We start from the raw sequence: 72,089 nt of genomic DNA, 5'->3' as shown, positions 1-72,089 counted from the left end.
GTGGTAGTAGAGAGCGGTAGTACCTCGCAAGCGGTACTACCTATCCTCCCGAGCAGTAAAAACCATTCAAGCGGTACTAACTCTCCCCCAAGCGGTACTATATACCTCTCTAGCAGCACTATTGCTCGTATATTTCTGTCTCGCTCGGCTGTTTTGACCGGCTAAGCGGTAGTACCGTTCCCTCGAGCGGTAGTACCGCCTGAGCATGACTTGTGGGTATAATGGTTGGATTCGGAGGGTGATACGTCCAATTTGCATCATGTTTGGTACTGTTATTCATAGCTTTTTAATGCATTATACCACTTTATGGAATAGTTCTAATGCCTTTTCTCTCATAATATGCAAGATCTACACCAACACGGGGAATGTCCGCATATGAAATTCTAGACCTGAAAAAGCTACATCACAGATACCTATTCTGCACATCTCCAAATGGGCTGAAACTCCACGGAATTTTTTTATGGAATAAATAAAAATACTGAAAGAAAGAAGTACCAGAGGGGGCCTGCCACGTGGCCATTAGGCACCAGGGAGCGCCAGCCCCCCTAGCGCTCCCTGGTGGGTAGTGGGCCATCCAACCCACTTCCGGCAACCATATTGTGCTATATATTCACGTTTGACCTCGAACGGAGCATCGTCGTCTCAAGGCCGAACTTGGGAAGGAGCATTTTTGCCCTCTGTCGGAGCGATTCTGCTGGGGTAACTTCTCTCCCAGAGGCGGAAATCGAGGCCATCGTCATCACCAACAACCCTCTCATCTTTGGGAGGCCAATCTTCATCAACATTTTCAACAGCACTATCTCCTCTCAAAACCCTAGTTCATCTCTTGTGCTCAATCTTGTACCAGAACATCAGATTGATACCTGGGGTTGACTAGTAGTGTTGATTACATCTTGTAGTTGATGCTTTATGGTTTATTTGGTGGAAGATCATATGTTCACATCGAATATGCTAATTATGTTCGGTAACGTAGCATGGGAAACAAAAAATTTCCTACGCACACGAAGACCTATCATGGTGATGTCCATCTACGAGTGGAGATTAGATCTACATACCCTTGTAGATCGCTCAGCGGGAAACGTTAAGAAACACAGTTGATGTAGTGGAACGTCTTCACGTCCCTCGAACCATCTCACGATCCGTCCCACGAACCGTCTCACGATCCGTCCCACGATCCGTTCCGATCTAGCGCCGGACGGACGGCACCTCCGCGTTCAACACACGTACAGCTCGACGATGATCTCGACCTTCTTGATCCAGCAAGCAAGACGGAGAAGTAGATGAGTTCTCTCGCAGCGTGACGGCGCTCCGGTGGTGGTGATGATCTACTCGTGCAGGGCTCCGCCCGAGCTCCGCAGAAATCCGATCTAGAGGTAAAACTGTGTGGAATAGGCTAGAGTTGCACGTGGCAAAGTTGTGTCTCAAAAAGCCCTAAACCACCACTATATATAGGAGGAGGGGAGGGGCAAGCCTTGAGGCACAAGGGCCTCAAGGTGCGCCAGCCGCCAGGAGGAGGAGGACTCCTCCTCCAATTTGGTTTGGGAAGGAGGAGTCCTCCTCTTCCTTCCCACCTCCCTCTTTCCTTTTTTTCTTTTTTTTTGGTATTTCCTTATGTGGCGCCATAGCCCTCTTCAGCTGACTCCACCAGCCCAATAAGGACTTGGTGTGACACCCTAGGGCCTTGGGCTCACTCCCAGGTGGGTGGGCCCCTCCCGATAAACACCCGGAACCCATTCGTCACTCCCAATACACTGTCGGAATTGCCCGAAACATTCCGGTGACCAAATGAAACCATCCTATATATCAATCTTCATTTTCGGACCATTCTGGAAACCCTCGTGACGTCCGTGATCTCATCCGGAACTCCGAACAACATTCGGTAACAACACATATAACTCAACTATACTAAAACATCATCGAACCTTAAGTGTGCAGACCCTGCGGGTTCGAGAACTATGTAGACATGACCCGAGGCACTCCTCGTCAATATCCAATAGCGGGACCTAGATGCCCATATTGGATCCTACATATTCTTCGAAGATCTTATCGGTTGAAACTCAGTGTCAAGGATTCATATAATCTGGTATGTCATTCCCTTTGTCCTTCGGTATGTTACTTGCCCGAGATTCGATCGTCGGTATGCGCAAACCTATTTCAATCTCGTTACCGGCAAGTCTCTTTACTCGTTCCGTAATACAAGATCCCGTGACGTACACTTAGTCACATTGCTTGCAAGGCTTGTGTGTGATGTTGTATTACGGAGTGGGCCCGAGATACCTCTCCGTCACACGGAGTGACAAATCCCAGTCTTGATCCGTACTAACTCAACGACACCTTAGGAGATACCTGTAGAGCACCTTTATAGTCACCCAGTTACGTTGCGACGTTTGATGCATGATACGTCTCAAACGTATCTATAATTTTTGATGGTTTCATGCTGTTATCTTGTCAACTTTGGATGTTTTATATACCTTTTATATCTTTTTTGGGACTCACTTATTAATTCAGTGCCAAGTGCCAGTTCCTGTTTTTTCTGTGTTTTTGACTCTTTTCAGATCTGATTTTCGAATGGAGTCCAAATGGAATAAAATCCCCGAAATGAATTTTTCCAGAATAGAAGAAGATCGGGGGACTTGAGGGCCAAGGCAGGAGGCCCACAGGGGGCCCACAAGCCCTGTAGCCACAGCCAGGAGGCGCGCGGCTACCAAGCTTGTGGCCCCCCTGGAGCTCCCCAGCCCTAGCTCTTTGGCCTATTTATTCCCTAAAATCTCAAAAAAAATAAGGGCGTCCACGAAACCACTTCTCCGCCACCGCAAGCTTCCGTTTCCGCGAGATCTCATCTGGAGACCCTTCCCGGTGCCCTGCCGGAGGGGACTTTGGAGCTGGAGGGCTTCTACATCAACATCATTGCCTCTCCAATGACTCGTGAGTAGTCTACTTTAGACCTACGAGTCCGTAGTTAGTAGCTAGATGGCTTCTTCTCTCTCTTGGATCTTCAATACAAAGTCCTCCATGATCTTCATGGAGATCTATCCGATGTAATCCTGTTTGGCGGTGTGTTTGTCGAGATCCGATGAATTGTGGATTTGTGATCAGATTATCTATGAATTATATTTGAGTCTTTGCTGATTTCTTATATGCATGATTTGATATCCTTGTAAGTCTCTCCGAGTCTTGGGTTTTGTTTGGCCAACTAGATCTATGATTCTTGCAATGGGAGAAGTGCTTGGTTTTGGGTTCATATCGTGCGGTGACCTTTCCGAGTGACAGAAGGGGCAGCAAGGCACACATCGTGGTGTTGCCATCAAGGGTAACAAGATGGGCTTTCATCATAGATTTGAGATTGTCCATCTACATCATGTCATCTTGCTTAAGGCGTTACTCTGTTCTTATGAACTCAATACACTAGATGCATGCTGGATAGCGGTCGACGTGTGGAGTAATAGTAGTAGATGCAGAAAGTATCGGTCTACTTGTTTTGGACGTGATGCCTATATGTATGATCATTGACATAGACAACGTCATGACTTTGCGCGGTTCTATAAATTGCTCGACAGTAATTCGTTCACCCACCGTCTACTTGCTTTCATGAGAGAAGCCACTAGTGAACACTACGGGCCCTGGTCTATTCACAATTATCATCTCAGCTTTTACTTTTACTTTGCTTTGTTTACCTTTTGCTTTCAGTTCTCACTTTGCAAACAATCTATAAGGGATTGACAACCCCTTCATAGCGTTGGGTGCAAGCTCTTTGTGTTTGTGCAGGTACTTGTGACTTGACGCGATCCTCCTACTGGATTGATACCTTGGTTCTCAAACTGAGGGAAATACTTACCGCCGTTGTGCTACATCACCCTTTCCTCTTCAAGGGAACACCAACGCAAGGCTCCAAGTCCGCGGGGGGATCCTTTGCATATTTGCCAAGGAAATCCCTATAGGTGTAGCCAACAGCAGTGCACACAAGGCATTCCTCTGGTGCCAGTGAGTTATATGATCTCATGGTCATAGGAATAAATACTTGACACGTAGAAAACAATAGCAATAAAACGACACGATCAATATGCTACGTTCCTAGTTTGGGTCTAGTCCATCACATGATTCTCCTAATGATGTCATCCAGTTATCAAGCGACAACACTTGCACATAGTCAGAAAACCTTGACTATCCTTGATCAACTGGCTAGGTGATACGTCTCCAACGTATCTATAATTTTTGATGGTTTCATGCTATTATCTTGTCAAACTTTGTATGTTTTGTATGCCTTTTATATATTTTTTGGGACTAACTTATTAACTCAGTGCCAAGTGCCAGTTCCTGTTTTTTCCGTGTTTTTGACCCTTTTCAGAGCAGGCTTTTAAACGGAGTCCAAACGGAATAAAACTTCCGTAAAGATTTTTTCCGGAACAGAAGATACGCAAAAAGCTTGGGAACCAAGGCAGGGAGTCCCGCGGGAGGCCACGAGCCCCCATGGTGCGGCCAGGGAGGCCCGCGCCTCCTAGGCTCGTGGGCTCCTTGGGCCTCCCCTGTCCTAGCTCCTTCGCCTATAAATACCCTAAAATCCCTAAAAAATCATGGGAGCCACGAAAACACTTTTCCGCCGCCGCAAGCTTCTATCTCCGCAAGATCCCATCTGGGGCACGTTCTGGTGCCCTGCCGGAGGGGGCTTCGGATACGGAGGGCTTCTTCATCAACACCATGACCTCTCCGATGATGCGTGAGTAGTTCACCATAGACCTATGGGTCCATAGCTAGTAGCTAGATGGCTTCTTCTCTCTCTTGGATCTTCAATACAAAGTTCTCCATGATCTTCATGGAGATCTATCCGATGTAATCTTCTTTTGCGGTGTGTTTGTCGAGATCTGATGAATTGTGGATTTATGATCAGATTATCTATGAATCTTATTTGAGTTTCTTCTAATCTCTCTGATGCATGATTTCATATCCTTGTAATTCTCTTCGAGTTGTGGGTTTTGTTTGGCCAACTTGATCTATGATTCTTGCAATGGGAGAAGTGCTTGGTTTTGGGTTCATACCGTGCGGTGACCTCACCCAGTGACAGAAGGGGTAGCGAGGCACGCATCATGTTGTTGCCATCAAGGGTAAAAAGATGGGGTTTTCATCATTTGTTTGAGTTTATCCCTCTACATCATGTCATCTTGCTTAAGGTGTTACTCTGTTCGTCATGAACTCAATACACTAGATGCATGCTGGATAGTGATGACCCACAAGTATAGGGGATCTATCATAGTCCTTTCGATAAGTAAGAGTGACGAACCAACGAGGAGCAGAACGATGTGACAAGTGGTTTTCAGCAAGGTAATATCTGCAAGCACTAAAATTATCGGTAACAAGTGGTTGTGTGGTGAGATGATTCGTAGCAAGCAACAAGTAACAAAAGTAGCAACGCTGCAGCAAAGTGGCCCAATCCCTTTTGTAGCAAGGGACAAGCCTGGACAAAGTCTTATAGGAGGAAAAACGCTCCCAAGGACACACGGGAATTTTTTTCATGCTAGTTTTCATCATGTTCATATGATTCGCGTTCGTTACTTTGATAGTTTGATATGTGAGTAGACGGGCACTTGGGTACTGCCCTTACTTGGACAAGCATCCCACTTATGATTAACCCCTCTCGCAAGCATCCGCAACTACGAAAGAAGAATTAAGACAAAGTCTAACCATAACATTAAACTAGTGGATCCAAATCAGCCCCTTACGAAGCAACGCATAAACTAGGGTTTAAGCTTTTGTCACTCTAGCAACCCATCATCTACTTACTACTTCCCAATGCCTTCCTCTAGGACCATATAATGGTGAAGTGTTATGTAGTCGACGTTCACATAACACCACTAGAGGAAAAACAACATACAACACATCAAAATATCGAACGAATACCAAATTCACATGACTCCTATTAGCATGACTTATCCCATGTCCTCGGGAACAAAAGTAACTACTCACAAAGCATAATCATATTCATGACCAGAGAGGTAATGAGTAGCATCAAGGATCTGAACATAAACTCTTCCACCAAATAATCCAACTAGCATCAACTACAAAGAGTAATTAACACTACTAGCGACCTTACAAGTACCAATCGGAGTCGCGATACGGATATTGGTTACAAGTGATGAACTAGGGTTTGAAGATGAGATGGTGCTGATGAAGATGTTGATGGTGATGAGTCCCCTCCGATGAGAGGAGTGTTGGTGATGACGATGGTGACGATTTCCCCCTCCGGGAGGGAAGCTTCCCCGGCACGATCGTCGTGCCGGAGCTCTAGATTGGTTCTGCTCAAGTTCCGCCTCGTGGCGGCAGTGAATCCTCGAAAAAGCCTCCTCCTGATTTTTTTTTCCGGATGAAACCCTTCTTATAGCAAAAGGGGGGAGCCAGTGGGCCAGCTGGGTGCCCACAAGCCCCCTAGGCGCGGCCAGGGGGTGGCCACGCCTAGCAGGCTTCTGGCCACCTGTTGGCGCCCCTCTGGCACTTCTTCGTCCCAGTATTTTTTATAAATCCCGAAAAATATCCTCGTTGATTTTTACGCCATTTGGAGTTGCACAGAATAGGTATCTCAAACTTGCTCCAATTTCAGGCCAGAATTCCAGCTGTCGGCATTCTCCCTCTTCATGTAAACCTTGCAAAATAAGAGAGAAAAGGCATAAGTATTGTACCGTGAAGTGAAATAGCAGCCCAAAAAGCAATAAATATCAACATGAAAGCATGATGCAAAATGGACGTATCAACTCCCCCAAGCTTAGACCTCGCTTGTCCTCAACTGAAAGCCGAGCTCAATAAATATGTCCACATGTTTAGGGAGAGAGGTGTCGACAAAACAAGATATGAACATGCGGGCATCATGATCATGATAAGAACAGCAATACCAACATATAATCTCTCATGCTAAAGTGACAATTCCTTCACAAAGTAAAGTATGGATCAAGAACCTTACTGAGAATTAGCAACCGATAGCCTTTAGTCATTTAAGCAATTGCAATTTATCACAACATCGGTAAGAGTCAAATAAGAACTTGTAAAGCAAATCCACATACTCAATCATCTTTTCATTCTCTACAATTGCTACAACTCACGTGGTACTCATGAGATCAAAGTTTCAGTTGGACACAGAGAAAGATAGGGGCTTATAGTTTTGTCTCCCAACTGCTTACCCCAAGGGTAATGTCAACAATAATAATTCATGAATACCTACCTCCAAGTTGACATATGAATATAGATCTTTCCCTAGCATATGACGTTAGCCAAGATAAAGGCGAAACAAGGAATTGGTTAAGATCACCATGACTCTTTCAAGGGCAAAAATTAAAGGTACAAGATAGGCCCTTCACAGAGGGAAGCAGAGGTTGTCATGCGCTTTTGAGGTTGGGATGTGTGTCCTCTTAGTGCAGAGGAACGTCACTTTATATTGCCTCCTGTGATAAAGAACTTTATTATGCAGTCTGTCGCTTTTATGTCTTCCTCATGAGAGGTTTGTACAAATCTTATTTTCCACACACTAATAGATCATACATAATAGGGAGCAATTTTTATTGCTTGCATCGATGACAACTTACTTGAGGGATCTTATTCAATCCATAGGTAGGTATGGTGGACTCTCATGGCAAAACTGGGTTGAAGGTTTGTGGATGCACAAGTAGTATCTCTACTTGGTGCGGGAGTTTTGGCTAATATGAGGTGGAAGAAATCGTCACATGCTAAGGGATCTCTAATCATATAACATTGTTCGGAACCAAGCAAACACAATTCATTATGTTGCCTTCCTTGTCCAACGTCTACTTCTAAGCATGCAATAGTTTGGTGAGTGTTCACAATCATAGATGGTGTCAAAGATGATATATTTATATGTGAACCTATCCTTCTTTATCACTTCCTATTAATTGCAACAATGACCAAGGTCTACGTTTCTCTACCTCAACAAGTTTCAATCAACATTCTTTTTATATGTGAAGCCATCACTTCCCATAAGATCATTACATGATCTTTCATGCTTTTGTTATTTTCTCAATCTATTGATCATGGCAAGAGGCAAAGCCCTCAACTAAGACACTCTTTATTATATGGATCACAAGCTCGAATACATCGGGGGTGACACAAAGCAAAACTCAAGACTAAAACACTAAGACCTTTAATCTACTAGAGAAAAAGAAAATTGAAAAGGAACAAACTAAAACAAAGGTAAAGGCAAAAGATGTGATCATGATACGATACCGGGGCAACTCCCCCAAGCTTGGCACAAGCCAAGGGGATTGCCCATGCCCATGTTTAGTTGTCTTCCTTTGGAGGTGATGGTGGTGGAGTCGTCGCAACCTTTGATTCCAAGAGGGCCATCAATCTTTGATTTATACCTTGGATATATGTGATATGTTTCTCCAGCAAAACAACTTCATGAGTGAGATAAGTATTGCAAGCACGAGTTGTTTCACAAAACCTCAAGAGTTCAATCAAGGATGGAGACAGTAGGTGGAGGTAGGGTTGGAGGAAATCCACTTCTTCAACTTCTTCCTTGTTGAGCACAGATTGCACTTCATCCCATGGCTGATTCTTCTCCTTAGCTTTGCCCTTGGTTTCTTTAGGTAGCCTTTCCTTAGCCTCCATGACCTCCATCCTTTTCAGATCAGCACTTACTTCTCCATAAACTTGAGGGAGATTGTTCTCCCCCACATATTCCTAGGACGACATCTTGTTCTAAATCTGCGGCAGAAAACAGGCTCGAAACAAAAATAGAGGAAATTCGCGTGATACGAGGGTCACACCTTACGGGAGACTATATAATGATTTTTTCCACACCAAAAGGAGTACTCCGCATGAAAACGGAGTCCGGGAGGCACACGAGGTGGCCATAAGCCCCCCAGGCGCGGTCAGGGGGTGGGCCCACGCCTGGCAGGCTTGTCGCCTCCTCGTGCGCTTTCCGGACTACTTAAAATTTTTATATTTCTTCAAATATTCCAAAACGGAGAAAAATTCCTACTAGAAAAGTTTTGGAGTCTGTTTTCTTACCGAATCACATACCTCTTCGTTTTCGGAGTCTGAAACAGGCTGATAAATATCCCTTAGGTATTCTTCCGGAGTTATGGTATTGATAGTATTGCTTTCAACATTTATGGGAGTATCTGAGATATAATGCTTGATTCTCTGCCCATTTACAACTCTCGGACAATTACCTTCCGTTTTGTTGATCTTGATAGCACCAGAACGATATACTTCCTCGACAATATAGGACCTTCCCATTTAGAGAGAAGCTTGCCTGGAAAAAATCTTAAACGAGAATTATATAGCAAGACATAATCACCTACATTGAACTCACGCTTTTGTATCCTCTTATCATGCCACCTCTTAACCTTTTCTTTGAACAACTTGGCATTCTCATATGCCTGAGTTCTCCATTCATCAAGCGAGCTAATATCAAATAACCTCTTCTCACCAGCAAGTTTGAAATCAAAGTTGAGCTCTTTGATTGCCCAATAAGCTTTATGCTCCAGCTCAAGAGGTAAATGACATGCTTTACCGTACACCATTTTGTACGGAGACATGCCCATGGGATTCTTATAGGCAGTTCTATAAGCCCACAGTGCACCATCGAGCTTCTTAGGCCAATTTTTTCTAGACCTGTTGACAGTCCTTTGCAGAATTAGTTTAATCTCTCTATTTCTTAGCTCTACTTGACCACTGGACTGAGGGTGATAGGGAGACGCAATTCTATGGTTCACATCGTACTTGCCAAGCGTTTTACGGAAAGCACCATGAATGAAATGTGAACCACCGTCGGTCATCAGATATCTAGGGACTCCAAACCTAGGGAAAATAACTTCTTTAAACATCCTGATAGAAGTGTTGTGATCAACACTACTAGTGGGGATAGCTTCTACCCACTTAGTGACGTAATCAACAGCAGCTAGGATATGAGTATACCCGTTGGATTTTGGAAAAGGTCCCATATAATCAAAGCCCCAAACATCAAATGGTTCAATTACAAGTGAATAGTTCATAGGCATTTCCTGACGTTTATTGATATTACCTACTCTTTGACATTCGTCACAAGACAAGACAAACTTACGGGCATCCTTGAAGAGAGTGGGCCAATAGAAACCTGATTGCAATACCTTGTGTGCAGTTCTATCTCTCGCATGGTGTCCTCCGTAGGCCTCGGAGTGACACTTCTGTAGGATCTGTCCCTGTTCATGTTCAGGTATACAACGTCTAATAACACCATCTACTCCTTCCTTATAAAGGTGAGGATCATCCCAGAAGTAATGTTTAAATCAAAGAAGAATTTCTTCTTTTGCTGGTATGTGAAACTAGGTGGTATATATTTGTCAACGATATAGTTTGCATAATCAGCATACCACGGTGCACTACGTGAAGTATTGATGACATTCAATTGCTCATCGGGAAAGCTATCATCAATAGGTTGTGGGTCATCAAGAACGTTCTCTAACCTAGACAAGTTATCTGCTACGGGGTTATCAGCACCCTTCATGTCGACAACGTGCAAATCAAATTCTTGTAGCAAGAGAACACATCTGATAAGTCTAGGTTTAGCGTCCTTCTTCTCCATGAGGTACTTAATAGCAGCGTGATCAGTGTGAATAGTGACTTTGGAATCAACTATGTAAGACCTGAACTTTTCACATGCAAACACGACTGCTAAAAACTCCTTTTCCATAGTAGCATAGTTTCTTTGGGCATTGTCTAGAGTTTTACTAGCATAGTGAATAACATTCAACTTCTTATCAACTCTTTGCCCTAGAACAGCACCAACAGCATAATCACTAGCATCACACATGATTTCAAAAGGTAAGTTCCAAACAGGTGGTTGAACAATAAGTGTTGTTATCAAAGCCTTCTTAAGTATTTCAAAGGCTTCCTCACAATCATCGTCAAAAACAAAAGGAATATCCTTTTGCAAGAGATTGGTGAGAGGCCTAGAAATCTTGAAGTCTTTAATGAACCTTCTATAGAAACCAGCATGACCAAGGAAACTTCTTATACCTTTGATATCTATGGGGTATGGCATTTTCTCGATTGCATCAACCTTAGCCCTATCGACTTCAATACCTCTTTCAGAAATTTTATGACCTGAGACGATGCCTTCATTAACCATAAAGTGGCACTTCTCCCAATTCAAGACAAGATTGGTATCTTTACATCTCTGCAAGACCCGATCAAGGTTGCTGAGGCAATCATCAAAGGAAGACCCGTAAACGGAGAAGTCATCCATGAAAACCTCAACAATCTTTTCACAAAAGTCACAGAATATAGCCATCATACATCTTTGAAAGGTGGCAGGTGCATTACATAATCCAAAAGGCATACATCTATAAGCAAAGGTACGGAAAGCGCAGGTGGAATTGGTTTTCCGTGGTCAAATTGTGCAACTGGTATTTGGGAGAAACCAGAATAACCGTCTAGAAAGCAGAAGTGTTTGTGTTTAGACAGTCTTTCTAGCATTTGGTCGATAAAAGGCAAAGGGTAATGATCTTTCCTAGTGGCTTTATTCAATTTCCTAAAATCGATCACCATCCGATAGCCAGTAATAATCCTCTGTGGGATCAATTCATCCTTATCATTAGGGACAACGATAATGTCTACCTTCTTAGGGACGCAATGCACCGGACTCACCCAATCACTATGAACAACAGGATAGATGATACCCGCTTCCAGGAGCATTAGTATTTCTTTTCTCACTAATTCTTTCATCTTAGGATTTAATCTCCTTTGATGATCAGCAACTGGTTTGAAATCAGGATTAGATTTAATCTTGTGTTGGCATAGAGTGGGACTAATGCCCTTAAGATCATCAAGAGTATATCCAATAGCAGCACGTTGCTTCCTCGGAGTTTTTAGTAACTTCTTTTCTTCATGCTCTGAGAGGCTAGCACTAATAATAACAGGATATATCTCTTTTTCATCAAGATAAGCATACTTAAGAGTATCAGGCAACTATTTAAGCTCGAACACAGGATCGCCTTTTGGTGGGGGTGGATCCCCAAGCAGTTCAACGGGCAAATTATTCTTAAGAATAGGATATTGTTCTAAGACAGCCCTATCTATCTCATCCCTTTCATCCATATGCATATCATTTTCATGATCAAGCAAGTATTTCTCTAAGGGATCAGTAGGAGGCACGGCAATAGAAGCCAAGGCAATAGTTTCATCCTTACTGGGAAACTCTTTTTCATGAGGTTGTCTACCAAACTTGGAGAAATTGAACTCATGTGACACACCTTCAAATCCAAAGTGACAGTTTGCTTCTCAGAGTCAACATGAGCATTGACGGTATTGAGAAAAGGTCTACCAAATATGATGGGACAAAAGCTATCTTGTGCGATAGCAAGAACGAGGAAATCAGCAGGATACTTCGTTTTACCACACAAGACTTCAACATCCCTAACAATTCCCACAGGGTAGATAGTATCTCTATTGGCAAGCTGAGTAGTGACATCAATAGGTTCTATCTCAACAGGTGCAATCTCGTCTTTGATTTCATCATATAAGGATTGAGGTATTTCACTAACACTAGCACCCACGTCACATAAACCATGATAGCAATGATCTCCTATCTTAACAGAAACAACAGGCATGCCAACAACAGGCCTATGTTTATCTCTAGCGTGAGGTTTAGCAATTCTAGCAGCATCTTCATAGAAGTGAATATTATGTCCCTCAACATCACCGGACAGGAGATCTTTGATAATAGCAATGCCAGGTTCAATTCTAATTTGCTCAGGGGGTGTAGGTGTTCTAATGTAGCCTCTACGTATCACGGTTGAAGCTTTAGAATGATCCTTTATCCTAACAGGGAAAGGTGGTTTCTCAATGTAAGAACTAGGAACAATAGGATCATTATAGGCAATGACTTTCTCTTCAACCGGACTGGGTTTAACTACATTGACTTCTAAAGGAGGATGATATTTAAACCACTTCTCTTTGGGGAGATCAATATGAGCAACAAATGATTCACACAATGAAGCTACTATCTCAGAGTCAAGTCCATACTTAGCGCTAAAATCACTAAAGGTATTTGTTTCAACAAAGGATTTAACGCAATCAAACTTGAAATTCATACCTGACTCCTTACCTTCATCAAGCTCCCAATCTTCAGAGTTGCATTTAATTCTCTCCAATAAAATCCATTTGAAGTCAATATCTCTCTTCATAAAAGAACCGGTACAAGAAGTGTCAAGCATGGTGCGATCATCATGAGAAAGTCGAGCATAGAAGTTCTGAATGATAATTTCTCTCGAGATCTCATGGTTGGGGCATGAATATAACATTGATTTAAGCCTCCCCCAAGCTTGAGCGATGCTTTCTTTGTCAGAGGCCAAAAATTATAAATATAATTCCGATCACGATGTACTAAATGCATAGGATAAAACTTTTGATGAAATTACAATTTCAACCGATTGTAGTTCCATGATCCAGTATCATCACATAGCCTATACCATGTCAACGCCTTATCCTTCAAAGATAAAGGAAAGACCTTCTTCTTGACCTCATCCTCGGGCAAACCTGCAAGCTTAAATAAACCACAAACTTCATCTACATAGATTAGATGCAAGTCTGTATGTGATGTTCCATCTCTTGTAAAAGGATTAGCCAACAGTTTATCAAGCATACCCGAAGGAAATTCAAAGCAAATATTTTCAGTAGGTGCAGCAGGTTGAGGAGCAACTCTTTGTGCTTCCGTTCGAGGTGAAGATACCCCAAACAAGCCCCTCAAAGAATTAGTTTCCATAGTGACAAGTGACAATAAATTTCAGCACACTATATGAATGTTTCCTTACCAAGTTCCACTTACCAAAGGTGCTTCACTCACCGGCAACGGCGCCAGAAAAGAGTCTTGATGACCCACAAGTATAGGGGATCTATCGTAGTCCTTTCATAAGTAAGAGTATCGAACCCAACAAGGAGCAAAAGGATCTGACAAGTGGTTTTCAGCAAGCTAATATCTGGAAGCACTGAAATAATCGGTAACAAGTGGTTGTGTGGTGAGATTATTCGTAGCAAGCAACAAGTAACAAAAGTAGCAACGCTGCAGCAAAGTGGCCCAATCCCTTTTGTAGAAAGGGACAAGCCTGGACAAAGTCTTATAGGAGGAAAAACGCTCCCGATGACACACGGGAATTTCTGTCATGCTAGTTTTCATCATGTTCATATGATTCGCGTTTGTTACTTTGATAGTTTGATATGTGGGTGGACCGGCACTTGGGTACTGCCCTTACTTGGACAAGCATCCCACTTATGATTAACCCCTCTCGCAAGCATCCGCAACTACGAAAGAAGAATTAAGACAAAGTCTAACCATAGCATTAAACTAGTGGATCCAAATCAGCCCCTTACGAAGCAACGCATAAACTAGGGTTTAAGCTTATGTCACTCTAGCAACCCATCATCTACTTACTACTTCCCAATGCCTTCCTCTAGGCCCAAATAATGGTGAATTTTTATGTAGTCGACGTTCACATAACACCACTAGAGGAAAAACAACATACAACACATCAAAATATCGAACGAATACCAAATTCACATGACTCCTATTAGCATGACTTATCCCATGTCCTCAGGAACAAAAGTAACTACTCACAAAGCATAATCATATTCATGACCAGAGAGGTAATGAGTAGCATCAAGGATCTGAACAGAAACTCTTCCACCAAATAATCCAACTAGCATCAACTACAAAGAGTAATTAACACTACTAGCAACCTTACAAGTACCAATCGGAGTCGCGAGACGGAGATTGGTTACAAGTGATGAACTAGGGTTTGGAGATGAGATGGTGCTGATGAAGATGTTGACGGTGATGATTCCCCTCTGATGAGAGGAGTGTTTGTGATGACGATGGCGATGATTTCCCCCTCCGGGAGGGAAGTTTACCCGGCAGGATCGACCTGCCGGAGCTCTAGATTGGTTCTGCTCAAGTCTGCCTCGTGGCGGCGGGGAATCCTCGAAAAAGCCTCCTCCTGATTTTTTTCTGGATGAAATCCTTCTTATAGCAAAAGGGGGGAGCCAGTGGGCCAGCTGGGTGCCCACAAGCCCCCTAGGCGCGGCCAGGGGGTGGTCGTGCCTAGCAGGCTTGTGGCCACCTGCTGGCGCCCCCTCTCGCACTTCTTCGGCCCAGTATTTTTTATAAATCCCGAAAAACATCCTCGTTGATTTTTACGGCGTTTGGAGTTGCGCAGAATAGGTATCTCAAACTTCCTCCAATTTCAGGCCAGAATTCCAGCTGCCGGCATTCTCCCTCTTCATGTAAACCTTGCAAAATAAGAGAGAAAAGGCATAAGTATTGTACCGTGAAGTGAAATAACAGCCCGAAAAGCAATAAATATCAACATGAAAGCATGATACAAAATGGACGTATCAGATAGCGGTTGATGTGTGGAGTAATAGTAGTAGATGCAGAAAGTATCGGTCTACTTGTCTCGGACGTGATGCCTATATGTATGATCATTGCCTTAGATATCGTCATGACTTTGCGTGGTTCTATCAATTGCTCGACAGTAATTTGTTCACCCGCCGTAATATTTGCTATTTTGAGAGAAGCCTCTAGGGAACACTATGGCCCCCGGGTCTACTTCACACCATATTTTCAGCCTTACTCTTTTACTTCGTTGCACTTTCCGCCTTTAGATCTCACTTTGCAATCAATCTTGAAGGGATTGACAACCCCTTTATAGTGTTGGGTGCAAGCTCTTTTGTGTTTGCGCAGGTACTCTGGACTTGACGAGATTCTCCTACTGGATTGATACCTTGGTTCTCAAACTGAGGGAAATACTTACTGCTCCTGTGTTGCATCACCCTTTCCTCTTCAAGGGAAAAACCAACGCAAGCCAAGTCTTCGTCAACGTGCCAATTTCTGGCGCTGTTGTTTGAGAAGTAGCACTAGCCAACTAGAGGCTTGCTAGGCACATTGTTTTGTGTATGTATCCACACATGTATCTATGTTTTCATTCAATACAATTATAGCATGGATAATAAACAATTATCTTTGTAACAGGAAATATGATAATAACTATTTATCATTGCCTATTTCCAACAGTCTCCCACTTGCACTAGAGTCAATAATCTAGTCCTCACATCGCCATGCGATTTACATTGTAATCAATCTAACACCCATACAGTTCTGGTGTTGATCATGTTTTGCCCGTGGAAGAGGTTTAGTCAACGGGTCTGCTACATTCAGATCCATGTGCACTTTGCAAATATTTACGTCCTCTCCTTCGACGTTGTCGCGGATGAGGTTGAAGCATCGTTTGATGTGTCTGGTCTTCTTGTGACACCTTGGTTCCTTTTCTAGAGCAATGGCACCAGTGTTGTCATAGAACAGAGTTATTGGATTTAGTGCGCTCGGCACAAATCCAAGATCCTTCATGAACTGCTTCATCCAGGCACCCTCGTTTGCTGCCTCCAAGGCAGCCATGTACTCCACTTCACATGTAGAATCTGCTATGACGCTTTGCTTGGAACTGCACCAGCTTACCGCACCCCCATTAAGAATAAATATGTATCCGGTTTGCGACTTAGAGTCATCCAGATCGGTGTCCAAGCTTGCGTTGACGTAACCCTTTACGACTAGCTCTTCGTCACCTCCATAAACGAGAAACATTTCCTTAGTCCTTTTCACGTACTTCATAATATTCTTGACCGCCGTCCAATGATCCACTCCTGGATTACTCTGAAACATTCCTGCCATACTTATGGCCAAGCTGACGTCTGGTCTAGTGCACATCATTGCATACATGATAGAACCTATGGCTGAAGCATAGGGGACGGAACTCATTTGTTCTCTATCTTCCGCAGTTGCTGGGCACTGAGTCTTACTCAATTTTATACCTTGTAACACTGGCAAAAACCCTTTCTTGGACTGTTCCATTTTGAACTTCTTCAAAACTTTATCAAGGTATGTGCTTTGTGAAAGTCCTATCACGCGTCTCGATCTATCCCTATAGATCTTAATGCCTAGAATGTAAGCAGCTTCTCCTAGGTCCTTCATAGAGAAACTTCTATTCAAGTAATCTTTTACGCTCTCCAAAAACTCCACGTTGTTTCCAATCAGCAATATGTCATACACATATAATATTAGAAACGCCACAGAGCTCCCACTCACTTTCTTGTAAATACAAGATTCTCCAACCACTTGTATAAACCCAAATGCTTTGATCACCTCATCAAAGCGCTTATTCCAATTCTGAGATGCTTGCACCAGTCCATAAATGGATCGCTGGAGCTTGCACACTTTGTTAGCATTCTTTGGATCTACAAAACCTCCGGGTTGCATCATATACAACTCTTCCTTAAGAAAACCGTTAAGGAACGCTGTTTTGATATCCATCTGCCAGACTTCATAATCGAAAAATGCAGCTATTGCTAACATGATTCGGACGGACTTAAGAATATCTACCGGTGAGAATGTCTCATCGTAGCTAACTCCTTGAACTTGCAAAAAACCCTTTGCAACAAGTCGAGCTTTATAAACGGCCACATTACCATTTGCGTCTGTCTTCTTCTTAAAGATCCATTTGTTCTGAATAGCCTTTCGGCCTTCAGGTAATACTTCCAAAGTCCACACTTTGTTTTCATACACAGATCCTATCTCGGACTTCATGGCCTCCAGCCATTTGTTAGAATCCAGGCCCACCATTGCTTCTTCATAATTCGCAAGTTCATTGTTGTCTAACAACATAATTGATAAGACAGGATTACCGTACCACTCAGGAGCAGTACGTGATCTTGTCGACCTGCGAGGTCCGATAGGAACTTGATCCGAAGTTTCATGATCATCATTATTAACTTCCTCCTCAACCGGCGTCTCAACGACAGGGGTTTCCCCTTGCCGTGCGCCACTATCTAGAGGGGTTAAAGGTTCGACAACATCAACAAGTTTTATCTTCCTCCCACTCAATTCTTTCGAGAGAAACTCCTTCTCAAGAAAAGCTCTGTTTTTAGCAACAAACACTTTGCCCTCGGATTTGAGATAGAAGGTGTACCCAACTGTCTCCTTTGGGTAACCTGTGAAGACGCACCTTTCCGCTTTGGGTTTCAGCTTTTCAAGCTGAAGCTTTTTGACATAAGCATCACATCCCCAAACTTTAAGAAACAACAATTTCTGTCTTTTGCCATACCACAGTTTGTATGTTGTCATCTCGACGGATTTTGATGGTGCCCTATTTAAAGTGAATGCAGTTGTATCTAATGCATAGCCCCAAAACGATAACGACAAATCGGTAAGAGACATCATAGATCGCACCATTTCTAACAAAGTACGATTATGATGTTCGGACACACCATTACGCTGTGGTGTTCTAGGCGGTGTCAACTGTGAAACAATTCCACATTGTCTTAAGTGAGCACCAAACTCGAAACTCAGATATTCACCCCCACAATCAGACCGTAGGAACTTGATCTTCTTGTTTTGATGATTTTCAACTTCACTCCGAAATTGCTTGAACTTCTCAAACGTTTTAGACTTGTGCTTCATCAAGTAGATATATCCATACCTACTCAAATCGTCTGTGAAGGTGAGAAAATAACGATATCCGCCGCGCTCCTCCACACTCATCGGACCACACACATCGGTATGTATGATTTCCAACAAGTCACTTGCACGCTCCATTGTTCCAGAGAACGGAGTCTGAGTCATCTTGCCCATGAGGCATGGTTTGCACGTGTCAAGTGATTCAAAGTCAAGTGACTCCAAAAGTCCATCGGAATGGAGTTTCTTCATGCACTTTACACCAATATGACCTAAGCGGCAGTGCCACAAAAACATGGCGCTATCATTGTTAACACTAACTATTTTTGGTATCAATGTTATGTATATGTGTATCATCGCTATCAAGATTCAATATGAACAATCCTCTCACATTGGGTGCATGACCATAAAATATATTACTCATAGAAATAGAACAACCATTATTCTCTGACCTAAATGAGTAACCTTCTCGCAATAAACAAGATACAAATATAATGTTCATGCTTAATGAAGGCACTAAATAACAATTATTTAAGTTCATAACTAATCATGATGGTAACTGAAGTGAAATTGTGCCGACGGTGATTGCATCAACCTTGGAACCATTTCCCACGCGCATCGTCACTTCATCCATCGCCAACCTTCGTTTATTCCGCAGTTCCTGTTTCGAGTTGCAAATATGAGCAACAGAACCGGTATCAAATACCCAGGCACTACTACGAGAGTTGGTTAAGTACACATCAATAACATGTATATTGAATATACCTGAGTTTTCCTTGGCCGCCTTCTTATCAGCCAAATACTTGGGGCAGTTGCGCTTCCAGTGACCCTGTCCCTTGTAATAATAACACTCTGTTTCAGGCTTAGTCCCAGCCTTGGGTTTCTTCGTGGGATTGGCAACAGGCTTGCCGCTCTTCTTGGAGTTACCCTTCTTTCCTTTGCCCTTTCTCTTGAAACTAATGGTCTTATTGACCATCAACACTTGATGCTCTTTCCGGAGTTCTGACTGTGCGACTTTAAGCATCGCGAATAACTTGCCGGGTGACTTGTTCATCCCTTGCATGTTATAGTTCAACACAAAGCTCTTGTAGCTTGGTGGCAGTGGTTGAAGAATTCTGTGAGTGATAGCTTCTTGCGGGAGTTCAATCCCTATCTCAGCTAGAAGGTTTGAGTACCCAAACATTTTGAGCACATGTTCACTGACACACGAATTCTCCTCCATCTTGCAAGCATAGAATTTATCGGAGGTCTCATACCTCTCGATCCGGTGTTCTTCTGAAAGATAAACTTCAACTCCTGGAACATATCATATGCTCCATGACGCTCAAACCGACGTTGAAGTCCCGACTCTAAGCTATACAAGACTACACATTGAACTACTCAGTAGTCCTCCTTACGTGTTAACCAGGCGTTCTTAACATCTTGGTTAGCCGTAGCGGGTGGTTCATCTCCTAGCATAGCATTAAGGACATAATCCTTCTTCCCGGCTTGCAGGAGCAACTTAAGATTACAAGCCCAGTCTACAAAGTTGCTTCCATCATCTTTCAACTTAGCTTTCTCTACGAACGTATTAAAATTCAGGGTGACTGTTGCGTGAGCCATTGATCTACAACACAAATATTACAAAGTGGACTTAGACTATGTTTAAGATAATTAGAGTTTCATTAATCAAATACTCCCACTCAAAAAGTACATCTCTCTAGTCATTTGAGTGGTACATGATCCAAATTCACTAACTCAAGTCCGATCATCACGTGAGTTGAGAATAGTTTCAGTGGTAAGCATCTCTATGCTAATCATATCATCTATACGATTCATGGTCGACCTTTCGGTCTCATGTGTTCCGAGGCCATGTCTGCACATGCTAGGCTCGTCAAGTTTAACCCGAGTGTTCCGCGCGTGCAACTGTTTTGCACCCGTTGTATGTGAACGTTGAGTCTATCACACCCAATCATCACGTGGTGTCTCGAAACGACAAACTGTCGCAACGGTGCATAGTCGGGGAGAACACAATTTTGTCTTGAAATTTTAGTGATAGATCACCTTATAATGCTACCGTCGTTCTAAGCAAAATAAGGTGCATAAAAAGATTAACATCACATGCAATTCATAAGTGACATGATATGGCCATCATCTTGAGCTTCTTGATCTCCATCACTTAAGCACCGGCATGATTTTCTTGTCACCGGCGCCACACCATGGTCTCCATCATCATGATCTCCATCAATGTGTCGCCATCGAGGTTGTCGTGCTATCTATGCTATTACTACTAAAGCTATGACCTAGCAATATAGTAAACGCATCTACAAACACAAACGTTAGTTTAAAGACAACCCTATGGCTCTTGTCGGTTGCCGTAGCATCGATGTGCAAGTCGAGATTAACTATTACAACATGATCATCTCATACATCTACTACCTCTTGAGCTTGCGTTGGTTTTTTCCCTTGAAGAGGAAAGGATGATGCAGCACAGTAGCAGTAAGTATCTCCCTCGGTTTGAGAACCAAGGTATCAATCCAGTAGGAGTATCAAGCCAAGTCTCCACCGTACCTGCGCAAAAACAGCAAACTTGCACCCAACACTACAAAGGGGTTGTCAATCCCTTCAAGATTGATTGCAAGGTGAGATCTGAAGGCGGAAAGTGCAACAAAGTAAAAGTGTAAGTCTGAAAATATGATGTGAAGTAGACCCGGGTGCCATAGTGTTCACTAGAGGTTTCTCTCAAGACAGCAAATATTACGTGGGTGAACGAATTACTATCGAGCAATTATAGAACCGCGCAAATTCATGACGATATCTAAGGAAATGATCATACATATAGGCATCACGTCCGAGACAAGTAGACCGATACTTTCTGCATCTACTACTATTACTCCACACATCGACCGCTATCCAACATGCATCTAGTGTATTGAGTTCATGACAAACAAAGTAATGCCTTAAGCAAGATGACATGATGTAGAGGGATAAATTCATGCAATAGATATAAACCCCATCTTTTTACCCTTGATGGCAACAACACGATGCGTGCCTCTCTACCCCTTCTGTCACTGGGTGAGGTGACCGCACGGTATGAACCCAAAACCAAGCACTTCTCCCGTTGCAAGAATCATAGATCAAGTTGGCCAAACAAAACCCACAACTCGAAGAGAATTACAAGGATATGAAATCATGCATATAAGAGATCAGAAGAAACTCAAATAAGATTCATAGATAATCCGATCATAAATCCACAATTCATCGGATCTCGACAAACACACCACAAAAGAAGATTACATCGGATAGATCTCCATGAAGATCATGGAGAACATTGTATTGAAGATCCAAGAGAGAGAAGAAGCCATCTAGCTACTAGCTATGGACCCGAAGGTCTATGGTGAACTACTCACGCATCATCGGAGAGGCAATGGTGTTGATGAACAAGACCTCCGTGTCCGAATCCCCCTCCGGCAGGGCACCAGAACGTGCCCCAGATGGGATCTTGCGGAGACAGAAGCTTGCGGCGGCGGAAAAGTATTTTCGTGGCTCACTCCCGTGGTTTTAGATTTTTCAGGGATTTATAGGCGGAAGAAGTAGGGCAGAGGATCCACAAGGGGCCCACAAGCCTGCTAGGCACGGGCCCCCAGGCCGCGGCTAGGGGGCTTGTGGCCTCCCCTGGCGCCCTCTGCCTTGGTTCTCAAGCTCTGTGCGTATCTTCTCTTCCGGAAAAAATCTTTTCGAAGGTTTATTCTGTTTGGACTCCATTTGATATTCTCCTGTGAAAAGGGTCAAAAACACGTAAAAAACAGGAACTGGCACTTGGCACTGAGTTAATAGGTTAGTCCCAAAAAGATATAAAAGGCATACAAAACATCCAAAGTTTGACAAGATAATAGCATGGAACCATCAAAAATTATAGATATGTTGGAGACGCATCAACATCCAATATATCACATCATGTCATTGATACGTCTCCGTCGTATCTACTTTTCCGAACTCTTTTGCCCTTGTTTTGGACTCTAATTTGCATGATTTGAATTGAACTAACCCGGACTGACGCTGTTTTCAGCAGAACTGCCATGGTGTTGTTTTTGCGCAGAAATAAAAGTTCTCGGATGTCCTCAAAATTTACGGAGATTTTTTCTGGAATAAAAGAAAAATACCTGCGCAAAGATCCACCGGAGGGGGTGTGCTAGTGGGCCACAAGCCCACAGGCCGCGGCACCCCCCTAGGCCGCGCCGTGAGGGCTTGTGGGGCCCACGTGGCACCACCGCCCCCAAACTTATCTCTATATCTTCCGTCTCGCCCGGAAAAAAGCAGAGAGAAGGTTTCATCGCGTTTTACGATACGAAGGCGCCGCCACCCCTTGTTCTTCATCTGGAGGGCAGATCTGGAGTCCGTTTTGGGTTCCGGAGAGGGGAAATCATCGCCATCGTCATCATCAACCTTCCTCCATCGACAATTCCATGATGATCTTCATCGTTCGTGAGTAATCTCATCGTAGGCTTGCTGGACGGTGATGAGTTGGATGAGATCTATCATGTAATCGAGTTAGTTTTTGACGGGGATTGATCCCTAGTATCCACTATGTTCTAGATTGATGTTGCTACTACTTGGCTATACTTAATGCTTGTCATTAGGGCCTGAGTGCCATGATTTCAGATCTGAACATATTATGTTGTCGCCAATATAGGTGTGTTTTAGATCCTATCTTGCTAGTTGTAGTCACCTACTATGTGTTATGACCCGGCAACCCCGGAGTGACAATAGCCGGAACCACTCCCGGAGATGACCATAGTATGAGGAGTTCATGTATTCACCGCGTGTTAATGCGTTGGTCCGGTTCTTTATTAAAAGGAGAACCTTAATATCCCGTAGTTTCCATTAGGACCCCGCTGCCACGGGAGGGATGGACAATAGATGTCATGCAAGTTCTTTTCCCTAAGCACGTATGACTACATACGGAATATATGCCTACATTAGATTGACGAACGGGAACTAGTTACTTATCTCTCCGTGTTATAGATGCTACATGATAAATCATATCTGTCATACTCATCCATCACCGATCCACTGTCTACGAGTCTTTTACTACTGGTCCTTGCTACGTTACTTTGTCTAGGCGTGTCCCTTGCTACAAAAAGGGATTGGGCCACTTTGCTGCTACTGTTACTCTGTCGCTACTGCTCTTACTTTGCTGCTGCTGCTACTGTTGTTCCTTGCTACTTCGCTGTTACTTGTTGCCAGATCTTTTCCGACACTGTTTTTGGGGAAGAATAGTTACTCGCCCACGTGCAACCTACTGGCGCCATTGATACAACAGTTAGGAATAGTCTACCGTCAACAGATCGTTTCTGGCACCGTTGCTATCATACCACTTTGCTACTGATACTTTGCTTGCAGACACTAATATTTCAGGTGTGGTTGAATCTGACAAACTCAGCTGCTAATACTTGAGAATAATCTTTCGCTTTCCCTTTGGCGAACCAACAAATTTGGGTTGAATACTCTACCCTCGAAAACTGTTATGATCCCCTATACTTGTGGGTTATCAAGACCTTTTTCTGGCGCCGTTGCCGGGGAAGCACAGCTATATTCTCTGAGTCACTTGGGATTGACGTCTCCTGATCACTATGAGGAATACGAAAGATCCAAGAACTAAAATCTTGACTTCCACTACGAGGAGAGGTAAGGAACTGCCATCTAGCTCTGTAATTGATTCACCTTCAGTTATGAGTAAGTTTGCGACATCACCTCCTACTAGAAATCTTGATATGTCGCCTGCGCTTGATAATGTTACTTCTGCTGCCCATGATGCTTATGATGATGCTATGCTTGATACTATGCCTGATGATGCTATGCTTGATACTATGCATGATGATGCTATGCTTGATACTATGCGTGATGATGCTATGCTTGATACTTCTTTGCCACTAGGTGCCCTTGATGCACAAATTGCTAGAGTTGCTGCTAGATGTCATGATACTTCTGAAACTGCTGATACTATTGAAGTAGAGCCTGCTATTTTGCCTGCTAGAACTAGCCCTCCTATGCCTGTTATGCCTTATACGCGCTCTGTTATGGAGGGAGAGATAGTTGAGGACTTTCTTGCGTGTAAGGATAGCTATGATGTTGAGAAATTACTACGCAAGTGGAAAGAAAAATATCTGAACGCTAGGATGAAATACGACCCGAAGTTTTCCACTTCACCTATCTTTGTGACCGATAAGGATTATGAATTCTTTGTCGACCCTGAGTTAATCACTCTCGTCGAATCTGATCCTTTTCACGGTTATGAGTCTGAAACGGTTGTAGCCCATCTTACCAAACTGCACCATATAGCCACCTTATTCACTAGTGAGGAATAGATCCGCCACTACTATATCCTCAAGCTGTTTCCTTTCTCGCTAAAGGATGATGCTAAGACCTGGTTCACTTGTCTTGCTCCTGGTTGTGTGCGTAGCCCCCAGGATATGGTCTACTACTTCTCTGAAAAATATTTCCTTGCCCATAAGAAGCAAGCTGCCTTGCAGGAAATATACAACTTTGCTCAAGCTGAGGAAGAGAGTCTCCCACAAGCTTGGGGGAGGCTCATCCAGCTACTGAATGCTTTGCCTGATCACCGTCTTGAGAAGAACGAGATACTTGATATCTTCTATAATCGACTTACCGATGCTTCCAAAGACCACCTAGATAGTTGTGCCGGTAGTGTTTTTAGGGAACAAACCGTAGAACAAGCTGAGATTCTACTGAATAACATCTTGTGCAATGAGAATGCTTGGACTATTCCCGAACCACCTCCTAAGCCAACTCCGAAGAAAAGAGGTATTCTATTCCTCAGTCATGAAGATATGCAAGAAGCCAAGAAATCTATGCGAGAGAAAGGCATTAAATCTGAAGATGTCAAAAATCTACCACCTATCGAAGAGATCCATGGTCTCGATAACCCGATACAGGTAGTAGAAGTAAATTCCATGGTCTTGATGAGAGTGATATTCCTTTTGATAAAGCTGCTAGCTTATGCATGGATGAATTTTATAACTTCGTTGCCAAACAACAGAGTCTCAATGATCATGTTAGCAGACAATTGGAAAAGAATGCTCGTATGCTTAGTCATTTAAGTGCTTGTGTGGACAGAAATGCGAATGATCTTAACCTTCTGAGTAAGCATGCCTCTATGGTTACTACTCAGGTAGAACAATTACTTAAAGCTCAGAATGACTTGCTCAATGAGTTGAATGACAATTCTGTCAGAGTCGTCACTAGAGGCGGTAGAATGACCCAGAAACCTTTGTATCCTGAGGGTCATCCGAAGAGAATTGAACAAGATTCTCAAGGAGTTAGCACTGATGCACCTAATCATCCTAGAGAGAAGAAGAAAGATGATAGGAACCTGCACGCTAGCAACCATGTTGCTGCTACACCTGAGAGTCCAAACGATGCCTCTGTCTCTGATGCTGAAACACAATCTAATGATGAACATGAGCCTAATGATAATATCAATAGTGATGTTCATGATGATGCTCAACCTAGCAATGATAAGGATGTGGAGATTGAACCTAGTGTTGATCTTGATAACCCACAGCCTAAGACTAAGAGATACGATAAGAATGACTTCGCTGCTAGGAAGCATGGTAAAGAAAGGGAACCATGGGTTCAGAAACCTATGCCCTTTCCTCCCAAACCATCCAAGAAAAAGGATGATGAGGATTTTGAGCGCTTCGTTGAAATGATCAGACCTGTCTTTCTGCAAATGCGTTTGACACATATGCTCAAAACGTCTCCGTATGCTAAGTACATGAAAGATATTGTGAGTAATAAGAGGAGGATACCTGAGGTTGAGATTTCCACCATGCTCGCTAATTATACCTTCAAGGGTGGAACTCCTAAGAAACTAGGTGATCCCGGTGTGCCCACTATACCTTGCTCCATTAAAGGCAACTACGTTAGAACTGTGTTATGCGACCTTGGAGCCGGTGTTAGTGTTATGCCTCTCTCTCCTTATCGTAGACTTGAACTGGATAAGTTGACAACCACTGGAATCTCTCTGCAAATGGCCGACAAATCAACTGCTTTCCCTATCGGCATTTGCGAGGATGTTCCTGTTGTGGTTGCTAACACCACTATCTTAACAGACTTTGTTATCTTGGATATTCCCGAGGATGATGCCATGGCTGTCATCCTCGGAAGACCCTTTTTAAACACCGCAGGAGCTGTTATAGATTGCAACAAAGGCAATGTCACTTTCCATGTCAACTGTAATGAGCATACAGTGCACTTTCCAAAGAAACAATATGGAGTACATTGCATCAATGCTATCGAAAAGACTTCATCGATTCTTATTGGGAGCTTTGAATGCCCTATTCCTCGTGTCAAGGTGAAGTATGATTTGCTTCTTGGGGAAATTCACATCCCCATTGAGGCGGCCTACTGACTATTCAAAAATTCTCCGTCTTCTTTTGCGATTCGGGAAGTTTTGTCAAGGGGATTTGATCAACCCCATTGACGGATTTCTTTCGATGACCATGAGATGGATGAATCAAGGAGTCACAAACCTCTGTTCCAAGCTTTTACTTTAGGTTGCTTAGAATAAAGATGATAGATTTAGTTTAGTTTTCCCTGTTTTCTGTTTTAGCGTCCGGTAGAAAAATACCCCGAAAATAAATGTTCTCCGAGCGCCGCGAAAATCAAGTATGATTTTTTCTGGAATTTTTAAAAAATACTCGGACAAAGAGTCTGTCTGGGGGCGGCACCAGTGGGCCACAAGCCCTTGGGGCGCAGGCACCCCCTGGCCGCGCCACCCAGGCCTGTGGGGCCCACAAGCACCCCCTCCACTCATTCTTGCTCTCATCTGGTTCTCCTACCTCCAGAAAAAATTGTTTCGCAGCTCAAACCCGTGTTCTTGCTCCTCTTGGTGGGATTTTCGATCTCTTTGCTCAAATCACCATTCTCCGAACTGTTTTGGGGAAATTACTCCTTGGTAAGTGACTCCTCCATTGGTCCAATTAGTTTTTGCTCTGGTCCTTATACTCCGCGTATTTTTGCTACCTTGGTGACCCTGTTCTTGAGCTTTGCATGCTAATTCTAGCTGGTCCCAAGTAGTTTTGATGCGTAATATGGTCTCTAGGCATTTGTGGGAGTTGTTGCTATGAGTTTAGTTGAGCCTTGTTCACTCTTCCTTAGAATCACTAAAAATTTCAGAAATTTTCAGAGATAAGAAAGGGAAAAGATGAGGAGGTTCTTAAGAGGCTCGTCAAGCTGTGACCCCAAGGATGATGGGAGTGAGAAGAAGCCCAAGTATTTGGTCCCTCGAGTCGCAGAAGTTCGCGCGTGCGAGTGGCCAAGCGACGTGTTCTTACACGCCGCTGGAATTTATGAGGACTTTTATCACTTGGTGGAGAACGCAAGCCTTACCGCCTTCGTCGAAGATAAGTGTCTGCAATACCTCCTCCTTACTAATATCATCGTACAAAGCTTTAACTTCTATCCGAGGAAGAATCCTCCTGTGGTTGAGTTTAAACTTTATGATATCCCCCAGCGCATGACACTTCAGGATTTTTGCAATGTTCGCAAATTACCTTACGTTGGGGATATTCATGAACCTCTTCCACGGGACTTGGAAGCTTTCATCGATACAATTATTGTAGGAGAGGAGAGAGGAGCTTCTTGCGCTAGAGCTTCTAGCATTCATTATCCCGTTCTTCGGTACTTCTCATTATTTGTGGGAAAATGTTTGATTGGCCGTGAGAAGGCTGGGTCCCTTAGTTCCCCAGATCTTGTGGTCTTGCGTGAAGCCCTTTATAACAATAAAACTTATAGCTTGGATGCTATAGTAGCTCAACGGTTGAACACGAATCGTTCTAAAGGCATTGTCTATGGAGGTATCTATGCTACTCGTCTTGCTAGACACTTTGAGATACCTATTAGACTTGAGGAGGAAGAAGAGATTATTCTTCCCGAGAGATATCTAGATTGCGATAGCATGGTTCGCCATGACTTTCTTGATAGAGATATAAATAGAAGGATTATTTATAACCTGGTATTTAGTCAGGGTACTCGTGAGACTATTACTTTGCCTGCTCCTTCTTTGTTCAATCTTCATGCAGGCAGGTACATTATTATGCCCTCGGACATCTACGCATATTGGGGCTTGGCCCAACCACAGGTGCCCGTGCCCGAGCCGCCAGTCGAGTACCAGACGCCAGTTCATCAGTGGGAGCGAGAGGAGCTCACACAACATTGGCATCCTCAGTCCACTCCAGAGTACCCCGGAGCTGGTTATTTCCTTCCTTGGGAGTAGACCAACTTATGCCAAAAGCCTAAGCTTGGGGGAGTACGTGTTCTCACCGACTTTACATTTTTGCTTATGCTTTCACTTTGTTAGTCGGTGTTCACACTTTGCCACTATATCATCCATGCTAGTTTATTTCTTTTTCTCGTTTTCTTTTTGTGTGTCTGTCTAGTTTGAGAAAAAACCAAAAAGATTTTCTTTTTATTCTTATGCTTGTCAGGAGCTTTCCCGTGTAGATATTTTTCTTTTTCTTTGGGTCATGGTAGAAGATAATAGTTACAATGTTTAGTGGCTCTTGCATGCATACCTGTTTAGCTTTCATAGAGCCATATTACTTTGTCTTCTCCTTTGTGTTTGTCTGCAGATTCAAGCTTTAGTCCAATGCACGAGCACGCTTATTATTGTTCACATCGTTCGGTCGTGCAAGTGAAAAGCAATAATGACGATTTATGATGAAGTGTCTGAGCCTGGAAAAGCTGGTATGAACTCGATCTATTTTGTTTTTGTAAATATGACTTGCTCATCATGCCTGATTCAGCTTTGTTGTGAGAGAAACATGTTTGCAATGACAACTTAGAGATCATAGTTGCTTATGCCATGCTTACTTAGCTAGGAGCTTATAATGGTATGTCTTGGTTGCCCACATGAATGTTGAGATGACTATGATGTAGTATGATAGGATGGTATACTCCTTTGAATGATTCAAGCGGCTTGACTTGGCGCATGTTTACGCATGTAGTTGAAACAAAATCAACAGCCTTTATGATGTTCATGTTCATGGTGATTTATGTCCTAATCATGCTTGCACTCAATGTTAGTTAATCTCAATGCATTTTGATGACTGTTGTCGCTCTCTAGTTGGTCGCTTGCTAGTCTTTTGCTAGCCTTCACTTGTACTAAGCGGGAATACTGCTTGTGCATCCACTTCCATAAACCCAAAGTTGTTCCATATGAGTCCACCATACCTACCTATGTGCGGTATCTACCTGCCGTTTCAAGTAAACTTGCATGTGCCACTCTCTAAACCTTCAAGAAATAATCTGTTTTGCATGCCCGAACCGCTCATGTGGTGACAGGGGGCTATCGGTATCTTCCATGCTAGGCGTGTTATCCTTGATATGTGTTTATTCACTATCATCCACGAGAAAGGGGACGGTAATTGGAATTCCCAGTTTCGTGCTCAAATCGAAAAGATAATTGCAAAAAAACTCCCCCGGGATTGATGTTGGTATGAACGGTACCCGAGGATTCGGCTAGCCGTGGAGTGTGATTGATTGGTGGTGGGGGAGTCAAAACTTTACTTTTTTGTTTGGGAACCGCATATAGCATGTGTAGCATGGAAGATGTTGAGAACTCTTAGTCATTGCGTTGACAATGAAAGCATGCCATCCAAAATTATTATCTCTGTTTTCAAAGCTTGAGCTCTGGCACCTCTGCAAATCAATGCTTCCCTCTGCGAAGGGCCTGTCTATTTATGTTCCTGTTAAGTCATCCTCCTCCTCTTATAAAAGCACCAATTAGAGAGCACCTCTATCATTTTTATGCTTTGCTTTCAACTGTGTTGAGTATGACTATGACTGGATCTTCTTTGCCATGAATTACAATGTTTAGTCAGCCCTTGGTCTTTGAAGGTGCTCTGCATTTATGTTTTGCGGTCTAAAAAAGAGCTAGCGAGATACCATCTATCCATACTGCTTCATGTTGTTTTGATTGAAGTGTCTACATTTGAGGTTTATTATTATTTGCTCGCTAGTTTATTATGCCATTGATATGAGTTTATCGTGAGACCTAAATGTCATTTGCTTTTGTGGTTTGCTTGTGATCTTGCTGAAATTCTGGTTATGAGTTAGACATATGTAATGACCCGACTCAAAACGAGTCAAGCCTCTGTGTATCTGTGCCATCCCTGGATCAGTATGCTGGCACACACGGTACATCAATGTATATATCAAAGTGCGATCACATGGAAATAGCATAAAACTGATATATATACCTTAAATATCTCAGCGGAAGCAGTCAAGGGAGTGGAGTCCCAATAAACACCAACGGCAAGTTGAGTGTAGACCGTAACCCTGAATCGTACTCTTACTCATCGAAGAAAAATATCTGCAACATAAGACGTTGCAGTCGTGTAGGTCAGCATATTGAATATGCCGGCAAGTCACATATGAGAGGGGGTAAAATATCATCTATACTATATGCATATATGGCAGGTGGTGTTGTAAGTTTTAGCGTAAAGCAAATTTTCTCCTACAACAAGAGGGGCTAAAAGCAAAATATTACTACGTTGTTGGTTGTTAATGAGATGGTTCCGCCAACCAGTTCTCATACCCAGGTTATCAATATTACCCACATCAAATATATATAAATGGTGTTCAGAATTCCAGATAACTTCAGTTCCTTTGGCTCAAGTTGTCCATGACCGTGGACACGGCTAATCGATTAGGTTTGAGTACTCTGCAGAGTTTTGCACACGTTCCCCACAAGATTTGATCGCCTCTGTGTATGTCCTCGCACTTCAGGGTGTTTGAAGACCGGATGATCAAAACATGGTCTTTCAACGGGTCCCTCTGAATCCCTGTCGGTGCCCATCCAAATCCTATCGTTCTTCTACATCTGCTAGCACCGCCTGTCCAGAGTCGCCGCGTTGTCCAACCAAGCCAGAGCCCATAATGACTTGTGGCTGTGCAGGTAAGCCTTGGGTCTTGAAAATATCCGTCCGTCTCTTTGAGCCTGGGTGAAGCTTTCCGCAAGATGTCATGGCACGTATCCAGCATCCCGGGTCATCCACTGGTTTCTCCAGGGAGCCGATCAACCGTCCTTCACCCAGAGTTGCATTGCATCACGAGGTCTTGAAAAGTCTTGACTTAACCGGTCTTGGTTATTACATTATTCTCGCATCACTCGTGATAAACTCTCAACCAGAATCCCGTCTACTCAAGCATAGCAATATGAAATTTGTCGTCCCGGGCCAAGTAACAGGGTTGTTGGGTGCCTACCACATGATACTACAATATGTAACCATAATTTCCAAGTACCTAGTCAGCATGCAAATTGGGCATAGGATGGTAGAACTATGATGCATAAAACATAGGTGATACATGATCAAATGACTTGCCCGGTGATGTTGACGAAGAAGAATTTTCGTTCTCGAGGAATAACTTGATAGACTACTCGTCACTCTCCGAGGAAATCTATATAACAACCATATCATTCACGTAAGCACTCAATACTAGCAATCAAAACAAAAGAGAGAGCGAATAAGAATCCGAAGGAAACTTCAAATAAGACTAGGGAGTCTTCTACTACATCAAACACTAAATAGTTTTTGTCTAACAGAAAACTAAAATACTTAAATAACAGGGAACTAAGATATAAATTTAACTAAGATAAAATAAAGTATTTTTCACAAAACTATTTGAAAGTATTTCCAAACGGGATTTGAAACAGTAGAGAAACCAATTGCAAGTTATTAGAGAACTAGAATTGATTTCATGATAACATATAAAAATAAAATCAAAACTTGTTGCAAACCTACTGTCAACTAACAGAAACAAGACGTAATATTTCTGAAATATAAAAGAAAAATAATTTAAAAACAACTAAAGAAAGAAATATAGTCATAATCCTAAAGAAAGTGAAACAGAAAGTGTTTCACCAGAAATAATGAGCTAAAATACTCAAACAATTCTGAAATTTTACCGCTGATAAATAAGATCACTAGTGATCAGTAGCAAAAATAATTAATTAAAAATCTATTTTTAAACTCCCGGAATAAGCAAAACAAGGTTTAAGCTAAATCTGATCTAATTCAAATTTGAAAATTTCAAACATATGCACATAATATGTTTTTGAAAACTACAGAAAATTTTTGATCTACTCGAAAAAGAACCAACTAATTAGGAGTTATACACTAATAGATATGAATTTTCTAAGTTTGCTCTTTTTTTTGAAAAAAAAACTGTGACAGGATTTCTATGAAGCTCACCATGGGTGACATAGAGGAAGAACTCCGGCGAGGTAGCTGCTCCGGCGAGGTAGGGAGGTCGCCGGCGGGGGTGGGGGTGCGATGGAGGAGGGTGGCGGCGAGGTAGGGAAGGCGAGGAGGTGGTGCAAGGGGGCTGGAGGTGGCGCAGGGGCGACACGGGAGAGCTCCGTGGTGCGTTCTTGACAGGGAAAAGGGGAGGTGGTGGAGAGATGCTACGGGCAGGGGAACGGGGCGTTTCTCGAGGGGAATGGAACGAGGAGGAACGAGGAGGACGAGGGGATCCTTTATAGGGGCAAGGGAGGTGCTGGGAGGGAAGGAGCTTCGTGAATCCCGGAGAAAAAAAATTGGGAGGAAGCTTCCTGGTGCGTGGCCATGGCACAGAAAGAAAGAACGAGGGGAGGAAGAAGAATGTGAGTTATGGGCCTGATTTGTTTCCTAAAGTGGCCCAGGGACTTTCCTAAAACAAAGATCTCTTTCCATATTTATTAAAACGGAATTAAAACTATTAAAAGTAAATGGAATATTCCTCGGAATATAGGGGTAATATATATTAAAATTTTCAGAAAAATAAATCCAAAAAGATGGGCATTTTTCCACTACCAAAATAAATACTTCAAAAAAATGTTTTTTTAGAAAATCCCTAAATTGGTTTATTTTCTTTTTGCAAATATTTTTCAAATAAACCTTCGGTTTTATGGTCCAAATATTTCAAAGGAATATCCCCGGTTTGGAGGGTCATGTTCCTCCTCTCTTTCTTGCTTGGCAAGGATTTTTTCGGGGTATTTCTCGGGGAAGAAAAATATAGAAGCAAGGGAAAATATTTGAAAGAATTCAAATGCAAAACTCCGTTCAAATTCTTTATAGTTGAAGAGGTCATGTCACCTTCTCTCATTGCTTTTAATTGGATGAATTTGAATTTACCGGAGAAGGGGAAAGTCATTTCATTCCCTCTCATTCAAATTTTTTTGAAAAGTTTCAAACTCCACTCAAGTTTCAAGCACTCAGTCAAACAAACAAACAATCTAATAATTATTTTAACATTCCAAAATTTGGGATGTTACAACATAGTTGCAACAACAAGATCAAACAGAGTTCGTCAAAGTTTTTCTTTTGTCTCTTTCAGTTTGTCAACTGAATTGCTTGAGGACAAGCAAGGCTTTAAGCTTGGGGGATTTGATACGTCTCCGTCGTATCTACTTTTCCGAACTCTTTTGCCCTTGTTTTGGACTCTAATTTGCATGATTTGAATGCAACTAACCCGGACTGACGCTGTTTTTAGCAGAATTGCCATGGTGTTGTTTTTGTGCAGAAATAAAAGTTCTCGGAATGTCCTGAAAATTTACGGAGATTTTTTCTGGATAAAAGAAAAATACCTACGCAAAGATCCATCGGAGGGGGCGTGCCAGTGGGCCACAAGCCCACAGGCCGCGGCCACCCCCCTAGGCCGCGTCGTGAGGGCTTGTGGGGCCCACGTGGCACCACCGCCCCCAAAATCAAAGAGAAGGTTTCATCGCGTTTTATGATACGGAGGCACCGCCACCCCCTGTTCTTCATCTGGAGGGCAGATCTGGAGTCCGTTTTGGCCTCCGGAGAGGGGAAATCGTTGCCATCGTCATCATCAACCTTCCTCCATCGACAATTCCATGATGCTCTTCATCGTTCGTGAGTAATCTCATCGTAGGCTTGCTGGACGGTGATGAGTTGGATGAGATCTATCATGTAATCAAGTTAGTTTTTGACGGGGATTGATCCCTAGTATCCACTATGTTCTAGATTGATGTTGCTACTACTTGGCTATGCTTAATGCTTGTCACTAGGGCCCGAGTGCCATGATTTCAGATCTGAATCTATTATGTTGTCGCCAATATATGTGTCTTTTAGATCCTATCTTGCAAGTTGTAGTCACCTACTATGTGTTATGACCCGACAACCCCGGAGTGACAATAGCCGGAACCACTCCCGGAGATGACCAGAGTATGTGGAGTTCATGTATTCACCGCGTGTTAATGCGTTGGTCCGGTTCTTTATTAAAAGGAGAACCTTAATATCCCGTAGTTTCCATTAGAACCCCGCTGCCACGGGAGGGATGGACAATAGATGTCATGCAAGTTCTTTTCCCTAAGCATGTATGACTACATACGGAATACATGCCTACATTAGATTGACGAACGGGAGCTAGTTACTTATCTCTCCGTGTTATAGCTGTTACATGATGAATCATATCCGTCATACTCATCCATCACCGATCCACTGCCTACGAGTCTTTTACTACTAGTCCTTGCTACGTTACTTTGTCTAGGCTTGTCCCTTGCTACAAAAGGGATTGGGCCACTTTGCTGCTAGTGTTACTTTGTCGCTACTGTTGTTACTTTGTTGTTGCTGCTGCTGCTGTTCCTTGCTACTTCGCTGTTACTTGTTGCAAGATCTTTTCCGACACTGTTGTCGGGGAAGAATAGTTACTCGCCCACGTGCAACCTACTGGCGCCATTGATACAACAGTTAGGAATAGTCTACCATCAACAGGTCGTTTCTGGCACCGTTGCTATCATACCACTTTGCTACTGATACTTTGCTTGTAGACACTAAATCTTTCAGGTGTGGTTGTATCTGACAAACTCAGCTGCTAATACTTGAGAATATTCTTTTGCTTTCCGTTTGGTGAACCAACAAATTTGTGTTGAATACTCTACCCTCGAAAATTGTTGCGATCCCCTATACTTGTGGGTTATCAGTCATTGGCCATATCATATCACAAGCATACCGTGCAAAAACAAGTTAGACATCCTCTAATTTGTTTTTGCATGTTTTACTTGGCTGTTATGGGTATCTAGTATGATCGCATCTTACGTACGCAAAAACCACAACGGAGATGTGCAAATTGCTATTTAACCTCTCCAAGGACCGCCTCGGTCAAAACCAATTCAACTAAAGTTGAAGAAACAGACACCCTCCAGTCATCTTTATGCAACGGGGTTGTATGTCAATCTATGAGACCAGTCTCTCGTAAGCGTACGAGTTATGTCGGTCCGGGCCGCTTCAATCCAACAATACCACCGAATCGAAAAAAGACTAAGGAGGGCGCAAATCGAACATCACCATCCACAAAACCTTTTGTGTTCTACTCGAGATAACATCTACGCATGAACCTAGCTCATGATGCCACTGTTGGGTAACGTTGCATGGGAAACAAAAAAAATCCTACGCACACGAAGACCTATCATGGTGATGTCCATCTACGTGGAGAATAGATCTACATACCCTTGTAGATCGCTCAGCGGGAAGCATTAAGAAACGTGGTTGATGTAGTGGAACGTCTTCACATCCCTCGAATCGTCCCACGATCCGTCCCACAAACCGTCTCGCGATCCGTTTCGATCTAGCGCCGAACGGACGACACCTCCGCGTTCAGCACACGTACAGCTCGACAATGATCTCGGCCTTCTTGATCCAGCAAGCAAGATGGATAAGTAGATGAGTTCTCCGGCAGCGTGACGACGCTCCGGTGGTGGTGATGATCTACTCCTGCAGGGCTCCGCCCGAGCTCCACAGAAATCCGATCTAGAGGTACAACTGTGTGGAATAGGCTAGAGTTGCACGTGGCAAAGTTGTGTCTCAAAAAGCCCTAAACCACCACTATATATAGGAGGAGGGGAGGGGCAAGCCTTGAGGCACAAGGGCCTCAAGGTGCGCCGGCCGCCAGGAGGAGAAGGACTCCTCCTCCAATTCGGTTTGGGAAGGAGGAGTCCTCCTCTTCCTTCCCACCTCCCTCTTTCCTTTTTTCTTCTTCTTTTCTTTTGGTATTTTCGTATGTGGCGCCATAGCCCTCTTCGGCTGACTCAATGATACGTCTCCAACGTATCTATAATTTTTGATGGTTCCATGCTATTATCTTGTCAATTTTGGTTGTTTTATATGCATGAATATGCTATTTTATATCTTTTTGGGACTAACCTATTAACTCAGTGCCAAGTGCCAGTTTCTGTTTTTTCCGTATTTTTGACCCTTTTTCAAACGGAGTCCAAATGGAATAAAACTTTCGCGATGATTTTTTTTGGACCAAAAGAGACCCCTGAAGCTTTGGAAGAAGGCCAGAAGAGCCACGAGGGAGTCACAAGCCCAGGAGGCACCCCCACCCACCTAGGTCGTGCCTAGCAGGCTCGTGACCTCCTCGTGGGCCCAACCAACGTAATTCCACTGCCATAAATTCCTATAAATACAGAAACCCCCAAAAAGAAACCTAGATCGGGAGTTCCACCGCCGCAAGCCTCTATAGCCGCCAAAAACCAATCTGGAGCCTGTTCCGACACCCTGTCGGAAGGGGAATCCATCTCCGGTGGCCATCTTCATCATCCCGACGATCTCCATGACGAGGAGGGAGTAGTTCTCCCTCGGGGCTGAGGGTATGTACCAGTAGCTATGTGTTTGATCTCTCTCTCTCTCGTGTTCTTGAGATGTCTTGATCTCGATGTACCGCGGGCTTTGCTACTATAGTTGGATCTTATGATGTTCTTCCCCCTCTCCCTTCTTGTAATGAATTGAGTTTCCCCTTTGAAGTTATCTTATCGGACTGAGTCTTTGAGAACACTTGATGTATGTCTTGCACGTGTCTATCTGTGGTGATCAACTTGCGGGTTTGTGACATTGGGAACCTATGCATATGGGTTGGCACACATTTGTATATTCATGTGAGTACTCGATGTATGTTTTGGTGATCAACTTGCGGGTTTCGTGACATTGGGAACCTATGCATATGGGTTGGCACACGTTTTGACTCTCCGGTAGAAACTTTGGGGCACTCATTGAAGTTCTATGTGTTGGTTGAATAGATGATTCTGAGATTGTGTGATGCATATCGTATGATCATGCCCACGGATACTTGAGGTGACAATGGAGTATCTAGGTGACATTAGGGTCTTGGTTGATATGTATCTTAAGGTGTTATTCTAGTACGAACTCTATGATGGATCGAACGAAAAGAATAGCTTCGTGTTATTTTACTACAGACTCTTGAATAGATCGATTAGAAAGAATAACTTTGTGGTGGTTTCGTACCCGACAATAATATCTTCGTTTGTTCTCCGCTATTAGTGACTTTGGAGTGACTCTTTGTTGCATGTTGAGGGCTAGTTATATGATCCAATTATGTTATCATTGTTGAGAGAACTTCACTAGTGAAAGTATGAACCCTAGGCCTTGTTTCCACGCATTGCAATACCGTTCGTGCTCACTTTTGTTATTAGTTACCTTGCTATTTTTGTAATTTCAGATTACAAAAACCTATATCTACCATCCATATTGCACTTGTATCACCATCTCTTCGCCGAACTAGTGCACCTATACAACTTGCCATTGTATTGGGTGTGTTGGGGACACAAGAGACTCTTTGTTATTTGGTTGCAGGGTTTCTTGAGAGAGACCATCTTCATCCTACGCCTCCCGCGGATTGATAAACCTTAGGTCACCCACTTGAGGGAAAATTGCTACTGTCCTACAAACCTCTGCACTTGGAGGCCCAACAACGTCTACAAGGAGAAGGTTGCATAGTAGACATCACTCAACCAGCCCAATAAGGACTCGGTGCGCCACCCTAGGGCCTTGGACTCACTCTCGGGTGGGTGGGCCCCTCCCGGTAAACACCCGGAACCCATTCGTCACTCCCGGTACACTGCCGGAATTGCCCGAAACTTTCCGGTGACCAAATGAAACCATCCTTTATATCAATCTTCATTTCCGGACCATTCCGAAAACCCTCGTGACATCCCTGATATCATCCGGAACTCCGAACAACATTCGGTAACCACACATATTACTCAACTATACTAAAACATTACCGAATCTTAAGTGTGTAGACCCTGTGGGTTCGAGAACTATGTAGACATGACCCGAGGCACTCCTCGGTCAATATCCAATAGCGGGACTTGGATGCCCATATTGGATCCTACATGTTCTCCGAAGATCTTATCGGTTGAACCTCAGTGTCAAGGATTCATATAATCCCGTATGTCATTCTCTTTGCCCTTTGGTATGTTACTTGCCCGAGATTCAATCGTTGGTATCCGCATACCTATTTCAATCTCGTTACCGGCAAGTATCTGTACTCGTTCCGTAATACAAGATCCCGTGACGTATACTTAGTCACATTGCTTGCAAGGCTTGTGTGTGATGTTGTATTACCGAGTGGGCCCGAGATACCTCTCCATCACACGGAGTGAAAAATCCCAGTCTTGATCCATACTAACTCAACGGACACCTTCGGAGATACCTGTACAGCACCTTAATTTATAGTCACTCAGTTACGTTGCGACGTTTGATGCACACAAGGCATTCCTGTGGTGCCAGTGAGTTATATGATCTCATGGTCATAGGAATAAATACTTGACACGCAGAAAACAATAGCAATAAAACGACACGATCAATATGCTACTTTCATAGTTTGGGTCTAGTCCATCACATGATTGTCCTAATGATGTGATCCAGTTATCAAGCGACAACACTTGCACATAGTCAGAAAACCTTGACTATCCTTGATCAACTGGCTAGCCAACTAGAGGCTTGCTAGGGACATTGTTTGGTCTATGTATCCACACATGTATCTATGTTTCATTCAATACAATTATAGCATGGATAATAAACGATTATCTTTGTAACAAGAAATATAATAATAACTATTTATCATTGCCTCTAGGGCATATTTCCAACAAGTTAATACCCCTCTCATCATGAGCATGTTTATCACTTTGTTTTGAGTGAAAAAAGTAGGAGAGGCTCCTACTATGCTATATTAATATATAATAAATTTTTGCATGTTTTGGAGGAAAGTCCCCACTCTGTGAAAGAAGGAAAAATACAATGCGAGACTAAAGATTGTTTACAAAGGAAGTGATATAATCACTAAGATCAGGAGACACTCTATATCTAAGCCAGGTAAGATCAGCCTTAGTTCTCTCAAGCCAAGCAGTGCATGTTTATTACTTGTAACTAGTTACTTTTGTTCTTGAGGACACTGGAGAAATCATGTTGCGAGTAGTCATGTGAAATTGATATTCGTTCGATATTTTGATGGTATGGATGTTGTGATTCCCTTAGTGGTGTTATGTAGACGCCGACTACATAATACTTCACCATATTTGGGCCTAAGGGAATGCATTGTGGAGTAGTTCTTAGATGATGGGTTGCGAGAGTGATAGAAACTTAAATCCCGGTTTATGCGCTATTCCGTAAGGGGCTGATTTGGATCACTATGTTTGATGCTATGGTTAGAATTTATTCTTAATACTTTTCTCGTAGTTGCGGTTGCTTGCGGGAGGGTTAATAGTAGTGGGAGGCTTGTTCAAGTAAGAAGAGCACCCAAGCACCGATCCACCCACATATTAAATTATCAAATACCAAATGCGAGTTAACTCGACATGACGAAAGTGACTAGATGAAATTTCCATGTGCCGAAAAGAACGCTTTGCCTATTATAAGAAACCATTCTGGCATGTTCTTTGCAACAAAAGGATTGGGCTACCTTGCTGCACTTATTGTTACTATTGCTACTCATTACTTGTTAAAATTATCTTGCTATCAAACAACTTGTTACAACTATTTGAGTGCTTGCAGAAATTACCTTGCTCGAAGCCACTACTCATTTCCTTCTTCTCCTCCTTGGGTTTGATACTCTTACTTATCGAAAGGTATATGATTGATCCCCTATACTTGTGGGTCATCAAAACTCTTTTCTGGCGCCGTTGCTGGGGAATGAAGCATCTTTGGTAAGCGGAATTTAATTTAGTGTCACTTGTCACTATGGAAAGTAAACCTTTGAAGGGTTTGTTCGGGGTATCTTCACCTCGACCAGAAACACTAAGAGTTTTCCTTCAACCTAATGAACCTACTGAAAATATTTATTATCACTACAACATGACCCCGCCTTTAGCAACGCTTTTTTCGTATCTAAAAGTCAATATATGTGTTGCTGGGCTTTTTACCAACGGATTGGGATGCGTAGCCTTATCCAACGTTGATATGGCATAGTGCAACGCTTATACCATCGTTGGTAAAAGGTACCGTCACAAGAGGACAACACATAAAAATAACTTTTACAATGCTTTTATACGTTGGTGCTTAATGTACAAGAAACCAAATGTGATTAGTAGGCAATAGAGAATTGGAAGGCTTCTTTTGGTGCATATAAAATGTGAATAATATTATATATTGCCAGCAATTAAATTAATGTTCCATATAATGATGATAATTATGTATATCAAGTGAGGAAAAAATTAAGAGAATATACCGACAATAGAAAAAAAATCATATATTGTATAAAATTGTTGGATTACAATAATGGATATTACAGCAGGAACATCACCCAAATGTGATGCATAATCTAATATCTTCTTGACAGCAAAACCTAAAAAGTAAGCATCCAGAAACATTTCTACAACTTAACTAAAGCTAACTGAGGAACATCCTACAACTTAACTAAAACTGAAAGCATCAATCATCATCATGAGCATCATCATCATGAACCAGAATATTGTCATCATCATCATCATCACTGAAATATACTTGTTACGCACCCATATAATCATCCATATATCTTTTTAATATACAAAGAAAATAACAAAATAAACTGTTAACACACACTGGATTGACATGATACAAGTAGTGATAAAGGCAGGATATTAGACACGTACAAAGGTTGAAGGCCATGCAACTCTGTACCACATCTTAATTTTTCGCAAGTGCTACACTACACCGCCCAAAATGCATCTGTAACTTCAGCACCATCAAGTTTATGAGGATCATAACTTAGAACTATGGCAAGAGCTACGTCCCTGTTATGATTATGAAACGATACCGGCATGAGTGTTAGTCATCATTGATGACTAATCCAGACGACACAATATACGACAGCCTGCAGAACAACGTGGCTCAAAAACATATCTGGACAGTAGCCTAAGAATCTTGAGCATTCAAGGGGAATGTGAGTGATAATACTAATTCTCTTCTCTTCTCCATTTAATTAGCAAACTGAACCGGAAAAAATTAGTCATCTGAAACTGAACCAAAATATTTAGCTCTATAGTTGGATTCAACCATCCAATTGGAAACAAACAAACCTACAGGTCCTCACCACGCTTTGGAACGAACCTACAACCCTAAATCCAGTAAAACAAATTAACATGGTCATCACTAGCCTAAAGATCCATTGCTAATTCTATACACGTGCAGACAAACTATTTTGTGTAAACCGTCAGAATCAACTATTACTAAATAAATCCACTGAAGCCTACAACCCCAAATCCTATAAATTTGCATAAACAAGAACATAGAACCTAGCATGCCTCAATGGTCGTGGACAAAACGAGAGATTGTATACCTTTCATGGCATTATCCATGACTTGCTCCATGACGTGCCCCTACATGAAGTTGGTGTGTGCAGTTGCAAAGCCAAGGGGAAAAGGTTCCAAGTATCTCATGCATCTCTAGAACAGTGCAACACAAGTAAAGCTTCATAAAGTTAAATTCCTACTTAATAAAAGAAGAGCAAGCTATATTCCTCCCATTCTTTGTGTCCTAGTTACTATCTTGACCACTTTACATTTAGCTCAATGAATTTATTCCCGAGTTAGTTAGACCAATCCGTGCATCTGCACTCGCTAGACAATTTTAGTTTGCCATGCATAACTAGAACATTCTTACATAAGAAAAAAATTAGAACCATAAATTTTAAAAGAAGTGTACTTTAAACTAATTGACTGATATTACAAGTCATGCTGTGTTGGCTTCCATGTGGATGAAATAAATTTATTTTAATAAATACATTTATACCTACTATTTATCATTCTAAACTATAATTTATATGTAAAGTCTGGAATCAGGGGTTAGTAAATATACAGAGGATATTAGTCAATATTGTGATTTCCTTTAATTACATAACAAGAGTCTAAATATTGTGTGCTCCTAATAGTAGTTGTCTAGGAACCCCAAATGGATCCCATGCTTTAGTGAGTTCGGTTAAAAAAAGGAAACCACACATTCTAGTTTAAAAATAAAGATAATGTACAAGAATATTTGTCTTATATAAACCTTCATTAAGAAACACATACAATGATTATGTTAAGCCACCTATAAACAATAAAGTGAAATGCTTAGCTGGAGGCAGCACTGCCGTACTACGTTTCAAACTTTGATTATATGGTGTTGCTGGAGGCGATCAGAGCTGCAGACCACCCCAACTAGATGTTTTCATTCCCTACAAAACAATCGAGTCAAGAGGAGTGCTCATCAATACATGCATACAAGACATTTTTTTCTTGATAAAACAATAGTGATCAAGTCGATTGCACAGTTTTTTCTTCTATTATAAGCTTAAAGGACGGAGAACACAATACAAATCGCCACACTGCCATTTCCTTCAGTCAATAGCCTCGTCGTCGAACACACCCGTGGCCGCCTAATCTGCTTCAAACTATTATTGCTACACGTCCGCTGCCACATGAACCATCGTTAGACTGATTAAGTAATTAGCCTAAAAGAATATATGTTCGCCATGGTCAAAACCTGAAACAGGAGCATACTAATAATTGCAAAAGAAAATGATGTTCGCCATGGTCAAAACCTGAAACAGGAGCATGCTAATAATTGCAAAAGAAAATGATTGGGGCCTTGGGGATATCTACTGTATTAATTAGACCATGGCCTCATTTTTCACTGTACCGATTTGTTTGGATACTGATTGCCTCAAATACACTAGTTGCTGCTACAAAACGTACATGGGCTTCAGAATCGCTTACGGGAAAGAGAGTCGTTCCCTACAATGTTGTTACCCTAGAAAGAATATTCAGGTAGCGGTTGATTCTAGCCACTGCTGCTTGCCACGTAGCAACATAGTGCGTGTTTTGCCATGGCTGCAGGCCCACGCTGACCATCCGAGACTCAACGCATGCATCAAGACCGAGTGCAGCATGTAGAAAAGGGGGGGGGGAGAGTACGAAGCCAAGGGAGGGTATGAACTCACCGGATGACCCGAGGACGACATAGCCACCGGAGCCGGAATCGACGCCCGAAACCCTAGCCATGGGGGGGTGTGGGCCATGGGTGGGCTATGGATGCGGCAAACACTGGATCTAGCAGGATGGGAGGGCGCCGCAAAGAAAGGGGAGCTCGGGTTGTGCTTCGCGGTGGCGGGATTCGCCGGGCATCGCCTGAATCAGCCGCCACAGGTAGCGCGGCGAGGAGCCGCGTGAAGAGAGCGGGATGGGATGCGTGAGGGGCAGTTGGGTGGGGATGTGACGGATCCGGTAGCATCCAGATCTGCCAGGTAGGAGGAGGAGAGGGGGAGGGTCGGCGGCAAGGGAGACGAGGCGGGTCGGAGGAGGGAGACGAGGCATTGGTGGCGGCGATTTGGGAGAGACGAGGGGAGTCATGTGTTCTTTTTCTCGCGAATCTCTCTCCTTTCCTATTTTTAGGACAAATCTGCAACACTTATACTACAACCCTTATATGCGTATCTATTTCGAATTTTACAACATATAGTCAAAATGTTGTAGAAGTTTTGTTGCTTTATAGGGGGTATCCTTGTAGTGTATGAAATTCCTTCGGGTATGATAGAGAAAATGGTAGCTAATCCTTATGCAGGAGATGGAACACAACATCCCGATATGCACCTAATTTATGTGGATGAAGTTTGTGGATTATTTAAGCTTGCAGGTTTATCCGGAGATGATGTCAAGAAGAAGGTTTTACCTTTATGTTTGGGTGTAAAAGTATTGACATGGTATAGGCTATGTGATGATACAGGATCTTGGAACTGGAAACGATTGGAATTGGAGTTTCACCAAAAAAAATTATCATATGCATCTTGTTCATCGTGATGAGAATTTTATCTATAATTTCTCGCCTCGTGAAGGAGAATCGCTCTAGCTTGGGGGAAGCTTAATTCAATGTTATATTCATTCCCCAATTATGAGCTCCCGAAATAAATTGTTATTTAGAATTTTTACGCTCGACTTTATCGTAATGATCAAACCATGCTCGATACTTCTTGTTTGGGTACTTTTATGAATAAGACTATTGAATTTAGGTGGGATCTTTTGGAAAGGATTAAACGCAACTCTGAAGATTGGGAACTCGACAAAGGTAAAGAATCAGGTATAAAACTTGATTTATATTGTGTTAAATCTTTTATGAATATCGATGCTTTCAATGATTTTAGCACTAAAATGGAGTTGACTCTCACATAGTAGCCTCATTTTGTGAAACCTTTGCTACTCATGTTGATCTCCCAAAATAGAAATGGTTTAGATATCATCCACGTGTTAACGAAAAAGTTGAAGAACCAATTGAAGTTGAGGATGAAACTATCATTTACAATGTTGACCCAGTTGTGCCTACTCCTTATATTTGGAAACCACCTTTCCCTGTTAGGATAAAGGAACATGATAAAGCTACAACCGTGGTTAACAAAAGTTCTATTAGAGCAACCAAACCCTCTGAACAGATCAAGGTGGAACCTAGTATTGCTATGGTTAAAGATCTTTTGGTCGATAATATCGATGGGCATGTTATTTATTTTTGTGATGAAGCTGCTAGAATTGCCAAACCTCACACTAAAGATAAAAATAAACCCGTTGTTGGCATGCATGTCGTCTCAGTCAAAATAGGATATCATTGTTATCATGGTTTATTTGATATGGTTGCTAGTGTTAGTGCTATTCCTTTTACCTCATATCAAGAAATTATGCATGAGATAGCACCCACAGAAATAGAAGACATAGATGTTACTATTAAACTTGCTAATAGAGACACCATCACACCACTTGGGATTGTTTGAGATGTTGAAGTCTTGTGTGGAAAAGTAAAATACCCTACTAATTTTCTAGTACTTGTCTCACCACAAGATGATTTGTTCCCATAATATTTGACACACTTCTTGAACACTGTTAATGCTCAAATAGATTGCAAAAAGTAAACTATCGGTGTAAATTTTGGTGGTATGTCTCTTGAGTTTAATTTCTATAAGTTCAGTAGGCAACCCCACGATAAAGAATTTCCTAGTAAATATGAAATAACTGGTCTTGCTTCTATTGCCATTCCTCCTACTAATCCATTATAACAATATTTGCTAGATCATGAAAATGATATGCATATGTGTGAATGAAATCAAATAGACAAAATGTTCTTTGAACAACAGACTATCCTTCAGCACAACTTGCGTGTTAAAGCTCTAAGAGGTCCTCCTCCACCCAAGGGTGATCCTGTGTTTGAAATAAAGCAATGACCTCACACTCTGAAATATGCTTATCTTGATGAAAAGAAGATATATCTTATTATTATGAGTGCTAACCTTACAAAGCTTGAAGAAAAAAGATTGTTAAAAAATAAGGAAGCACCAAGCTGTTATTGGGTATACTCTTGGTGATCTTAAGGGCATTAGTCCGACTCTTTGTCAGCACAAGATTGATATGGAACCAAATGCTAAACCCGTTGTTGATCACCAACGAAGACTGAATCCTAAAATGAAAGAAGTGGTAAGAAATTAAATATTAAAGCTTCTGGAACCAGTTATAATTTATCCCGTAGTTGATAGTAGATGGGTAAGTCCCGTTCATTGTGTTCCTAACAAAGGAGGTATTACTATTGTTCCTAATAATAAAAATGAACTCATTCCACAAAGAATTGTGGCTCGCTATAGAATGGTAATTGATTTTAGAAAATTAAACAAAGCTACTAGAAAAGATCATTATCCTTTACCTTTCATAGACCAAATGCTATAAAGATTACCGAAGCACACACATTTTTTGCTTTCTAAATGTTTATTCTATTTTTCTCAAATACCTATGTCACAACATGTTCAAGAGAAAACCACATTCACTTGTCCTTTTGGAACCTATGCTTATAGACGTATGCATTTTGGATTATGCAATGCAGCTTCTACCTTTCAAAGATTATCCAAGCACGCACATTTTGCTTTCTAGATGGTTATTTTGGTTTTTCTCAAATACCCGTGTCACAACCTGATCAAGAGAAAACCACATTTACTTGTCCTTTTGGAACCTATGCTTCTAGACGTATGCCTTTTGGATTATGCAATGCAGCTCCAAACAAACAAAAACCACTTTGGGTCTATCGGTTGGGTTGCCATTATAAAGTAGCTTAGATAGAAGGCTAAGAGCATATACAACCTGACCCCTCAAATCCTTCTCAAACGCCCGAACAGGCCGCCCTGTCACTTCCTAGTCAAAAAATTCGATCCAGACGGACCTCTTAAACTGGTCTCAAACGCTCGGGCTGACCAGCACCCATCATTTTTAACCCAAATATGGGGTGGATATGGGGGAGCCCGGGCGTGCCCGGCCACGCCCACCTGACCCACACTGGCCCGCACCGACCCCGCATATATTCGTCCTCATCCGTTGGCCGGACCAAGCCCTAGCCACTTCACTCCACTCCACCGACACTGACCAGTCTGGATCCATCGACTTGGGGGGTCATCCCGTGCGGAGTGGAGGGGGCAATGACAATTTACATTGCACTCTCCCGCACCCACGAAGATAACGCCCGGCCGACGGCAGGATCTGTCCGACGCGACTCCGTAGCGTCCGCTCAAAGCGCGCTCAGTTCCTATGGGGCGGGATCCCACCGGGAAAGGGCTACCCGTTGTGAGAAGCAGAGGATAAGGATCGCCGAGGCCTATTTCGTGGAGGAAATGGCGGAGGCGGAGGCGGATGGTGTGGCACAGCGGGCGGCCGCAGAGGAGGAAGCCATCTACGCTCGCATTTTGAAGAAACAGCAGCGGCGGAACACGCGCGCCCTCGCTCGCGAGCAAAATCGGGCGGTCCGTCAAATGGCCGGTGAAAGCACAATTGCTCCCTAAGGTGGTTTTGATAATTGATCACAACATATGCATCATTGGACTAATGATCTTATTCAAGTATATTTCAGAAAATTTCAAAGATGCCTTCGCTATAGGATTGTGAGGAGAATCCCCATGATGCAGGAAAGGAATAGGATTGGCTCAAGCTTCAAGCAAAAAGACTCTACATTTTACATTTGTGAGAAATCACTTTGAGTCCATAGGAAAGCCAATACTATTAAAAGGGGGTGAGGTATTATGATGAATTGGTTTCTCAAGTGCTTAGAGGTAGACACCAAAAAGATACTCGGCCATTCTCCCACAAAATATCTCCGTCCAAAGCCAAACCAGCATAATCGGTGCCACCAACTATTTCCATTAGGTCCTACCGATTTTACACTTGACAGATCCTATGCCAAATCCTACCATCTCGGTATCACCAACTTTCACATCGGTGCCACCGAGATTCAGTGACCAACTTTCTGTTGAGAAGATTTCAAGAATCGGAATTTTCGAGTTTGAATCCGTCTCACCGAGATTTGGAAACTGGTCTAGGTTCATCGTATCGGTACCACCGAGATTCCTATATCGGTCTCACCGAGAATTCAAATGTTGCCACATTTAGTGCAACTCGGTACCATCGAGATTCATTTCGGTGTCATCGAGTTGGGAAATAATGTTATAACGATTGGATTTTTGAGGGTGACTATATATACCCCTCCACCTACCTCTTATCCGCAGAGGAAGCACTCAAAACACACTTACACTTGCTAGATCAATTTTTCTGAGAGAGAGTCACCTACGCATGTGCTGAGATCAAGAGATTCCAATCCAACCATTTCAACCTTAATTTCAAGCCTTCCCAAGTTGCTTTCCACAAGATCAATCTTTCCTACCCATGCCAAATTTATGAGAGAGTGATTGAGTGTTGACGAGACTATCTTTTGAAGCACAAGAGCAAGGAGTTCATCGTTCTACCGCATCTATTATCTTTTGGAAGGTGGTGCCTCCTAAATTGGTTAGGTGTCGCTTGGGAGCCTCCTACTTCGTGCTCTAGAGTTGAACCAAGATGTTTGTGAGGGCAAGGAGATCGCCTACTTTGTAAAGATCTACCGTGAGTGAGGCTAGTCCTGTGTGGACGGAAGCCATGGTGGAATATACAAGGCCGCTTCTTCGTGGACCCCTTATGGGTGAAGCCCTTCGTAGACTCACGTAGTTGTTACCCTCCGTGGGTTGAATTCTCCACTGACATGGACGTACGATAGCGTCACCTATCAGAACCATGCCAAAAAACACCGTAATAACCTTTATGTTTGATCTCCCTACCTTACCCTGTACTTTACATTTGCACGTCGTTACTTTCCGTCGCTATACTCTTAGATGTGCATGTGTATGGTGAACTTGACTAGTCATAATTGCTAAAACTGGTCCACAACGAAATTGAGAAAAGACTACGTTTTTATCTTGTCAAGTAGTCTAAGAAGTCCCCCTCTAGACATACTTTCGATCCTATAGTCGGACTACCGCTGAAGGAGGAGAGGGAGGTGAACAGCGGCGAGGACAGCTCCAACGACAAGCAGATCCGGCTCAATCCGTACTACGTCTTCGATCGGTACTTCGACGACAAGGACAACAAGGGTGCCGGGAAGGACAATTGCAGCCGTGGATGATCTCCATCATAGCCAAACATGCTAAATTTTAATAGTCCGATGACATATTTAGTAGTGATGAAGTAGCCGAACGATGTGTGTGCGTCGATGTAGTAGTTGCATGGGTTGCATGGATTTAAAATATAAGATTTAAGGTGTCCGGATGTAGAATGCATTGTTTAAGGCGTGATCGGCCAGTATCCGCAGACACGTTGATACACGTCCGGGGACGCTTGAGTGGCCGGATTTGAGGGGTGCATGCTCTAACGACCGTGACACCCGTCCTGCTGCTTCTCTTTTCACTCGGGTCGCGTTGTATTGAAGGATTTAGTTCCACGCTTCCAGCAGTTTCAGTTCTGGAAGACACGAGCATACCCTCATTTTGCTCAGAAAAAGAAAAAAAAGGTTGATGAAAGCCGGCCAAAAAACGGCCATCATGTTTTCCCCTCGAAAGGAAAAAATGGAAGTCGCGCCACGCGCATGCATGAACTAGTCCGCCTGGGAAGTACTGTACTACTGCGAGAACGTGCTGAAACATGCATGCACGCTCGACAGAACTAGGCGAGCACGAAACCCTCGAGATCGTCACTCAGGAAAACATCAGCAAATTAAACTCTCCATCTCTACACCACTACTGTAGAAGTCTAGAACTGGGACTGGGAGCGCACCTCAGCAGTCAGACAGCGATCGATGGAACGCCCGAGGCCACGCCCCCACTCGCTCGCTCCCGCAAATTCAAGTAGTACGTGATCAATCGGCTGACAACAAACCGTTGAGCCGGAGGCCACCCACGCATGTGCGCCGCCGGCGGCCGCGAGGACCAAACTCACTCCGTCGTCTAAAGCAAGTAATCACGCATGTGGCACGCCAATCATGTTCCAATTAATACACCACTCGCGTACATGTAGCGCTGGTTGATAATCATCCGCGGACAGGGCTTCACGTGTAGGTTAAAAGAAAACAGAGATACAGATACAGGATTTCTGCCTCTGGACGATCTTGAGCTCTGACCATCATATTTCGGATGGCGCCGTGTTCTCCATGCCTCTCGCATGCACGTGCGAGCCGCGGAGTCGTCGGCAGACACATCACACGTGCTTAACAGCACAGGCGGGGTAAGTTCATCGCTGGAGCATTTGACCGTTTCGGCGAAGCACCGGCCTCACGGCGCATGTCCAGCGCTGTTTCGGCGTGCAACTTGCACCTCGGTTGAGAGCACGCACGCGTTCGTGACATTCGTTCCAATTATTTTCGTTTCTGAAGAAAACTTGGTCGAACATGCCCGGTAAATGCGCGCGCAAAAACTTGTACGGTGGGCTCAAAATGGGGCGTCTTGCAAGGCTTTGATTATCTACTAATGGAGGCCCAAGTAAGCAAACTGCCTATGATTTAAATACTGTGTATATAGGCCCGGTTCGTTTTTCAGCGGCCCATTTCTGCCCTCGAATAATGTGCGCTTTGGATGCTGCTGCATTCGTCGGCGCTCCATGGGGCCACATCGACGGCACAAGGACAAAAAAGGAAAACGGCAAACGCGAGTGCCCCGCCCCCTGGCACCTTTCACCTTTGCGACGGAAAAATTTCAGGAACGCAGTTCCTCAGCAGAGCAGCAGCACTGTACTGCTATGTACCGCCCCGTCCGTACGTCCAACGGTGATTAGATCTGCTTTTTCATCTGCAATGATTCCAAGGCACCTGCCAACATATGTTTCTCTACTCCCACGTCTCGAAATCTACATGGGAACACGGTAAAATGCCGTTATGGCAAATTCGCAAGACCATGTGGTTTCTTTGAGGAAAGCCTATTTTAAACCTTGCATTCATACGGTTAGTCAGAATCAAACCTTAAACTTTGAATCCTTGAAATCAGTATCATGTACTCATTGATCCCTGTCAATCTCGACCTTGAACCCGTATAGACCGGTTTGACAGGCTAGGAAAATAACAATCCTGGCCGGGATCCTTCTCAACTCTCACTTACTACACAGGTCCACATATCATATCTATCTTCTTTCCTACAATCCCTAGGTATCACTTCTAAAAACTGCGGTATGTCGTTCAACAGGCTCGGTGGCCGTCGTACCTTGTCCTGGGCCCCGTGGCCAGCATCTCGTTGGGGTCCCGGCAGCTGTACCGCGTCGCGTTGTCCACATAATAAGTGAGACCGTCATGAAATATCGCATCCAAGCTGACATGTATGCTGAATCATAGGCTACCAGCAACATGATAAGAAGATTCGATCTAGGTGCAACCTTAACGTGGAAAAAACGAACGAGCAGCGCGGAATTCACATCGCAAAGCCACATGAGAGATTGATCGGAGCCCATCGGAAAATCACCAGCAAGCCACCGAAACGGACAAAAAATGGAACGCAAGGCCGGAGCATGAGAATTTCGCTGGACATTTCCACGCCAAGACGGAGAGAGAATGGAAAAAGCAGCGACGTCGTGATCATCAGCCCGGCAAAGGCGTCCCTCCTGGTGGAGGGGTAGAGGCCGTCGCCGCCTCCGGTGCCCATCCCCACCGCGTCGGCCGACACGGAGGAGGATGGCCCCGCGCGTGGCTGCTTGTCGCCATCGCCGCCCTAGTGCACCTGCTTGTGCACCGACGGCATTGACGCCAGGCTGGTCGCCTGGTGCATCAGCATGCTCCTCTGTCGCTTGTCGAGCATCTCGCCGAGCCGGATGCGCACCGAGCTCGCTGGCTCCCGCCCCCGTCAGGTTTGGAATTTCTTCTTTGATGTATTTGCATAGCGGGGGGGGGGACGAATATGACATGTAGGCCCACATAATAAGTGAGAGAAGTGGGTGATTCCGGTGAGGATTCTGTTTTTCCTAATGTGACAAACAAATATAGGGTTAAAATTGACCGGGATTCGTAAATACAGGGCGCCGATTTCAGGAATTTAAAATTTAGGGTTTGATTTTGACCATCGGTACAATTTCAAGATTTTAAACAGACTTGATTTTGACCATCGGTACAATTTCAAGGTTTTAAACAGACTATACTCGGTTTCTTAACACGAAATCGAAGAAAAGAAACGGCTCTATTTTGCCAAAAAAAAAAAGCAGGAGTCTACATTTAAGTGCATCAAAACGAACGAGAACGGGAGGAGAGAATGAGAGGGGGAGAGGTTACCGTTCACAGCAAATGATTAACCTGCAATACGATGGTGGAAACTGCCAAAGTCAGGGAGCCCCGGTCACTACGTTCCAGGTACCCGCCTTAATGTTCTCTGTCGGTTGGGTCCATGGCCCACGCGCCAGGGCCTGGGACCTGTAAGGACAAGCACCCCCTGCTTTTTTGCGATGAAAATTAGTGGAAGCACGCGGACGTAGGAGGAGGAGGAGGAGGAGGGGAAGAGGGGCGTGCATGACACGTTCCTCTCACGAGAGCGCGCGTGCCGATTGCCGCGGGCTGTTCAAATGGTGGATTCCATGATGCTTAGTTGCACATCACCGGCGCCCGGCCGGCATCAGCATGCGCTTTTATATTACCGAATCTGTCGACCCCGCAGGCGCTTGGCTTCGTTAACCGTTCCGTAGCACGCCGCGTTCACATCATCACACGTAGTAGTAGACCTACTACTGTTTGTTTACCACACCGGTGATCCGAAACGCTGAACGTCGAGAAATGTCGGGTAGCAGTAGAGTAGGTGCGCGACCGAAAGGTCCAAAACGCATTCATCTGCTACGTACGCACGGAGCCTCAGCCAGGCAGTGACCACGCAGACACGGGGGCGATGCACGCGGATCTTCGCTCCCGTGAAGGCGTGGGCACTACCCGTCACCGGCGCGCGCACAACCGTAGCAGTGCCCCCACCCGTCCGTCCGACGCCTCACCGGCGCAATTACGGAGTCGCGCACTACCGGCGGCACCACTGCTAATCACGGCTCCCCGTGTCGCGCTAAAAAGCTTAATAAAACCCGGACCCCACCGTACGACCGACCGACCGACCGGACACACACAGCGAGCCAAAGGAAAGGAAAGGAAAGGAAAGGACTTCCCAAGACCCGCGGCCGCAGGGTGGGTTCACCGTTCACGGGCGGGCCTCACTCAGGCCACACTCCCACTCCCACTCCCCTCCACCACCGTCCGTCGTATCACCCCCGCCTCCACCGCGCCCCTCGCACGCCCATGGCGGAAGTAGTACTAGTAGCGCAGCACCAGCACGCGGCCGCGGGGGGCGGCGACGCGCTGGCGCTGGCGGCAATGCGTGGCCGCGGCGAGGTGGACACCTCCTCCCAGTTCGAGTCCGTGCGCCAGGCCGTCGGCCGCTTCGGCGGCGGCTCCGTCTCCCCGTGGCGCCACCCGCAGCCCCCGCCCTCGCCGCCGCCGCTCCAGCTCCGGCCAGAGGTCAGTCAGTCGCACCCCCACCCACCCTCCCTCCCTCCCACCCGCATCTATTATTTACAGCCTTTCGCTTTGCGACGCCGTGGCCGTCACATCCGCTTTCTTCCTTCCTCAAAGCGCTTTCGCATCCTCCGCGTTTTATAGCCGTCGCTTTCTCCCCGCGCCGTCTGCTTCCAAATCTCGCCGCCGGCCCTGCCCGCCCTACGCAAATCGCAGCCGCAAACATACGAGCTTCCTTTTCCGCGGGGTGGTTGTTGCGGCAGACCGTGACATGACGCCGTGGGGGCTCCGGGGATCGATCCATTTCATAATGGCGTTTAGTACCAGCAGGCAGCCTCGCCGGCCCGACGCTGCAAACTTTGCAGGTTGTAGTTAAGCTCGGCTATTGGATCTCGATGCTGATGGATTACCGGGTATGCATCCCTGAAAAATAATTGAGCCATGGCTTAGCATCGAGTGGCACTGCAAGGTTGGGTTGGTATGCCGCGGAGTCGCGGAGAAACTGTAAGAGCATGCCAATGGTGCCGGTGTAGCAGTAGCACTGGTGTAATTCCTGGGGCATCACATTCAGGATGCATTGCACACAGCAAAGCAAGTATACTGTGTACATTAACAGAGCAAGTGAAGTACACTACTCTGTTACTGTCCTTGACAGTAGTCCTTCTATCTACATTTGTACGCGTCGGCATTGATATTTCCCCCCAATAAAGATACTATGTATGGTGGATTGTGTAGTGAGGACGATTCGGTGTGAGATCAAGGCGACATGGTTGTTTTTGGCTCCAACACTGTTGTCACAAATATCTTGCTGCATTGACTTGAGTCTCAGATTGCTAGCTTTGCAGCGGCTCATCCTGCCTTTTTGTTTGCTGCTTGGTTCGCTATTGACTTCTGCATCACATTAAAAAGAAGGCTCTTGAACTGCATATGCATATCACATATTCATCTAGGAGTATTTGATAACGGGGTCATATTTTGCCAAACATACTGATCGTCTTCCTTATTCCATTGTCGGTTTTAACATACGGGTTTAAGTCATGTTCTTGTTATACATCTTTATTGTTTTAAACTTTTAATGAATAAGTTGATTTTGTTTCCGTGATCCCATTTCTTTCAGGAGGTAGAACTTATGAAAGTTGAGGAACAGACTGTCAAAGTCGAGATGGGGCTCTTTGTTAAGGAAAGCGAAACATTTAAAGTGCTGAAAGAGTTAGAGTCAACAAAGCAAGTTATTGATGACTTGAAGTTACAGATAGAGAAGGTAACATCAGAGTGTGGAAATGCAGCAAAATGCCATGCAGATACCATGAATATACATCCACCTCCTGATATAGAAGGGAAACTGGACGGCCACACCGAGCCACTGATCCAGAGCATAAATACCGTACAGTCTCCATTTACCACACTGATGAAGCTGAATCAGGCAAAAGCATTCCTGAACATGGATACTGTCAAGATGTTTAAGTGCCAGATAGAGGAGGAGAAAGCATCCCTTGAGAAAACCCGTGAAAGGTTGCAGTTGAATATGGAGAAAGCTTCAGCACTGGAAGCAGAGTTGAGCAAAACTGTCGCGCAGCTACAAGTCGCAAAAGACCCGAAACCTGTCCTTGAACCTTATGATATATGGCTGCAGATGAAGCAGTTGAACGCTGAAAAAGATAAGCACAGGAAGATGGTCGAGGATTCAAGATTGGAGATCGGTGAACTAACTTCCACAATTGAGCACACAAGGTCTAAGGCGAAGACTCTTCAGTTCAGGATCGTCATGGCCGAAAAATTGAAGGAAGCCTCAAGGACGGGGGAAGCTTTTGCCCTCGCGGAGATGGGAAAACGGGGCAACATGGAGGACCCAGAGAGTGCTACATCCGACGTCACACTTTCTGTCGAAGAACACTCCAAACTTGTGCGTGAAGCAGAAGAATCAGAGGTTGCCTCGAGGAACAGAATAGGCGCGGCAATGCAGGAGCTCGATCAGGCAAACGAGGGCAAGCTAGAACTTTTGGAAAGAGTGGACGAGGCAATGGCCGCCTTCGAGACCAGCAGGAAGGTCCTGGAGGAGGCCCTGAAGAGGGAGGAGGCCGCGAACAAAGCCAAGGTCGCAGCCGAAGATGCACTCCGGAGGCTGCGGTCCGACCAAATAATCCTGAACTGGCGACCGACCGGCAACAGCAACAGCAACAGCAGTAATGCTGTGAAGTTCAAGGCCTCAGCAACGCCGACAATACCACGGAAGTCCGGCACGGGGATCTACGACGTGAACGGCCTGAGCCTGGTGGCCACCACGCCCAAGAGCACCAAGGCCATGTCCATCGGGCAGATCCTGAGCATGAAGCTGGACTGCGAGTTCGAGACCGCCGCCACCGGGAAGAAGACCGCGGGGGCAGCGACGAAGAAGAAGAAGGTGTCGCTGGGGCAGATGCTGAGCCAGAAGTACGACATGTACTCGCCGATGAGGATCGACCACGACGGCGCGTCCCGCAAGCAGTTCCAACCCAGGAGGCGCAGGCTGGGGTTCGTGGTGTACGCGCTGCTCCTGGCCAGGCAGAAGCACAGGAAGAGGCAGCAGGCCCGGGCCTCCTCCTGCAGCGCCAAGGTCGTGTAGCGTTGTGGTTAGTTATCTTCCCAGACCGTAGTACTACTACTTTATTACGTACTACTTAGCTGCGTTATTTTACAGATGGAATAAAATGGAGTAATAGTGCCTGTGTAATTAGTCGGTACAGTGCTGTATATGCTAGTGTAATCAAGGTGGATGATTAGCAGCTGCTCCTGGTTCAGCCTACAATTTTGGTGTGTAAAACTATTTCTCCAGGGGCTCGCTGAGGAATACTTACCCAGGTTTGTTCATGGTTCGGAGCGTGGATGCGCCGCCGTGTGGCTTCCTCTTCCCTGTCCTGATCAAGGCGGATGATTAGCAGCTCCTCCTGCATCGCTCCGTGGTAATGGCCGCGCCCGCCTCGCAGCCATGGGCGCCTCCTCGTTCCAATACGTGGCCCTCGACTTCTCCGGCACATCGCTGGATCCTGGCAGTCTCACAATACAAGTCGCTGAATCACGGTGCCGGCGTTGACAGAGACGATCTGCGCGCGGCACCGAGGCAAAACAAATCTTGCCGGTTGGAGATTGGAGAGAGTTGGGGGGAGGGACTTTCTCTTGTTTTTTTAAGGCTATACTTGCTCTTGTTTTCTTAGACAACCTCGCGAAACCTTTTTTCAATCGTCACAATGTTTACATGAAAGAAAGGAATACCATCGGGCTGGCCTAATCAAACACGTCGACCGGGACGTAAATTTAATGAATGTTTCGCTAAACTTGTGAGCCTCAACATTTGAGCTCCTACATTCATGAACTAAATGACAACAAAGAAAAATGGATAATTGTTCCTTGATCTCTTTGATGATCGCCTCAGAAGTAGCTCACTTCCCTTTTCAATTTCAGCAACAACATCTCTTTTACAATCAAAATCCAACTGGAGCAATACCTTTTCGAATTGCCAAAGTCTCCAGGGTCGCAGGGTCACCAATATTAGACACCATGGCAGAAGCTCCAAGGGAAAGTTCATTCTGGTCGCTGCTTACCACTCCAACAGACCCAAAATGCCCTCCCCGATTATTCACTTTCGAATGATTATCTGGTGGTGCAATCTTTTTAAAAAGGTTCACCTTATCTTAAGAAGACAAAAAGGAAAGAAAAATAAAATAAAAGGGCGAACCAAGCCGTGGAACGAAAAAAACAAATGAAGTATGCTTGCATAAACGGTTGAGTGGGAAATGTCTGGTGCACCGGTGCATTTGGTGCTACCAGTGCGCTCGATTGAAATTAGCCATTCTACGAAAGTTAAACAGATCTGAAAATTAATTGTATTGTAGAGGCAACAAAAAATATATATCATATCCAAATTTGAAACATAATATGAGAATGAAAACTAAAAAAATTCATTGATGATAAAGAAATGGTCTCAATTCAAGGCCCAACATTAGATACTATTCACATCGTTCAATGTTCCCTTTTTACTTGGATCAGAAATTCTAAACCATGATAGATGCATAACATACTTACATTCTCACAAAATATCATTATTTTTTAACACTTAAAATGCAATTACGGTGACTACGTGCATCGGTGGCACCAAATGTCCCGGTGCAACAGATACATTCCCGCGATTGAGTTGGCCTGGTGTTTGCTGCGCATTCTCTGGAAGATGAGGTCGCAAGTTCGAACCCCTCGGAAAGTTGCAATACCTTTTTTGAAAAAACTTAACGGAAAAAGAAAATTGACCGGCTTAGAGCAGAGCAGTAATGTGCGTCCGTGAAGAAATGGACGCTTGAAGCATTGATTAGGAAATGACTATAAGAAGTTTTTTCCTGAGACACATATGCATATAAGAAGCACGCCTGCTAGAATGCCTCACATTTACTGACTTACGTATCCAGATTTTTCGATTCTTGAAAACAAACGTAACCAGTTTTTTTTTCCTTTTTGTCTATTTTGCTTGTTTTTATTTCAGACTTTACATTAGTAAGTCTTTTGAAAACTTGTCCCACCTTTAAAAAATGTTCATCTAGTGTAAAAACATTTTCGCATAGCTTTTTAGAAAATGACAATAACATGTAAAATATGTTTCAGACATTAAAAAATGATCACGTATTTCATTTTTTCGCCAGTAAAAAAATGTACTTGACATTAGAATCATGCATTTCAAAAATATATTTGGGATGTGTTTGAAAAATGTTTATGAAATGTAAAACAAAGTTTGTGTAGTTTCAAAGTATGGTTCATGCCATTAAAAAAGTCAGGGTTTTTATCATTTATGCCACTAATTGTGTGCCACCTTTCAGTTTTGCCATTAGAAATTACAACTGCTAAAAAATACCCTCGTTTTGTGAGATTCTTGCTTAAAAATGGCACCGATATCTCAAAAATGCCATCTTCCATTAGATGTTCGCTCAAAAATGCCATTAAACATTATTATTATCAGGTCAAACTCGTTAACCATGTCCATGTTATGTGACGAAAATACCTTTATACACACATGCCAGCTCCCTCTATCTCACGATGATAATTATGGACACCACTTGTCACGAGTAAGAAATCGAATAATTTTAGGGAAAAATAAGAACGTTGTTAGGATCAAGTGCGACCCACGTTTTATTGTAGTGAGATAGAGGAAGAGCTGGCATGTTGATCTATAGGTATTTTTGTCATTATAAGATGGCAAACGAGGTTTAAGCTACATTAATGGTGTCTAGTGGTATTTTTGAACACGGGCCTAACGAAGCGATGATATTTTTGAGCAATTGAATTTCCTAACAGCAAAACTAAGTAGTGAGACACAACCAGTGGCATAACTGATAAAACCCTAAAAGGTTATACTAAAAATGTTTGAATATGTATTTGGAAAAATATAAAACGTGCATAAAAGATGTTTTATATGTACACAAAGAATGTACAATGTGTATACAATAAGTAGACATCAATATATACATATATATTTTTGAAAAAATGTTGAATGTGTGCAAAAACAATGTTCATTATTTTTTCCAACATGTGTGAAAAAATACAGACATCTAAACATATATTATAAACAATAATCATGCATAAATATATATTAAACATACATTAAAAAACATCACGATGTATATGAAAAATATAAATGTGTATGAAAAAAGTAGACATCAAAACATATGTTAATCATGTATTTGTAATAATTTTAAACATGGATAGAAAACATTTTAGATATATACCAAAATTATATAATATGTATGAAAATAAGTGTAAAAATATATGTTTGTAAAAATTGTAATCATGTATTTGAAATGATGTTAATCATGTATAAACAATGTTACCAAAAATGTTAATCATGGATAAAATATGCTCGTAATATATACCAAAAATGCACACAATGTATAGAAAAAGTTAGATATCAAAACTTATATTTGAAAAATCATTATCATTTAAAAATGTAAAACATATAAAAGAATGCTATTGATGAATTAGAAAATGTAAAATATGTATGAAAAGGAGGAAAAAGGAGGAAAAGCAAAGAAAATGGAGGAAAAAAAACTAAACCAAAAAAGAAAATTGAAGGAAACCATAGACAACCTATGCAATCAGTGAAAACTAAGAACACAACAAATAAACGTGGTGGGCCTGCCCATTAGGCTCACGGGAGAGGCGAGCCAGTGTTATGTGTCACAGTAAGCGAGGCATCAAAATGAGTAATTAACAGTGTCCTTGCAAAGGCGACTTCCACCTTTCCTGCTGGTGACAAATGGCGAAATCGTAGAAGCATAACTGTGCTAAGGAATAGCACATGATGATAGAGGGAAAAAAACACATCCTTTGCTTCCCATTTTTTCCAGTTTCGTTATTCCTTCTCTTGCTTTTCATTTTTTGGGTTTCCTTTTTTCTTGAATTTAGTTTCAAAGATCTTCAATTACCATTGCAAGGCGTGCCACTTATTTTTTTAATCAAACTCTTAATTAGTGCCTCGCAAAAAGAAACTCTTAATTAGTGATTTCGGCGGAGTTGGCGGACCTGGACTTTTGCAGGCCGTGGTAATCCGGGCCGAATGTGACAAACAGAAGGTGATGGGCCGCGTCTTCAGGAAAATACCAGCGGCCCAGATCCAAGTGGTCCAAAGCGACAGGACCCGCCTCGTAGACGTATAAATTCCGCGGCCCATGAATTGATCCGTGGGTCCGACACGTGGTCCGGTCAGGGGTCCAGGCTCCAGAGCGCGCGAAAACGCACCCTTCCCGCCAACATCTCCCGCCCCCTCCCGCCAAAAACGCGGCCCCTATCGTCCCCAAATCCAAACCCCTCCCCAGACCCAGCCGCCACATTCCCCCACTCGCATCTCCCGCCCTCCCCTCCCATCTCCGAACCAGCGGCGGCGGCGGCGGCGGCGGCAGCCATGGACGTCAACGAGGAGGCCATGGCGGCGAACAAGCGCGCCTTCCTCGACTTCCTCGACCAAGACGTAAGCGCGCATCTCCCCTCCGCCCCTTGCTCCTTCTCCCCCCCGGCCCGCTCGCCCGGCTCCGGCATGACGTTTTCTCTCCATATCTCGCTTCCGCAGGTCGGGAAGGGGGTGTACATGCAGGCCGTGCGCGACATGGTGCAGAGCAAGCGCCACCGGCTCACCATCGGCATGGACGACCTCCGCAACCACAACCTCGACCTCGCCCGCAGGTCAGCTCCCCCTCCCCCTTTCTCCTCCGCTCGTGCGGCGGCCGATTAGCTCGGTCGATTCGGTGGTTGACCCTCTTTTGTTGCGTCTGTAGGGTGATACGGAACCCCGGGGATTTCATGCAGCCGGCCTCGGACGCCGTGACGGAGGTGGCCAGGAACCTGGATCCCAAGTTCCTCAAGGAAGGGGAGCGCGTGCTGGTGGGGTTCACCGGCCCGTTCGGCTTCCACAGGGTCACGCCCAGGGACCTCATGTCCTCCTTCATCGGGACCATGGTCTGCGTCGAGGGCATCGTCACCAAATGTAACTGAATCCCCTTCTGCCGACCACAATCTGGTTTTATACCGTTCAGTTCATGTGATTCCTGATGCTATCTAGTATCAGTATTATTAAACCCTGGTCAGAAATTATCTGATAATTTTTCCTTACGTTCTAGCATTTCTCTTGCTCGTGGACAATAGATTTAGTGTTGAAATCGTGCTAAAAGTGTTGAAATCGTGGTAAATGCCAAATAAATAGATAATGGGATAAAACTATTGCCAGTATTAGGTTTATGGCAGTACAGATGTACTACCAAAATGAGAATGTTAAGCTTTCTCAGACACCTGATGTACATTAGACATCTAGTTTTGCACTTGTGGGTATAGTGCAGCCAATTTAGCTGTCCATATGGCAGTCTATGTGTAGCTAACTAGGTATGTCATTTTCCTGCGCTAGCATCTGCATAATTCATGAGCATTTTATTTTTAAGACACCATAAATTATTTTGTAGTGCCTTTACTCCCTGAGGCTAATGTTCTTTTAATTTCTAAAAAAAATTCAGGCTCGTTGGTGAGGCCGAAGGTTGTTAAGAGTGTGCACTACTGCCCTGCTACCGCGGCTTTTATGTCTCGTGAATACAGGGACATCACATCTTTTGTAGGCTTACCTACTGGTTCAGTTTATCCAACAAGGGTATGCTCTTATCTTCTACTTCCATTTATTTTGATCCAAGGAAGCCTCCTCCATGTTGTGTTTGCAACCCTAAAATCTGAATTGATTAGGATGAAAATGGCAACTTGTTGGTCACCGAGTATGGGATGTGTCAATATAAGGATCACCAGACATTGTCCATGCAAGAGGTGCCTGAAAATGCTGCCCCAGGACAGCTCCCAAGAACTGTGGATGTTATTGTAGAAGATGATCTTGTAGATTGTTGCAAGCCAGGTGATCGTGTCTCAATTGTTGGTCTATACAAGGCTCTCCCAGGGAAAAGCAAGGGCAGTGTTAGTGGTGTCTTCAGGTTAGTTTATCTACAACCTTCACATAAGGCAGATTAAATTTATCTATTTTGCGTGATCTGATGTGGTTCTGTATTACTATACCTACAGGACTGTCCTTATTGCGAATAATGTTTCACTTCTGAACAAAGAGGCAAATGCACCTGTCTATACTCGGGAAGATCTGAAGCGGATGAAAGAAATATCAAGGAGAAATGACACATTTGACTTGCTGGGGAATTCACTTGCTCCATCAATTTATGGCCATATCTGGATAAAGAAGGCAGTTGTACTCTTAATGCTTGGTGGTGTTGAGAAGAATTTGAAGAATGGCACTCACTTGAGAGGGTTGGTGTTTATACATCAGATAATTGCTGCTGCTATATGTTTTCATTGGTTGTAATGCCCATCATGCATCTTTCATATGTAGAGATATAAACATGATGATGGTGGGAGATCCTTCCGTTGCCAAGTCCCAGCTTCTCAGAGCTGTTATGAACATAGCCCCTTTGGCTATCTCAACAACTGGAAGGGGTTCATCTGGTGTTGGTTTGACTGCTGCTGTCACTTCTGACCAAGAGACTGGTAAGTTGCTGAAAGTTGTCCATGCACTTATGTTTGGTCTTTGTACAAGTTCTAACCAAATGTCTGTCCAGGGGAAAGAAGGCTTGAGGCTGGTGCCATGGTTCTTGCTGATCGTGGTGTTGTCTGCATTGATGAGTTTGATAAGATGAATGATCAAGACCGAGTTGCTATACATGAAGTTATGGAACAGCAAACTGTGACCATTGCCAAGGCAGGAATACATGCATCGCTGAATGCGAGGTGTAGTGTAATTGCTGCAGCAAATCCAATATATGGATCTGTAAGTTCTTGCAGTTTCTTTTCTGTGCTGTTAATGACATTCTACTGGTAAATTTTATGTTTCTGATGATAATATTTGGTTGCATGACAGTATGATCGTTCAATAACACCAACAAAGAACATTGGGCTTCCAGATTCACTGCTCTCTCGTTTTGATTTGCTTTTTATTGTTCTTGATCAAATGGATGCTGAGATCGATCGCCAGATTTCAGAACATGTTGCACGGATGCATAGATACTGTGCTGATGATGGAGGTAATTTTGTGGTTTACATGGCAGTGAGATTTATTTCAGGGGATTCCAGTTCTTTCCAAGTGCTAAGTTGAATAAAATAAACCTGTTAACTGCAGGAGCAAGGTCCTTTGATAAAGAAGGATATGCTGAAGAAGATGGTGATGCCAATGCAGCCATATTTGTTAAATATGATAGAATGCTACATGGGCAGGATAGAAGACGGGGCAAGAAGGCCAAACAGGACAGGCTGACCATCAAATTTCTGAAGAAATATATACATTATGCGAAGAATCTTATTCAGCCTAGGCTCACTGATGAGGTAACTTTGCATATGAGATGAGATGTTCTTCTAGTCTATCAGCTCCATTTGATGTTAGTAATGTGTATAACTAGTAGCAGTACCCACTGCCTCCATCATTTAGTACAATCTCTGATTGCAGTTATGCTGTGTACAATACTACTTTTCTCTTCAGAACACTATATTTTTGGTAGCCTTTTCCATTGCATGAAACCGATTTTTTCATGTGTTGACATATTACTCCTTTTATTCCATAAGAAAAGGCACATAAGTTTAAGGTATTTATGAAAGTGTAAGAATTTAGCATGTAAGCATGGATATTGTTCTACCTATCCTGCAAAATACTTTGGTGTCATGTTTTTTCACTTATTTTGTAAGCATACTATAAGTGAAAATTTAGTCAATGTCTGCATTGGAAACTATGAAAAGTCAAATGTGCCTTATATTTTAGAATTGGGGGAGTCGCCTGCCATAGCATATGAGGACAGCAACAATGTGTGTAAAAAAGACTCATTAGCTATAGAATCTAAACATTTTTTGCTCTTCCAGGCATCTGACCATATTGCAACTACCTATGCTGAGCTCAGAGATGGTAGTGCAAATGCAAAGGTGAGCATGGGTCCTTTCTTGTTTATGGTATGTGTTTATAGTTGTCACTGCCTCATCCTTATGTTTTTATAGTCTGGTGGAGGTACCCTTCCAATTACTGCCAGGACACTGGAAACAATAATTCGTCTATCTACTGCCCATGCAAAGATGAAACTGAGACATGAGGTATTTTGCTCCGTACAAATCCAATTACCAAAGCAAGTTACCTGCAACAATTATCTAGACAAGCAAAGTGCTTGTGATGCTTGTTTAAAAAATTATGCTGCCGTTCTATTTTTGGAAATAGCTGCATTCATTTTGAAGGATAGCAGACACATGATATTTTTCCTTGAGAAAATATAATGATGTGACCTGTATCTTGTTGCAGGTTCTGAAAATTGATGTTGAGGCTGCACTGCAAGTTCTGAATTTTGCAATATTCCATAAGGAATTGACTGACATGGAAGACCGTGAGCAGAGAGAGACTGAGAAACAACAAGATGCAGGTGCAGGTGGTGATAATGTAGATGGGCCTGGAGGAGCAAGTGGTGGCAATGCCGACGTCCATGGAAGGTGAGTTTGCAGCTTTATGCAGTGTTAAGTGTTCTATTCCCTCTTGTTGGAAATAAGTGTTGTATGGCACTTATTTCTGATCGGAGGGAGTATTAATTAAGATCTGAATCATCCTTTTTAACATTGAAATGGTCCTCCCTCCATTGGACTTTCCAAGAAAGTAGTCTGTCTCTATTCAACTACTCTTGGGAATTATTTTGTTTGATAATTTAACTCCATCCAGCTTCATTGATGTACTATGAATGTTAAATGGAGATTACTAATGCCACATATTAGGATGTTTTTTGTTGACATGCAATCCAATCAGCACGTAGAAGATAGAACAACTCCACTTTACAGAGCCTTAGTTTTCACTGAAGTACTCATACTTTTTTATAAAGAGAGCTTTACTGAATACTCAGAAAACAGCTACTCCCTCCTTCAAGAAATATAAGAGCGTATAGATCACTAGTTATCTAAACGCTCTTATATTTCTTAACGGAGGGTGTACAATTATAACAGACCAATGGCGTGACCTCCCCCCCCCCCCCCCCACAGACACAGAGCAAAACCAGCTCATAAAGCACTCTATTGATTTGCTTTTGAAAAGACAGCTTGTCTCTAATACTACATCCTTGTGTTTTTTTGCACTCCTCCCAGCTCTGGCAACGACCCAATGGATGTGGATGGAGGCTCAGGCAATGCATCAAATGATCAGGATGTTTCTTCACAGAGGTTAGTGCACTACCTAGAACTTGCAAAATCTGAACCTTAGTGTTTGATTGTTCTTTTGTGGCTGAATTGTTTTGGTTACCTTGTGATTTTGTAATGTGCAGAATGGAAGCATTTGAGGCGATTCTTGGACAGCATGTGCTTGCAAATCATGTTGATCAAATGTCCATTGATGAAGTTGAGCAAACAGTCAACAGAGATGCAGCTGTTGCTTACACTAGAGGACAAGTAGAGTTCATCCTGGAGGTATGAAAAAGCTCGTTTCAGTTCAGGACTTCTTCAGTCAGTTTAGACTTGCTTTACTAAATTCCATTTCCCTTTGTTTCAGAGGATGCAAGATGCAAACAGGATAATGATTCGGGATGGCATTGTCCGCATCATCTAATCGCAACATGGTTCGACATTGGACAAGCTGATTGTGGCATGCTTTGTCCTGATCTGTTCTCCGGGTTGTCTGAACTCCGTGAGGTTTCGTGGAAACTATTAATCTGGAGCCGAGCTGTCTGTTGATGTACTTTGTATCTTGATTTTATCAGTCGGGTTTAAATTTGATGGTACTTTTTTTTATTAATGTAATGTACCGTCTTACCTAGTGATACCTAGTCCCTGATTATGTGTGGTTTGCATGATTCAATGCAATTAAATTACTTGAACCAGGCACATACATCAGCAACTGTCACAAGAAATGTCCTGATTTGTTGCTGCTATCAACGTGTTGCTATTGACATAATAGCATCGGTTGCATCTGATGCTTCCACTGTTTGCTGTGATCATCAGCACAACGTCTTGGTTGCTGAAGAGCAACTAATAAAAAAGTAGCAAATGCTTGTAGTTTCATAAAATCATAACGTTGTCATGTATTATCAGAAACACAAGGAGACGCGTGAATGATAAAACAAACCAATCGGAGAATCTTACAGAAACTAGATGACAATCCGAAGAGCCATGCACCATATCTGTGTATTCAAAAACAATCTTACAGAAATGGAACAGAACAATGCATCTAGGTGAGAATTACAAGCACAATTACAAGTCTAAGAGAATGTTAATATGAACCACAAGCAAATTTGGTTCTGTGTCTCACCATAATACTCTTCTTCAACCCACTAACAGAAAAGACGAGGTGGGACGGTCGCAAATATTTCTGCATCAAACTCAAGAGTACCCTTCTTTCCTTCCCTCGCCACCAATTTCAGCACTCCATAGTCTTTCTTTGTAACTTTTGTTAGAATTAATTAACATGCGATTAATTAAGGGGGAATCTCCCCTTGTCTAACCGGAGGCAGTTGCCTGCTTGGCAACCGTTGCGTCGGTCGTCTCCTCCCCGAACAGACACCTCTCATGATCGGTCACGTCTGTTCCATCTGTATAAATACCTTGATTATCTAATGAAAGAGGAATCAGTTGGGTTACTGTTCATTGCTTGTCTCTCATTTTATTTCAACACGTTATCAGCACCTAGTTTCTACCGAAAGCAAAATAGAACAGAATCGAAGGAGAATTGAGTGCCGGTGAGGATGGCCGTCGCTGCTATCTTATTGCCGCTATGGTGGTCACCACCACCAAGCCGACAGGCACCACGCCGCTGCACGCGGCCCGTCGTTGTCACCGCACCAATGGACTCGACCCTGGTGCCGTTGCTCCTCATCTCCCCCAGATGAACAAGGGACTCGATCCCTGGCTGGTGAGCGTGCCCCCACCTCCGCTGACGCCCGACTTCAACCTTCTGACGGGCTACGCCCTGCGACAAGTTTGCTCGGGGCAACGACTCCATTCCCGCGGCCCCGCTCCGCCCGTGCAGCCCACGCCGTTGACGTCTCCATTCCAGCGGTTGTTGAGACTAAAGCCAAAGTCATGGTTGTCGATGTGAACATTGTCAAGCCATCACGCCTGCGCCGGCCTCAAGCGCTCGTCGATGTCATGGCCCTCGGCCTTCTGCTCACGAGCCCGCCGTTGAGCAGCCGCGCTGGTACAGGGGAGCAGCAGAGGCCCTCGGGCTCTCAAATGATGTCTCCAACGACGTCGTTCCCGGCACCCACCTCCAGCCTCCAACACTCTCGACATCTGAGAAGAACAGGCGCTCCGGCGTCGCCTTCACCACTCACCATGCGTTCAGACGGTTTGCAACACATTGCAAATAACCTGTCAGATTCATTTACTGAATATAAAGGTGTCACACAATCGTACAATCCTGGCAAAGTACGCCTGAAAGAGTGGAGGTACCAGCAAAAACCACTCCACTCCCCGTTCGATGCAACAGGGGGAGATGTATGACAAAAGTACATCAGGATTCAGCTTCCCGCAAGCAAGGATATCAAGGCATGTGAATCAGTAAATGCAAGTCAACTTCACGTTCACAGACACCTAATGGGTAGTATACCCAGTGGATAGGAAACCTCCACCAACCCAGGTCATAGTACACACATTGACTGGGACATCGGAATACCCGACTCAGTCGCATTGGGAAATCACGAGCAGTCACCATGGATAACGATATTTCCATGAACTATATACTGATATATAGATTCTGGAGAATCATATAACCGGAAGTCTACAATTGTTGACATACATTTCTCAACTAGATTGCAAAACCTTTCACATGATTCGGATCTAAAGACCATGGCCATGGCAAAGTGTGAACAACACTCGGATTGAACTCAAGCAAAGGGTATGATCTAGGAAGAAATAATCTTGCTCAACAATGGAAAGGTATTCATAAGCAATACCTACACCAGTTTTCTTCTGGAAACAAAATTGAGAACAATGAGGTGGTGAAACAAAGAGCAAGTATTGTAGCACAGGGGTTCACGCAGATACCCGACTATTCTCCAGAGGTGGAATCTCTTTCCGATAACTTATATCATTGGCAGTACAAAATCATCTATCTCTGCAGTTAATAGATGTAGTGAGCACATATCCATGTGGATCACTAGATTCGGACATATATGATTGATTCCCGATGGAATCTCACTTTTGAATCGAAATGCAAAATGCAACCTACATTGTGTAAAAATCAGTAAGTCACCATACGACTTATTGTTGTCGATACATATGGTACAACCGACGTAGTGAGTTCCTTATACACAAGGATTGCTCCTACAATGATGATTATCCATGTTTGTGTGTCTGCAATGACGATGCATGTAATCATCTAAATGAAGGATTTTGGGTAAACCAAAATACCGCTCGTTACTACAACTTGAGCACCTTCACTCATACATTATGGTATACTATGTTGTCTACATCCAAAATATATTGGAGAAATTCATTGTGGACAAATCTTATCCATTCATAATTCTCATGGTAATTCATTCTCTAGATGTGGAGAAAGATCTATTTAGACCAAGAGACGATGGAAATGAGATATTGGGACTCAACGTTCCATAATGCCATTGGATCCACCAAACGCAATTGGTTGGGACTCAAGAATATCTATCGATATCTTCAAAGGCATCAAACATCTTGTCCTGTTTTTCAAGTTTCAGAGAAATCTGAACACCAATACCATTGGATACATTGATCAGATCCCTGCTATGTCAGATCATAGACAAGCTTAGTGTTCCTACTAGGTGTGGTAGCCCTCTCGTGAAGAGTCTTCGAAACATATCTCATGGCTACATCCACCAACCATTATCTCAACGATAATGTCTCTTGTGTTGTCCGGATGCAAACAGGTTACTAATCAGCAATATATTTATATTGCATATCTTGCAAGTTAAATCATGTGACTGATTTGTTCATAAAGTCTCTACCAACTTTTACATTCCAGAAATATGTTAATGGAGTTGGTATGTGACGGCTTTGAAATTTGCAAGAATCAGGGGGAGTATCTTCCTGAATTGTTCCTGTTCAATGCATCATATTATACTCTTTTTTCCTTCATGAGTTTACTTTACAGGTTCTCATAAAAGTTCTTAATGAGGTAATATCAACATGAGATCATATGTCATACTTTCTGTTTTCCCCATCGGGGTTTTTAGGAAAGTATATACGACATATTTATTGTCGTCTAAACTCTATGTTTTTTTTTCATATTGAGTTAAAAGAGACAATAACCATTATATATTTTATCATTTTCTCCTTATTTTTCCCACTAGGTTTGAAGGAGCTTTAGCAACATATCAAACATATATCTCCTCACATTTTTCCCACAGGGTTTTTGGAGGAGCTTTTTAAGATGATGATACACTATGAACAAGTGCAGATTAGGGGGAGTGTTAGAATTAATTAACATGCGTTAATTAAGGGGGAATCTCCCCTTGTCTAACCGGAGGCAGTTGCCGGCAACCGTTGCGTCGGTCGTCTCCTCCCCGAACAGACACCTCTCATGATCGGTCACGTCTGTTTCATCTGTATAAATACCTTGATTATCTAATGAAAGAGGAATCAGTTGGGTCACAGTTCATTGCTTGTCTCTCATTTTATTTCAACAACTTTAAGCCATGCGTTGGGCCAGTTCTTCAGCTTCACAAGTACGGTTGCTGGCGGCTGTGTGGAAGCAAACCAGGCATCCCTTTGGCCATATCATTCATCGAACAAACAGGATAGATCGAGGCTGTGCACCACCTGAAACTTGCAGAATCTGAACCTTAGTTTTTGTTTCTTCTTTTTTGGCTGAATTGTTTTGCTTCCCTTGTGATTCTGTAATGTGCAGAATGGAAGCATTTGTGGCGATTCTTGGACAGCAGTCAACAGAGATGCAGCTGTTGCTTATACTAGAGGCCAAGTAGAGTTCAGTCGGGAGGTATGAAAACGCTCGTTTCAGTTCAAGACTTTTTTACAACATGGATTAACGTTGATTGGGCAAGCTGATTGTGGCATGCCTTGTCCTGATCTATTCCCCGCTTTGTCTGAATTCCTGGAGAGGTTTCGCTGAAACTCTGCATCTGTAGTGCCGGGCTGTCTGTTGATGTACTCTGTATCTTGATTTTTATCAGTGAGGGTACTTTTTATTCATGTAATGTACTGCATGACCTAGTGCTATTTAGTCCCTGATTATGTTTGGTTTGTATGGTCAAAGGTCAAATGCTTGTGAAAATTGCATGAGCCAAAGGCCAACAAGCCAATTTTTTTATTTGTGAAAATTGGTAGGCATGGCAGTGGCACTAGGCAAAGGGCAACGTCTCACTGTCGCCTCTGCTCCACTGTTTGCTGTAATCATCAGCGCAGCCTCATGGTTGATACAGAGCATGCAACCACTAGTAAACAGTAACAAATGCTGATAATTTCTCAAGCATCCGTTCACAAATCGCAACAGTCATATATTACCAGAAGGAGATGTATTTCTGTAATAATAAAACAACTCAATATGAGAATCCTACAGAACTTAAATGCATCCACCATTATACCCAAAATTACAAAGCACTGTTCTCTGCAGCGATGACAATCTGGAGAGGCACCATTTCTGTATATTCAAAAACAATTTTACAGAAATGGGCAACAACTGTGCTTTCGTTTCCAACAATGATAGACATCTAGGTGAGAACTACAAGCACATTTACTAGTCTAAGAGAATGCTCATAGGAACCACAAGCAAATTTGGTTCTGGGTCTCACCATGAAATATGTGAATGTTCGATAGCGATTTCAGTTAGATTATTGTGGCAGTGGGGAGAAAGCATTTGCGGCTAAAGCTTCTAACCGCTGTGGTGGGAGCGGCGGCGGCCATTGTCGATCCTGAGGTAGCTGTGCCTGCTGCTGCTGCTGCGGCGGCCACTGTCGATCCTGGGGTAGCTGTGCCTGCTGCTGAACATCGCCGTGCCATCCCCAAGCAATGTCATTGAGTGATGGCCTAATGTCCTCTTTCAGCAGTTTCTGGTACTCCATGGTGTCACCGTTGGTCTTCTTTAACTCGACTAAGAGAAAAGAGGATGCGAGCTCAAAGATTTCTGCATCAAACTCAAGAGTACCCTTCTTTCCTTCCCTCGGCGCCGCCAATTTCAACGCTCCATTGTCTTTCTTTGTAACTTTAAGCTTCATGCGTTGGGCCATTTCCTTCAGCTTCACAATTACAGTTGCTGGCGTCTGTTTGCAAGCAAACCGGGCCTCCCTTTGACTATATCTTTCATCGAATAAACCAGATAGATCGAACCCCGGAGAGAGGGAAATGATATTAAACGCATTCATGCTCAACGGTCCATCGGAACTGTTGCGACATGCAAGGCCAGACGCATCAGCTTCACTCGTGTAAGTCTTGTCTTTTTTCGGTGGTGTTCTCTCAACCGGCTTCCTATACCAAGGACTTCTCTTTATCCTTGTGATGGACATTCTAGTATTAGGATCTGGATCAAGGATTCCACTAAGGAGCTCCTTCAGCTCAGTGGAAAAATAACGAGGGCATCTGTACTCAGCTTTAGCAATCTTTCTATACAACTCAATAAGATTTCTTTCATGAAAAGGAAGATAACCGGCCACAAGAACAAACAGAATTACTCCGCAAGACCACACATCTGCCTTTGCACCGTTGTAGCCTTTCCTGCTGAGCACTTCAGGAGCAACGTAAGCTGGAGTTCCGCATGCGGTGTGGAGCAGACCATCTCGCCACTTTGACTTGGTTAGCGCACTTAAACCGAAATCAGAGACCCTAAGGGTTTCATACTCATCCACCAGTAGGTTTTCCGGCTTCAAGTCACGATGATAAACACCCCTACTGTGGCAATAATCTATAGCAGAGATCAACTGATGAAAATATTTCCTCGCGCCCTCCTCGCTAAGCTTCCCCTTGGCTAATTTGTTGAAAAGCTCACCGCCTTTAGCGTACTCCAGAACAAAGTAAATCTTGCTCCT

General features: G+C 43.5%; 3 protein-coding genes across 7 annotated transcripts in view; 2 read left to right on the top strand and 1 right to left on the bottom strand.

Annotated features, from left to right (window-relative positions):
- Window positions 1-53,267: 53,267 nt before the first annotated feature.
- Window positions 53,268-56,433, top strand: LOC123444766 (WEB family protein At2g38370-like). 2 transcript variants are annotated; one of them, XM_045121606.1, is made up of 2 exons: window positions 53,268-53,589; window positions 54,704-56,433. In XM_045121606.1, exons 1-2 carry the CDS (start codon window positions 53,371-53,373, stop codon window positions 56,186-56,188), a joined length of 1,704 nt encoding a protein of 567 aa, XP_044977541.1. In that variant the 5' UTR covers window positions 53,268-53,370; the 3' UTR covers window positions 56,189-56,433. The 2 variants fall into 2 exon arrangements, with proteins under 2 accessions (XP_044977541.1, XP_044977550.1); XM_045121615.1 differs by lacking the exon at window positions 53,268-53,589 and adding an exon at window positions 53,967-53,999.
- A 3,975-nt stretch (window positions 56,434-60,408) lies between these two features.
- LOC123444757 (DNA replication licensing factor MCM3 homolog 3) lies at window positions 60,409-65,957 on the top strand. The gene is made up of 16 exons (XM_045121594.1): window positions 60,409-60,568; window positions 60,668-60,780; window positions 60,873-61,081; window positions 61,602-61,732; window positions 61,822-62,060; window positions 62,149-62,385; window positions 62,468-62,622; window positions 62,694-62,902; window positions 62,993-63,155; window positions 63,251-63,453; window positions 63,982-64,041; window positions 64,114-64,206; window positions 64,409-64,593; window positions 65,233-65,307; window positions 65,409-65,550; window positions 65,633-65,957. Exons 1-16 carry the CDS (start codon window positions 60,503-60,505, stop codon window positions 65,687-65,689), a joined length of 2,337 nt encoding a protein of 778 aa, XP_044977529.1. The 5' UTR covers window positions 60,409-60,502; the 3' UTR covers window positions 65,690-65,957.
- A 4,587-nt stretch (window positions 65,958-70,544) lies between these two features.
- LOC123444735 (CBL-interacting protein kinase 28-like) overlaps window positions 70,545-72,089 on the bottom strand; it is a 2,834-nt gene continuing 1,289 nt past the window's right edge. For all 4 annotated transcript variants that reach the window (XM_045121559.1, XM_045121567.1, XM_045121574.1 and 1 more), the window contains one exon: window positions 70,545-72,089. This exon is cut by the window's right edge. In XM_045121559.1, the coding sequence (XP_044977494.1) occupies window positions 70,899-72,089 (1,191 nt within the window). In that variant the 3' untranslated portion in view covers window positions 70,545-70,898.

The sequence above is a fragment of the Hordeum vulgare genome, chromosome 1H, assembly GCF_904849725.1.
Source record: "Hordeum vulgare subsp. vulgare chromosome 1H, MorexV3_pseudomolecules_assembly, whole genome shotgun sequence".
In the NCBI taxonomy this organism is placed as follows: Eukaryota; Viridiplantae; Streptophyta; class Magnoliopsida; order Poales; family Poaceae; genus Hordeum; species Hordeum vulgare.
Note: the sequence above shows the minus strand (reverse complement) of the source record. Positions and strands in the feature narration are given on the sequence as shown.

Bases quoted from the DNA above. Each gene is read 5' to 3' on its own strand.
- LOC123444766 (XM_045121606.1), top strand. From the start codon at position 53,371: ATGGCGGAAGTAGTACTAGTAGCGCAGCACCAGCACGCGGCCGCGGGG. The intron at 53,590-54,703 runs GTCAGTCAGTCG...CATTTCTTTCAG, and splicing joins CGCTCCAGCTCCGGCCAGAG to GAGGTAGAACTTATGAAAGT.
- LOC123444757 (XM_045121594.1), top strand. From the start codon at position 60,503: ATGGACGTCAACGAGGAGGCCATGGCGGCGAACAAGCGCGCCTTCCTC. The intron at 60,781-60,872 runs GTCAGCTCCCCC...TTGCGTCTGTAG, and splicing joins AACCTCGACCTCGCCCGCAG to GGTGATACGGAACCCCGGGG. The intron at 65,308-65,408 runs GTTAGTGCACTA...TGTAATGTGCAG, and splicing joins CAGGATGTTTCTTCACAGAG to AATGGAAGCATTTGAGGCGA.